General features: G+C 43.3%; 2 protein-coding genes across 3 annotated transcripts in view; one reads left to right on the top strand and one right to left on the bottom strand.

The window, feature by feature from the left end:
- The first annotated feature begins 1,529 nt into the window (after window positions 1-1,529).
- FBXO9 (F-box protein 9) lies at window positions 1,530-23,509 on the top strand. Of its 2 annotated transcripts, XM_044776872.2 has the most exons (14): window positions 1,530-1,923; window positions 4,419-4,511; window positions 5,131-5,217; window positions 7,810-7,965; window positions 10,000-10,057; window positions 11,451-11,550; window positions 13,792-13,922; window positions 14,700-14,814; window positions 16,635-16,753; window positions 17,204-17,294; window positions 18,195-18,290; window positions 18,871-18,964; window positions 20,508-20,659; window positions 22,920-23,509. In XM_044776872.2, the coding sequence occupies exons 4-14, from the start codon at window positions 7,822-7,824 to the stop codon at window positions 23,026-23,028; spliced, it is 1,209 nt and encodes a 402-aa protein (XP_044632807.1). In that variant the 5' UTR covers window positions 1,530-1,923; window positions 4,419-4,511; window positions 5,131-5,217; window positions 7,810-7,821; the 3' UTR covers window positions 23,029-23,509. The 2 variants fall into 2 exon arrangements, with proteins under 2 accessions (XP_044632807.1, XP_014719361.1); XM_014863875.3 differs by lacking the exon at window positions 4,419-4,511.
- Window positions 23,510-48,794: 25,285 nt separating this feature from the next.
- The window catches only part of GCM1 (glial cells missing transcription factor 1), a 15,905-nt gene continuing 3,751 nt past the window's right edge, over window positions 48,795-60,948 (bottom strand). Inside the window, exons 2-5 of the mRNA XM_044776873.2 lie at window positions 54,058-54,310; window positions 52,590-52,702; window positions 51,399-51,527; window positions 48,795-49,665 (exon numbers count right to left, since the gene is read on the bottom strand). Coding sequence (XP_044632808.1) covers window positions 48,928-49,665; window positions 51,399-51,527; window positions 52,590-52,702; window positions 54,058-54,310 — 1,233 coding nt within the window. The 3' untranslated portion in view covers window positions 48,795-48,927. The remainder of the gene's footprint in view (window positions 49,666-51,398; window positions 51,528-52,589; window positions 52,703-54,057; window positions 54,311-60,948) is intronic.

Raw genomic sequence — 60,948 nt, 5'->3', positions numbered from 1 at the left:
GCCACAACATGGCTCAACGAGGGGCAGTGGGTCTGCCCACTGGATCCAAACTCACAAACCCCAGGCCAGCAAAGTGGAGCATGCCAACTTAACCACCGGCCGGCCCCAAAACTGATCTTTTGTATTCATTAGTCACATGTATCATTTTCTCCTATTATAAATCCTTACATCTAAATTTTCTCCCCATTTACATTTCAAAATCCAATTTTAAAGAGGTCATTGGGAGGAAAATCATCCTCAAAAGACCTAAGCCCTAGAGCTTCCTTTTAAAAACTAAAAACTGCTAAATCTTTGGCCTCCGTTAAACACGAAGGTAGTTTTTATAGGTAACTATTCAGGGTGCAAAAACAAACACAGCCATCTGAAGGTGGATCCTAACATTAAAAGACAGCATTTGGGCTTCCTCATTGTAGCTCACCATTCTGCCCCTACTCCCCTTTTTTTGCCTCTATTTTCCTGCCAAAGACGTACTGCATTTCTAAGGTCTCCAGAATAAAATAATGGATGAGAGATTTAGCTCTGCAAACTCGTTGAACGTAGGGTCTTGGAATCCTGATGACTATCAGTACCTGGCACCTAGCAGAAATTTTAGAAACTACGTAAATGTTTGCTGAATGAGGCTATAAGATTGTACGTTTTCACAGAGCATGTAAAATTCCGTATTCAAAACAATCTAAAGTGTGGAAAAATAACACATCGCCCGATAAATATGAGCGCCTTCTGTGAAAGTGAAATCAGGGGTTTGGGGCTTTAAGAGGTGGGGCGAGGACCGTGTGTAAATTCCGGCGCTCTAGGCGCAACAGTAGACTACAAATCCCAGAGCGCCTCGCGGCCGCCCTCTCAGAAGGACTCGGATTTCTGGGTTTGGGAGCCTCAACGTCCGGGTTCCCCCGTTGCATGATGGGATCTGTAGTGAGAGAAAGCTTGGGTTACCTGAGTTTTCTTACCTCTTGCTGTTCTCCTAAACGCATCTTTTCCTCAACCTCTAGACCATGCTTTAAAAAACTTTAGTCTTTATAACATCCTGTGACTGTAGTGGAGTTTCACTGATTCCCTGCATTCCTGGCCTGGGACTCTAGCCAGAGTCGCCGAGGACGGTCCCGAGCGCCCAGTTCGATGCTGCTTAGGACTGCTTGCCTTAGGGTCTCAACTCTAAATGTGTTACAAACATTTTTGAGAGAACGCTTGTTCAAGTTTGCATAAGTGTTCACTGAGCCGAATACGTCAGCTGAGCTTAGGGTTCGGCGAATCCGCGGCCTCACCCGCGGTCGCGACACACACACACACACACACACACACACACACACACACACACACACACACACACACACACACACACACACACACACACACACACACACACACACACACACACACACACACACACACACACACACACACACACACACACACACACACACACACACACACACACACACACACACACACACACACACAGCGGGCCACGCCCCCTCGCCCTCCACTGGGCCTCGCCGGGGCCGACGAGTTGTGTGCGCAGGCGGACGGCGGGGTCGGCACTGCGCATGCTCGGTGCGCTTGCGCAGGTTCCCGGCCAGAAGGGGGCAGCTCCGCAGCGGCGTCTGGGGTCTCCAGCTGGGCCGATACTCCGGTGTTCGCACAGTCTTCGGCCTCGGCTGGCAGCGGGCGCTCCTCCGCTCCGCGAGTCCCCGGCCGCCGCTCCAGCGCGCCCCAGTCTGGCCCCCTGCCCCGCGAAGATGGCCGCCGTACGCCGGGCCCGCAGTTACTGCCGCTGCCTGGTGCGCTTCTCCGACCGAGAACTCTGCTAAGCCCCGCTGCGGCAGACGGGCAGGAGTAGACACCGGATACCCGCACACCTCCTTGGGGGGCGGTGCGGAGGGCGCGGAGAGCCCCTCGATCGCGGCCGGCCACCCCGCCAGCATGGTAACCTGGGAGGGGGCCCGGGGACACTGCGAGGCGGGGGCGTGGAGCGCAGGAGGGGCCAGGCCAGGGGGGCCCCGAGAGAGCGGGGAGTGGAGACAGGAGTGGGAGCTGCGCGGCCGCCACCCATTATGGGACCCCTGGCCTGAGAGGCAGTGGAAGGGGTGCCAGCCTTGATCGCTCCCCGGGTTCCTTCCCGCTGAACCCCTCAGCCGGGACTCGATGGAGGAGAGCGGGTGTGCAGGAGCGCGGAGAAAAATGCCTCTTCGTAGCTTGCTGAGGATGTTGAACCAGTCTCGCCCCTCTCAAGGGATTTTATCAAAAGCAGTGAGCATAGATGGAGGTGAGCCGTCGCAGCATGTGAAATCGGGAGGGAGCCGTGGCCCGCGGAGACACTTGTTGATTGCTCCCCCTTTGGAAAGCCGTGCCCACGGAGAGGCCGTTGTGGCTCCTTAAGGAGTCCTGGGTTTAGGACGCACCTGCCCCGGGATGCGTCAGTGCCCTGGGTAGGATGTTGGCAGGCTGTCCTGGCGGCTTGGGGTTGGAGGGATTATGTCTCATTTCCCCGGCAGTGAGGGCCTGAGCAGCGTCTGCGGTCCAAATGGAGGCACTGAGCTAAGTGGCAGACATTGACAACGCAAATTCCATGAGACCATTGCATGCTGGAATGTGTAGTCTCTGCCCTATACCGCCTTTCTTTGGCTAGGGTTGCATGAATCAAGGGTAGAATGGTACCAAACTAATTAACTCGTAGTAGACACTCAAATATTTATCGAATAAATGAACGCAGAATGAATTAATCCGGAGGATAGAGAAAGCACTAGTTGACTATGCCCCTAAACTTTCAGAAGTAGTTCTCTGACCGGGATTAAGCACCTAACTTTTTCTATTTCATTAATCCCATGTGTAAAACAGGAATAAAATGATGACATGAGCTCCACTAAAGAAAGGTGACGTTTAGGTCAAACTCAATTGTGAAAAATAAAGTGAAAATCTCTGGGTGACGGCCCAGGACCTAGTTATTTCAAGTGGTATTTGAGTTGACAAAAATGTAGTAAAACCCCAAATTTGATAGTCTCTTGTTTTTGTCATTATACCATCAAAATCAAAGCAATAGTGGGTTATGACTCTTATAACACAGGAACTCAGGGGAGAAGAAAGATGCTGTCTGTATTATAGATTTCCTATTTCCTTTCCTCGTCCTTGAGATATGCATTAGATATCCACATGGCATTTTACTTGTTAATTCACCTGTTTTTTTTGAGCATCTGTTATCCTGGCATAGTGCTAGACCCTGGTACAGTACTGGAGCTTCAGTATAACCACCCTCTAAGGTGACTTATGGTACACTCTTAATCATAGAATGTCACATATGAAAATGGACATAAGAGGTCATCAAATCCATCACCCTGGTATAGATGAGGCAGCTGAGGCCTGGACTGTCCTTTACTACGAATCAAGCAATGTGTTTGGCCCTAAGTTTATAGAAAGAGCGCCGAATCCTAACCACTAGACCACCAGGGAGCGTCACCCCCCCCCCCAAGTTTATAGAGATAGCTGAAATGTGATCCTTGTTCCCAATGCACCAGCTCTAGCGAAGAAGACAAAAAGAATTTCAGCAGAGTCTTAAGTGCTGTGACACAGCACAAGTGTTATCGGAATACAAAGGCAGCAATTAAAAGGATCAAAAAATGCTTCTTACTGGGATGATCCCTGAGCTGAATCTTGAAGGATGGGTAGACGTAGCCACATGAGGAAGAAGTCATTCCAGATGGAGAGAGCATGCAGCAGGTGCAAGAGTCCAATGGTGGAGAGAGCAGGGCCAGCTCTTTAAATGAAGTCACTATAGACTGACTCCCAGGCAAGAGTCAGAAGGCTGTCACTAAGAGGCTACCTTAGGGACCTCAGGTCCCTCCCATGAGCTATACTTAGAGTTTGCTGTGTAAAGCAGACTTTTATTTGAGAAGAGAGAAGAATACACTTCTTGATGCAATCTATAAATTCGTAGTCCTTTATTATGTATCCTCATATTAGTGATGTTCTTAGTAGGAAAAGCACCCGCTTAAAGAGACTCACAAAAGGAATGTATTTGACAATGCACTAATGCTTAAATTTTCCACTTTTCTGGGAATTCATCCAGAGTCTTGGCCTCTCATTTATTTCTTCACCGATTCAGCCTCCACAGTGTGCTGAGCACTTTAGCATTTTCTAACTAGTTCAAGTCTTAGAGGCACCCCTGCTCTAAGTCTGGCTGCCAGAGATAAGATAGGAAGTGAGGCTTATTTATGTTGTGCTGTAAAGTGGTGCAAGCGCATCTGGTTGCTGTGTTCAGAAATTTGTGTTAGTACAAACATTTATGTGCTAGAAGCAAACTACAACTAAAATTTGTAATTATAAAACTTACCATCTTTGGAATGAGTAAAATTAAATAGGTTTTATTATTTTTATTTCTAACTAACCTTCAAGGTCATTTCCCTGATTGCCACATATCTTTATAGGACCGAACATATTAAATGTTGAGCAAGTCCCATTTGCTAATAAGTCTGTTAGCTAACAGACTGAACTGAGGCAACATCTCATTTCACTGGAAGGTAGGATTCAGTTTCATTTAGCCAACATTTATTGAGAATAAAAGGATAGAATGGAAGGAATCTGACCTGAGACCTGTTAAGCCCCAAGCCTGGCACAGTAATTCCAGTCCACCTGTGTTCCACTTTAATCAATTGAATATATAAAAACCTGGACTTATGAAACAAGTATAAGGGGCTTCTTTACAAAAACATTCACTATGGGCTTTCTTAGTACATTTAAAATATTAAACAGAAGTCTTGTTTGCATATTAATAACATGCCAGTTGTAAAAGGAGTGACATCCATATATGGATTATGTATGATCTTTTCGGTGATCTGTGAAACAAAAACTGTTTGCTGAACTCTGTACCGCAACTAAATGTTATTTTATGAAGCAAAGTTCTTTTTTAACCTACCCAAACGTTTTAAACTGGAGCCCAGTGAAGTTGTTTATTCTACAGTATTAAAAAACTAAAGTATCAAATTTTGTCTGATTGAAATCCTTAAATTTACCTGTGAAGAAGATATCTAGAGAAGCAACTATGTGTTTCATTGGCCAAATAGCTGAATAGGAGATGTAGATTACAGTGGGACACTGATGTTTGCATATTCCTGATCCTTATTTTGGGTTTCCCCCCAGGCAGAAGCTGAGGAAGATTGTCATTCTGATACTGTCAGAGCAGGAGGAGATGCTGAAAATGAAAGCCCTGCTGAGACCGACCTACAGGCAGGTTTCTGCAGTTGTATATTTAATTCCTATTCCATGCTTTCCATACATGAGCAGAAATGGGTCATAATTATGAAGATTTGTAAGTTTTTATTTGCATTGTATTTAACTGTATTTTCATGCTTATTTATAGAATAATGAATTCTGTGTTATGGATTTCTTTTTCTGTAAAAAGAAATATCAATAATTCCTGCTATGTAGTTCAATATATGGGCTTAAAGTAGTCAAACCAAGGCTTGAGCATGACACAAAACCCATCACTTTAAAGGAAAAGATCGACAGATTTGAGCACCTAAAAGTTTAAAAATAGCAAAAGACATCATAAATGAAGAGAATAATCAGCTGGAAAAACTATTTACCATCTATGGGCAGAGGATTGAGATCCTCGGTATATAGGACATTCTTATACATTAGTCAGAGGAACACAAGATAGATATGAACAGACAACTAATGGAAAAAAATAATATAAATGGCTATTAAACATTTGAAAAGATAATTAGCCTCATTAATAATTTAAAAAGTACAGGGCTGGCCCCGTGGCCGAGTGGTTGGGTTCGCGCGCTCCGCTGCAGGCGGCCCAGTGTTTCGTTGGTTCGAATCCTGGGCGCGGACATGGAACTGCTCGTCAAACCACGCTGAGGCAGCGTCCCACATGCCACAGCTAGAAGAACCCACAACGAAGAATATACAACTATGTACCGGGGGCTTTGGGGAGAAAAAGGAAAAAATAAAATCTTTAAAAAAAATAATAATAATAATTTAAAAAGTACAAATTAAATCTACAATGAAATTTTTTTTTAAACAATCAAATTGGTGAATGATGCCCATTGCTGTCCGGGCTATAAGAACACCTATGCCGGGTACCTGAAAGTATAAATTGCTACAGCTTTTTTGGAGGGCAGACTAGCAATGTGGATCAAAATGAAAAACACGTTCCCTTTGATCCAGTAATTCTCCTTCCAGGAAATTAATCCTCAGGAAATAATGAGGAAAGTGAATAAATATACATGTACGAAAATCTTTGTTGTAGCATTATTTATATGGGAAAATGGAATTCAACCTAAATATCTGTCACTTGTATTAAATAATGGTGCATCCATACAGTAAATACGCTGCAGCCATTTAAAAGGATGAGGTAGATCTTTGTGCATGGAAATAGAAAAATACTCATTGTAATTAGTTAAGCGCATCTTACTGAATTTATAAGCTTTATAATGAGTGTTTGTTTGGACTGCATCCTCTGGTAGACGTTGAGAGCGGCTGAAAATTCTGTATGTCAGAGGTATATGTGTTTTGTGTTAGAAGTAGAAGGGTGGAAACCAAAGCAGTGTAAAAATGTACAGAAAATTATTTTTAATACTTACTATTTTCCATATGCCTTTTTTAAAAAGCCAGGACTAATATATACACAGTCCTGTTGGCAGTGGTCTTCTTTGGGAGGAAGGGTTTCCCAGGTTGGGTTCCCTGGAGAGCCAACTCCGAGGTGGAGATTAATTACCACGTGGGAGGTTTATTAGGGTGTGCTCTTGGGTTCAACATCTGGGGAAGGCAGGCAGGGAGGGAGGCAGGCGGAGTGGGCAGAGGGAGAAAGCGAGCTGCTGTGCAGTCTGAATGGACCGCCTTAGCCAGGCCTGTAGGAATTCTGGGGGTGGAGTAACCTTTCAGAGCGGCCTTTGTCAGTCAGCAGTGAGTCCTTGCATAGGGACCGCCTGGGAAGGGGGCGTGGTCAGCCCCAGCTGGCTGACAGTTGTTGGGGGCTGTTTCTCCGCAGCACTCCAGCAGTTGGGCTGGTCAGTGCTCTCTTCCTGAAGAGGGAACCTGGGCAGCAGAGCAGAGCCCAGCACACATGGGGACTTCAGTTTGTCCACATGTAAAAATTAATTTTTTCATTATACGTATAACTTTTAAATTATGTGTATTATGAGGGCCGGCCCGGCGGCCAAGTAGTTAAGTTCACTCGCTCTGCTTCAGAGGCCCAAGGTTTCACTGGTTCCAATCCTGGGCATGGACATAGCACTGCTCATCAGGCTGCGCTGGGGCAGCATCCCACATGCCACAACTAGAAGGACCCAAAACTAAAAATACACAACTATGTACGGGGGGCTTTGGGAGAAAAAGGAAAAAATAAAATCTTAAAAAAAATAAGTTTATTAGAAAAAATATTTTTAAAAAAGAGAATGATTATTAAAAGAAAGACTTAGGGCTCCCCTGCAGGATTTTTAGCAGCTCTCTTAACATCCACTGGATGACGTGTTCCAAGTAAACAAATGTCAGGAAGCTTCTAAGTTGAGTCCTTAACTGATAGCTAATATTTTCAACTCTAATTAAAATTTAGTTTTCCAATACCATTAGATTTTTCCTGTATAGACAAACTTATTTTAGGCAGATTTTCATGATTTCTTTAACGTTTTCAGCAGAAAATTATTTTAGAAGATAATAGGTGTTTAATGGATATTAATTTAGTAATTTAAGAGACAGTGTTTTTGGTCTTAGAGTAAGCATCTATATGGAAATTGATGTTGGACCTATTGATAAATGTTCCAGAGTTGAGCTGCTCTTCTGTGATGAGTCCAAACACACTTTGTCCCCTAGGCCCAACTCCAGATGTTCCGAGCTCAGTGGATGTTTGAACTTGCCCCAGGTGTAGGCTCCAGCAATTTAGAAACTCGACCTTGCAGACCAGCAAGGGGCTCTTTACTGAAAGCAGCAGACACCAAAGGAAAGCAAGAACTGGCAAAAGAAGAAAAGTTAAGTATTATGGGCGTGGTATTGGAAAAATTTTGACAAGTGTGCCAGTTTATCCATCCCTCACTACTTCTAGGTACTTTGGATGGTACCACCATCCTCATGGGCTTCTTTCCTACAGGTACCTGTCTTCATGGAACTCTCTTTGGTAATTTATAGATTCTTGAGATTCACTTGGTCTCTAAAAGATTGATGCTTCTGGATTTATTAACAGAAGCCCAAAAGAGGAAAAAAGTTGTTCAAGGATTAACACCTTTCTGAATGTCTTAATGCGATGTTTTGTTACATTTTGAGTTGAACAAATTTATAATGATGCATTAATCATTTTGTTACTCTGAAAAATTTTGAAAGTACTCATGCTGAAAAAATTTTGAATGCTATCCAATTGTTCACCTCTTTCCTAATTCCTTCTCACAGGAAGTAGGCACAGCACACCATTTTACTTTTCCTTATTCATCCCATTCCATGGTCCTCTTTATACCATCAGATCCAAGATTTTGTTTAGAAACAATTTTCCATTAAATAATTGACATTACCATGATAACTAAAATCTTCCATATTCATTTTGTTTAATCTTGATTTGTATTTTGAGACAATTACAGATTCACAGATACAGGGAAGTCCCGTGTACCCTTCAGCCATCCTGCCTCGATGGTGACATCTTGCATAGCTGTAGTACAATGTTAAAAACTAGGAAATAGACATTGGTACAATGCACAGAGCTTATTCCGATTTCCCAGTGCTTTTTGGTGTGTATGTTACATAAAGAGTTCTCTGCAGCCTTAATTCACGTGTAGCTTCATGTAACCACCACACCGTCAAGATGCACAACTGCTGTGTCACCTTGAGGCTCCCTCTTGCTGCACCTTCACAGTTGTGCTCCCCCATTTCCGCCCTCCCCGGCCATTCCTGACCACTGGCAACCACTAATCTGTTCTCCGTTGCTCTAATTATGATATTCCAAAGATGTTGTATAAATGGAATCATACAGCACGTAAACTTTTGAGATTGGCTTTGTTCATTCTGCATAACAACCTCGAGATACATCCAGGTGGTCGTGTGTATCAGTAGTTTGGTCCTTTTTATTACTCAGTAGCATTGCATGGTAAGGATGTACCCCGATTGGTTTAACTATTCACCGATTGAAGGACATTTGGGTCGTTTCCAGTTTTTGGCTATTGTTAATAGAGCTGCTATGAAGATTCATGTGCAGGTTTTTGCATGAACGTAGGTTTTCATTTCTGGCCTAAGAGTGCAATTGCTGGTTGTGTGGTAAGTTTATATGTGGTTAAAAGAGACTGCCAAACTGTTTTCCAGAGCGTCCACGTTATCTTCTGTTCCCTCCAGCAGTGTATGAGTGATCGAGCGTCTCCACATCCCCGTCAGCATTTGGTGTTGTCCTTACTGTTTAATTTTAGCCATTCTGATAGGTGTGTAGTGATACTTCATTGTGATTTTAATTTGTTCTTCCCTAATGGCTAATGATGTTGAATATCTTTTCATGTTTATATCCTCTCTGAAATGTTTGTTTCTTCTCTAGTTGAATTGCTTATGTTCTGCCGTTGAGTTTTGAGAGTTCTTTATGTACTCTAAATCCAAGCCCTTCGTTGACTGTACGCTCATATTCTTCCTGTAAATTCTTCCTCTCAGTTTGCAGCTTGTCTTTTCGTCCTCTTAACAAGGTATTTCACAGAGCAAAAGTTTTTAATTTTGATGAGGTCCAATTTATCAACTTTTTCTTTCATGGATTCTGCTTTTGGTGCCAGGTAGAAAAACTCTTTGCCAGGTCCTAGGTCTTCAAGATTTTCTTTATTTTTTTTTCTGAAAGTTTTATGTTTCACATTTTACATTTAAGTCCACGATCCGTCTTTGAGTAAATTTTTATGTGAGATGTGAGGTTTAGGTCAAGGTTGATTATTTTGGCTATGGATGTCCAATTGTTCTAGCGGCGTTTGTTGAAAAGGCTGTCCTCCCACCACCAGTACTCGTTTTTAATACAGATTTTCAAAAATTGTTTTTCATTGTTTATTTTTATAGGCTCGAGAACTCTTCCTAAAAGCGGTAGAAGAAGAACAAAATGGAGCTCTGTATGAAGGTAAAAACTCAGGGCCCAGCTTCTATTGTCATGACATTTCTGAGTAACCACTCTGTTATTGACCAGTTGTTTTTTTTTTTTTTTTTTGCTAGAATATATTTGGTATAGAACCTATATTTGAAGTTGTTTTTTAAAAAAACCTAACATAAAAATGATATTTCTGTATAACCTGTCTCTTTCCAAAAACTATTGCTGGGAAACATCATATTAGTAGGATGAGTAAAATAACCTTTTTCTACACTTAGGTTTAGTATTTATGAATTTTTCACTGTTAAAATATTAAAAATATTGTTACTAGTTTAAAAATAGGGCATGCTCCTTTTATAGGTGAAAATTACTTCAGAAGTGGGGAATATAAAGGAAAGATTGAGGAACGTGTATATGTTTTCTAAGTTCTAATATACGTTTTATGCAAAGGAAACCCTTCAGCTTTAATTGTCTCTTATTAACCCAGTAGAAATGCATACGTAAACAAGGTGATGGGGCTCTTTAGAAAATATTAGGTTTGTAATTAGGCTTTCATTTTGTGATAGTGAAGCTAATAGTTGGGGCATGGGAAAAATGCTTGTGCTTGAATCATTTGAAAATGCCCTGAAATAACATTTGCAGAATTAACGGCATTTATTTGCAAGTTCCTGCTGGTGGTATTTTTACTCTGAGATATTGAAAGGGGCCAAATGGTGAAATTCCTCCAGTCTTCTTTAGTTTGTGAGATTCCCATCTCCACTTACTGTACAGTAATTCACCAGAGTAATAGAACATGGCAGAATGTATTGACTTGACTTCATCTAGGGGCAGAAGGACTAATGGGCCTCTGCAGCCCCGAGGTCTGTGGGAGACGTTAATAAATGTTATGGCTCTAAACCACCTGGCCAGCTTTATGGGGAAAAAAATGATGTTAAAGGCTATTTAGCTAAATAAGAGGCTGCGGGACTAAAGGAAGTTGAAGGATAAATTCCAAAAAACTCTTCTGTTTATTCCACCCAGTAGGATGCATTTGATTTTCCTCACTTGTGTCCTGGAAAGAAAGGTTTGCCTAGAAATGTTTTTGTTGTGGCTACAGTAGCATTTTCAAAGCCTGAAGAAAGATAACTGTATAAGCTCACTTGTGACAATGCATAAGAGGCTGAGGAAAAAGATGGGAAGGGCTGAACGAGAAGGGTAAAACACAACATCTTAACCTTTACAACATGTTAGCTTTAGAAAAAAAGAAAGATTATCTCTGAGTAGTAAGGTTTGGAAATGTTTGTTTGCTGAACTACTGTTGCATGTAGAAAAAGGGAATTTGCCTATTTGTAAAGAAAGTTACCAAAGCAAGCCACAGTTAAGGGTAATCAAAGGAAATGACAAAAATGTGTGGTCATAGCTAATTTAGCTTTATTTCTTCTTTTAGCCATCAAGTTTTATCGTAGGGCTATGCAACTTGTACCTGATATAGAGTTCAAGATTACTTATACCCGGTCTCCAGATGGTGATGGCGTTGGAAACAGCTAGTGAGTATATAATTTGATAGACGGTAATACATAGAGCTTATTAAAGTTCAGCGTTTGTGTCCTGTTGACTCTTAACATGATGAGAAGATGGTGCTAATTCTGTTAAGTTATATAGTCTTTAGTATAAAGACTTGTTTATGAAGTTGTGGAAATTTTTTAATTAGGGAAATTTTAAGATTAAAACATAGATGTGCAAAGATTAAAATATAGACGTGCATATTTTAAATAGACATAAAAATAAAGTAATGAAAGAGTTTAATAAAAGCAGTGATTATTGAAGGAGTAAATTAAAGGACACATTTCAACTTTCTGAAACCTATTTAAAGTCAAAACTATTAAAATATAGGCCAAAGTAGAAAAATGTTAATAATGGTTGAAATTGGATGATGGGTACATGGGGTTTCATTACACTAGTATTTCTCCTTTTATATATGTTTGAAACTACATTTTTTTTAAAAAAAGGACTTTCCATTTTATTAGGAAAATATAACTGAACTATAACAAGACCTTGTTGTTTAAGACTCTAATGTTTATTTAAAAGCACAGCTTCAGGATATAAGCAACTCCTAAAAGAAACCATGTTTTCTTGTATGGATGCCACTTGCATCAAAGTCATGAAGTAGCATTGATGGTTTGAAGACAAAAAGCAAGAGAACTTATTTTTAAACCAATACTTTTGAAACTATTTGCAAGACAATTATAAAATTGTTTTGGCTTAATCCCTCTATCCCCAAACGCCCAATTTGCTGATGTTAGAAGGAAAGGGAGTCTGTACCCATGAGACAATGTCACGTTTAAAATGAGCAATACATAGAAAAATAGAATTTGGGTAATGAGGTATTATATTAGCTATTATATTACCTCTGTCCTGAAATAATTAAGAAGTTACCTTTATTGGTAACTTATGCTTAATGCCAGTGTATTTTTTTTTTAAAGATTTTTTTATTTTTTCCTATTTCTCCCCCAAAGCCCCCCGTACATAGTTGTATATTCTTTGTTGTGGGTCCCTCTAGTTGTGGCATGTGGGACGCTGCCTCAGCGTGGTCTGATGAGCAGTGCCATGTCCGCGCCCAGGATCCAGACCAACGAAACACTGGGCCGCCTGCAGCGCAGTGCGTGAACTTAACCCCTCGGCCACTGGGCCAGCCAGTGTATTTTAACTGCTTATAGTATTACCACTTAAGCCTTGGATAAGCCATGCTAAAAACATCCTAGTGAAACAGTATTAATTGCCCGTTTGAACTTTTAGGCTAATAGTATTGTTCACCAAATTAGATTTAACTGTGAGGTAGTTCATACTCAAAAGGAATCACTTTGGCTCTTTCTAAGCCTTCTTTAAATTTGAGTAGAGTCGTTTAGACCCAGTTTTCACCCAGTTTATAAATAGATGCCAGGTGCTGTTAAGAAAGCTTATACTACAACATTCAAGAAGCATTTTTTTTCTCTCCCATCCCTTTATGTGAACCCAGATGCTATGAAAGTTCTTTAAGAATACAATCTTTTTTCTTATCAGATCTAATGATCCCTGAGGTTTCTGTGCTGTTTTTTGCCTTCTGTAAAGTGTTGGCTGAGTAACCTCAGCCATGCTTGCCCTTTGTTGTGTTAAAATAAGCCCTTCCTGGTTTTCTGACTTCATCCCCATCCAAGCCTTTTTGTAAGTCTGATCATTCTTAAGGTTACTTTCAGCAAAATGGAAAGCCAGATATTTTTCTAGAACTCTTAATTGCACATTCGTTTATATTGATAGAAGATTTGTGGACCCTGCTAAGATTTTTGAAATTACGTGTTTTCCTCTCTAAAGGTAGTATGATAAGGCACATCTGTTAGAAACCCCTTGGTAAGTACCTCAGATGACATCTGTATATTTGATTTTTTAACCAGTTTGAAGAGATTATGGTCACCTAAAAGAATATATTTACCTAAGATTTTTTTAAGTCATTTGAAATTATCTTTTTCACTAACTGAGGAAATCTCTACTTTATAATAAAATTAATTAGTTAAATCTCAACAGTTGTATCCAAAAATTCTAATTCCTTCTGGGTGGGAATTAAAATTGCTGAAGCCTTTGCCTTCAAAGACTTGCAAAGCAGAATAAACTTTTATCCCACCAAAAAAAAGCAGTAAGTTTACTTTTAGATGACTTTTCCTAAAGCAGATTTGAAAGTAGTATGAAAAATCAGTTTCTGAGTTCCATGTTTGTAGACTGAGCCTATAATCTATTCACCTCCTGTCTTTTTTCAGCATCGAAGACAATGATGATGACAGCAAGATGGCAGATCTCTTGTCCTGCTTCCAGCAGCAGCTCACATTTCAGGAGTCTGTGCTGAAACTGTGTCAGCCTGAACTCGAGAGCAGTCAGACTCACATATCAGGTGTGAATTCATGCTTGTGATAACTCCGTGATAAATACTTTAACCTGAGATTTAAGTTTTCCGAACTTCTAAGGTCAGGTAACTTGCCAGCTGATTGCTCTAGTCCAAAGGTTTAAAGGTTCAAAGGGGGAGATCTAGTTATAAGGAGTTTGCATCGACTGCTGAGCTTTCTGAGTTTGTAGTGCTGTTGCTCAGGGGTATCAGCCTTTTTTCAGTGGAGATCCAGCAGAGGGAGTGTCTGAGTGAGGGGGCGGCCCTCCGAAAACTGAAGAATACTCAGAGATCATCAGGCGCTTCTGCCAGTTTGGACAGTGCTCCTGAGATAGGGTCAATGTTTAAAAATGATTGTTTTCTTCTTTTCATATGTTAAATGTTTAATTGGTTATGAGTCTTTTCAGAGGAGGACAGTGGAAAACTTTCCAGGAAATGAAGGTAACTTTCTAGTGTTAACGAATGTGCTGTGGATACACACACATAGATACAGTAGGCTGTTTTCCTAACACGTTTAATTTATCTTGATGGTAAAGTTCTCCTCCAAGGGAAGCAGCTGCTTTATAAAAGTAGCTTCAGATCTGTTCTTTACTGAAAAAACAAAGGTGTTTGCATCTTGGTGTTAGGAACTATTACTTTGGGGTAGTTAAATACACTCGTGCTGTTGCTCTGAGTGATACTGAGGGTGTGATTTACAAATTTCTAGGGATACATAAAAATATCTGCACTAAGAATGTGACAGTAGCGCAGTGTGAGAGTTGCTGAGAGGATGGTTTTGTTTTGCAGTGCTGCCGATGGAGGTCCTGATGTACATCTTCCGGTGGGTGGTGTCTAGTGACTTGGACCTCAGGTCATTAGAGCAGTTGTCACAGGTGTGCAGAGGATTCTATGTCTGTGCCAGGTACATACTTTTTTAAAAACAGCTCAGACCGTGGAAAGATTATGGTCTTTTGCCAATTTTGATAAAAGAGCTTGATTGATATTTTGGCTAACAGCTTAGAAGGAACAGTTTTGCTACTCTGTACTTACATGATTTTCTCAAACAGCTTAGCATTTAACGGCTAGAATGCCCTAGGTTTCCAGGGTATAGAGTAATATGTAGGTCAGACGTAGTCACACATACTACTGCCATAGGCTAGTTTGCACGCTAGCTTGGCTGATTTGAAAAAAACATTGTGTCCGAAAAATAGACTCAAGTCATTTTCACAGTATCTCTAAATCCATTAAGTGGTAATGATTTAAATTTAGATTGAACTGGAATTTTCTTTTGGGTTATTGAAAGTTATTCTGTATTTTTTAAATCTTGCTATGTGAAGAATAATCATAGCTTAGTTAGTATAAAATTATTTGAAATTGGTAATCTTTCATGGATATGTTGTATAAAAATATATATTTAGTCCTTAGCGTCTAGAACTTTTTTATAACTGTAGTTCTTAAAATTCAGATGCACTGTTTTTAAAAAACCTAATTTCATTTAGAGTCTTGTATTTTGAATAAAACATTTGAATTGCCTGAAGCTTTTGTTTTCTGGTGATTCTATATGTTATCCTATTTAACAAGTACTTGTTAAGTACTTAGTGGATTGCCTCCAGCTTTTTGAAATTGGGGTCTCTAGCACTGTTACTCTGTTAACTTTTCTTTTAATTTTACATGAGAAAACATAAAGAGAGAGAATTGATTAAGAGAAATTTTCAGGGATAAAACTTTATGTGTTATCACAACATAAAAGTAATCTTTAAAAGAAAGTTTTAAATACACATTGCAACAAATTTGGAGAGGGTATATCTTTTTTTACAGTCTGGCTCTGATATAAATAGTTTTTACATCTTTAAAACTGAATATTGCAAGCTACAGATGAAGTTAAAATATTTTGAGCTGTATCAGAATCATGTCAGTATTCAGTACATCTCTTGCTTCAGTTTTTGCACTAATCCCAGAACAAAGGCTTGTTGGTGCTGCCTTCAAAATACGCTCCCGCCAGTCTCACGGCTTCTCCAAGTGCCACCGCAGAAGCACAGCCGCTGTTGCGCTGGGTCTGGATCACAGCAGGGGCATCCTACGTGGTCTCCCTGCTTCCCCCCTACGTCCCGAGAGTGAAGTCCCCGTAAACCACCAGAGTGATCTTTTAAAAGCACAAGTCCTGCTCAGAACCCTGCAGTGGCCTCCATCTCACTCCAGTCGCCACCCCTTCCCCCAGGCCACCTCCCCTGCCCCTGACTGCCACTCAGATCTTGTGGGCTCCTCTTCACCTTGCTCGCTATGCTGCACCCACATGATCCTTCTTGCTCCTTGTGGAGCACACCAGCCACACTCCCTCTTCAGGGCCTTGCCCTTGCTGTGGCTTCTGCCCAGGACACTGTTCCTCCTCACTCTAGATGCCTGCGCAAAGAGACCTTTCCCAGCCACCGTATCTGCAGCAGTCTCTTATTTGCCCCGACCATCGTCCTTGTCTGTGTACCCTGCTTTGTCTGTTTTTGCACTGAGCACCCAACCTGAAACTTTTCTCTCTCTGTTTTCTTGTTTTTGTTTGCTTTCCCACTGGTGAGAGAGCAGGGCCTTTGCCTTGTCCATCATTCTGTCTCCAGTGCCTGGGGCAGTGCCTGGCAGGCGCCCCACAAATACCTACAGAATAAAAGATGGCTGGTTGCAGGAGTATTCCTTATGTCTGTCTATAGGAACTTAGCTTTTTATATAAATTGATGGTGTGCTTTTATTGCCTAGAGACCCTGAAATATGGCGTTTGGCTTGCTTGAAAGTTTGGGGCAGAAGCTGTATTAAACTCGTTCCATACACATCCTGGAGAGAGATGTTTTTAGAAAGGCCTCGTGTTCGATTTGATGGTAAGTTGAACTCTTTAGAACCCAGGAGGAATAGTGATCAATCAATCATGCTGAAGTTGATAAATAGTCTTGATTTTCTGTAACAGGTGTAAGTACTTTGAGCATATTTAAAGGAAACAACAATAAAAATAAAGCTGGAAATATGTTATATGATTATAATTTTTTGTTTTTTTATTTATTATGTTCTTACTTAAAAAGAAATCTGTTTAGGGGTGGGCCCCATGGCTGGGTGCTTAAGTTCACGTGCTGGACTTTCGCGGCCCAGGGTTTCACTGGTTCAGATCCTGGGCGCAGACATGGCACCGCTCATCAAGACATGCTGAGGCGGCGTCCCACATGCCACAGCTAGAAGCACCCACAACTAAAAATATGCAACTACGTACCAGGGGGCTTTGGGGAGAAAAAGGAAAAGTAAAATCTTGAAAAAAAAAATCTCTTTCTTTTTTACAGGAGTTTATATCAGTAAAACCACATATATTCGCCAAGGGGAACAGTCTCTTGATGGTTTCTACAGAGCCTGGCACCAAGTGGAATATTACAGGTACAACTGTAGTAAACTGAGTGAGTGGAAAATTCTCTCTCTCCAAGTCTTAGCTCGTTAGTTATTGGACATCTGTTCTTTGTGGCTGTTGCATTTATCCACAAAATGGCCCTCAGTGTTTTTATCCATTATTATAAAGAAACTATACTCAGAGAGCCAATAGGTTAATACAAATTATTTAATTCCTCCTAGCCTCTAAGTCTAAGAATTGTTTTGTGTTTTAGAGCTCTTCCTTGTCTTCTGCCCTTGGTGTACTCATTTGCCTTTTCAAACAGCTCGTGCTTTTATTCAGTCTTGTTCATCAGATACTACCATCATTAAGAAATAAGTAGACTGACGTTAACTGCTGTGTGTTATCATGGGATCTCACTTTTGTTTGACGTTAATTAATGCTTTAAAGAAAAACACAGGGGCCGGCCCTGGTGGCCTAGTGGTTAAGTTCAGCACGCTCTGCTCCAGAGGCCCCAGTCCAGTTCCCGGGCGCAGACCTACACCACTTGTCTGTCAGTGTCCATGCTGTGGTGGCAGCTCACATACAAAATAGACGAAGATTGGGGCAACAGATATTAGCTCAGGGCGAATCTTCCTCAGAAAGAAGAAAAAACACACACAACTTTAGCAGAGCAATGTTTAATCTAATTTATTTTTATTCGGTGAGTGAAACTAAAGTTCAGCAGTTCTCCCTAAGAAAGTTAGTAAAATGCCTTTAGTTCTTTGTCGTTGGCCTCACAGGTGGTCAGGCACGTTTGTTTTAATGATGTTTGCCAGTTCTTGGGTCCGTGGTGCTTCCGTTGTGGTTTCACAGCTCTGAATGGGTTTAGGCACTGGTAGAAAAGAACATACGTGTTTCATCCTTTGTGTGTGTGTGGTGTTCTTTGGTGTTCTCTTTCTCTTACCCAGGTACATACGATTCTTTCCCGATGGCCATGTGATGATGCTGACGACCCCTGAGGAGCCTCAGTCCATCGTTCCTCGTTTGAGAACTAGGAACACCAGGTAGTTTTTTTTTCTGTAGTTTTCTATCCAGTCCACATTTTATATGGTAACATGTAGATTAATGTAACCCAGTGCTTCCTTAACTTACTAGTAGATGGTTAAAAAAGCAATCATCGTGGGTACTTGTGAAAAACATGATTCCTGGGCCTCTCCCCATAGAATGTGCTTCAGTGGTTCTCTGGGTCCTTGGAAACCAGGTTTACTCACATCCTAACTGACTCTTCTCAAGCAGGTTTAGTAAACACTTATAACCCGTTACTTTCTAAATTACTTAAATACAGGGGCTGGCCCGGTGGCACAGCAGTTAAGTTCACACGTTCCGCTTCGGTGGCCTGGGGTTTGCCGGTTAAGATCCCGGGTGGGGACGTGGCACCGCTTGGCATGCCATGCTGTGGTAGGCGTCCCACATATAAAGTGGAGGAAGATGGGCATGGATGTTAGCTCGGGGCCAGCAAAAAAAGGAGGATTGGCCGCTGTTAGCTCAGGGCTAATCTTCCTCCAAAAAAAAAAAAGTAAATTACTTAAGTACATAAAACTGATTATTAGACTTAGATTTAAAATGTGTTTTTTTAATTTTTAGAACTGATGCAATTCTACTGGGTCATTATCGCTTGTCACAAGATACAGACAATCAGACCAAAGTATTTGCTGTGATAACTAAGAAGAAAGAAGAAGTGAGTATGCATGGTGGAATTAGCAGTTTTCTCTTTATTTCAGTGCCCTACTCATTCAAAAGCATTCTTGATTACAAAGGAGAAAAAAAATACTATTTTATAATTTATGCTATTACACAAAATGTATGTTGACTCACAGCATATCTCTGAAGAGAGCTGGAGGGTTTTCTAAAATGTGGTTGTTTTTATTAGATCAGCTTGTTTGTTTTTCTCCAAATGGTTTCCTTTTCTGCTCCAGGTTTTTTAATGTAAAACTGTAAAGCCAAATTTCCTTTGAAACAACTGGTAAAATTATACCTAAATATGTTTTTAGCTTTTTTCATTTTGAATCATAGGAGATTTTCTTCCTAAATTATCTCATATAGATAATTCTTTCACAAGCATCTTAGAATTTCAATTTCTACTGGAAATAAACTAAAGTAAGATAATTTCCTTCTTCTTCTTCTCGCAAAAGGAAAAACATGCCAAGCAAATATGATTGCTAAATTAGTACATTCCAGGGCACTTTAAACACTCTTAGATTGAGGGCCTAATTTTTTTCACAGCCTTTCTCCATGTACGTACGTTTTTTTCAATCCAGGTTAAAAACCGTAACGTGGCTCAGGAAGCTATTTGTGAAACACTCCCCGATTGCTTTTACAATTCATAGAGGTTTTGAAAGGAGTTCCCCTTGTGTTAAATCCCCTCCCTCCCCACATCGTGTTTGGGCAGGGTTTCATGTGGGAGTCCTGTCACCTTGTGGCCATCTGTTGCTGGCTTCTCCGCCTCCCTCTGGGAGGTTCCTGAAATCTGGGGCAGCATCTGAGGGGCACAGATGGTTGCCCTGACTGTGACCTTGTCCGTGAGTGTCCTGAGGTCAGAACTGGGGAGTAGTCAGGCCCTGGTTGTTTAGACTTTATCTAATAAAAGAGTTCAGGAACTCCCATGTTGAGCACCAGTTTTCAGAATATGACCTAGAGAAACCATCTGTAATGTTGATGTTCTTGTGTTTTAGCAGCAGTATTTGCAGAAGTGTGATACTAATGAACCTTGTCACATCTCTTTCTCCATTGACTGTTACACTGTTATTGCAAAAGACAAGTTATGCTCTGCTTTTTCTGCAACCTTTATCAGTTTATCATTTTCCCTCTTTAAAAATTCCGAAATGTTTTCAATTAGAAGGAAATACTAGGCTGAGATGTGGGAGACAGAAGTTTTAATTCCTGTCTCTGAAACTGCTGTGTAGCTTTGGTTAACGTGTTTGACCTCCCTGGGTCTTCATTCCTTCAGCCACTAAAGAGCAATTATGCAATCATGTTTAACATGTGGGGTTATTGTGGTGCTTGAGATGCTGATGGAGAAACCGTTTATTTTAGAGTGCTTAACATCTTTCAAGGCACTCATACGCATTTCAGTTGATACCCGAGACAGCTCTTTACTGTGTGCAGAGGTTATGTTACTTTCAGTGTCACTCTTGCATAGTATATTCCTGTAAACGTTTTTATATGTGTAAATGTCAGTGAAATGAGGCTTCATTATTGCTCTCGCACCTTTTCTTCTACAGAAACCACTCGACTACAAATACAGATATTTTCGTCGTGTCCCTGTACAAGAAGCTGAACAGAGTTTTCATGTGGGGCTGCAGCTGTGTTCCAGTGGCCACCAGAGGTTCAACAAACTCATCTGGATTCATCATTCTTGTCACATTACTTACAAGTAGGTGAATGCGATAAAAATACCAAGGTTAGAGGATACATGTGTCCTTCCTGTCGGGCTCAGGGAACTCTTAGGTTTTGAATTCCTCAGAGATAACATTATATTACAGAGCAAAACCACTGTGTAAAACTACTACAGGGGCTGGCCCCGTGGCCGAGTGGTTAAGTTCGCGCGCTCCGCTGCAGGCGGCCCAGTGTTTCGTTGGTTCAAATCCTGGGCATGGACATGGCACTGCTCATCAAACCATGCTGAGGCAGCATCCCACATGCCACAACTAGAAGGACCCACAGCGAAGAATATACAACTATGTACCGGGGGACGTTGGGGAGAAAAAAAAAAAACCCTACTACAAACCAAGAAAATGGCCACGTTGAAAAAAACTAAAAGTGAGCCGGGAAGTGGAGCCCTGGAGCTCTCACACAGTGCCTGTGGGAGTGTGAACGGGCACCCCGCTTCGGAAATGAAAGCAGCCTTCCATGAGGAGAAGCTGTCCAGCCACTCCTTACTCATTGACTCACTCAAGGCAGGTTTAAAACACCAGATCTTTATTCTTCTCCCTTGCTTCAGTCTTACCATTTTTTGCTTTATTTCCATTTGGTTTATCCCCAGGGATTATGCACTGATTTTAATAAAATTGTAGTTAAGAAAGTAAGGCTGGGTGCCGGCCCCAGGGCCAAGTGGTTAAGTTGGCACCACTCATCAGGCCATGCTGAGGCGGTGTCCCACATAGCACAACCAGAGGGACCTACAGCTAGAATGCACACCCATGTACTGGGGGGGCTCTGGAGAGAAGAAGAAGAAAAAAAAGACTGGCAACCGATGTGAGCTCAGGTGCCAATCTTTAAAAAAAAAAAAAAAAAAGAAAGTCTGCTGAAAAGATCTCGTATCCCAACACCAAATCTATGAGGCAGTTCCTATTTCAAGCTCTTTGTTCTGTGAGTTAGGATCTACCCGTATGAAATAGTAAACAGAAGAGCGGTGTGAGAAAAGAACAGTACAGAAATAAATGAAATAAGACTAGGAATTAGGAAAGGAGACATCAGTTCGTGTGGAGATTGAAGTTAGCTGGGTCAGGTTGGAAAGAACCTTCGTGTGTGGCTGAGGACATCCGTCCCGGCTGAATCCCACGTTCTGAGAGAGCTCTGAGGCCGCCCCCCGTCAGCCCACTTCCCAGCCGGGACTGCATTGTGAAAACTTTCTTGTTCACATTTCTACCCTACGAATAACTTTTCCCCACTCGTTTGGAAGGTCCTGACAACTGAGGAATAGCATTTTCCTCACTGACCAGGCCTATGATCGATCGATCGTCTTTCTTCTCTCAATGATCTGTGAAGTGGAGCTCCCCTCCCCCGCCCCAAGAAAGTAGTAGTTTTTTAGTTTTTCAAACCACAAGTCATAGTGGTTTTCAAAACTCAGAAGTAGGACCGATCAAATGAAAAGCATTATGTTTTAGGAGGAAAAAAAGACATTATAATAGGGGTCATTTGTAATTGATCATGATCCCGCTGACTTACGATATTTATAAAGTCACTTGAATTTTCTGTTTTTGTTTATTTCTCCTTTTTTTAGGAAAAATAAAAGGCTGTGATAACATAACTCATCACCTGCTTTCCCCTCCCACTTGTAATTGTCCTGTTTATTATGTAAATATTAAACCATTAAATTCTATTCTAGGATTATAATTCTAAAATACATTTTAATAAGAGTCTTCAAATGTCTATAGCCCTTGATTTAGAGATCCTACTCTTAGGAATCTGTTCAAAGAACATAATCAAAAAATTCACAATGTTATTTTCACTTGCCAAATATTGAAAACAACCTAAGTCTCCAACAAAAGGGGAATTAATTAAATTGTGATACAAGCAGACAGTGAAATCTTATGCAGCCACTAAAGATGACTTCTGAAGAGTATTTAATGATGTGAAGAAACACATATAATTTTAAATGCAGAGTAGCAGGGTGACTCCACAGTGTGATCCCAGTGGGGAAGCTCAATGGAGAGGTGGGGAGCTTTGAAGAGGCACCGCAAGTGCGTGTTCCTCCGGCTGCCTCCGGGTGCTGGAATTAGGAGTGATTTTCCTTTATGCTTTTCTAAGTTTTTCAAATTATCTACAATATTCCTTATATTATTTAAAATTTACTGAGATGAATTAAAAATAAAAAAGGCTGTGGCATAAAATAAACTCCGCCTTAGAATATGCAAGGATTTTAAGTGAGGGGAAATTTCGTTTTAACTAGTAATTCTGTGCTTTCTTTCCAGATCAACTGGGGAGACGGCAGTCACTGCTTTTGAGATTGACAAGATGTACACGCCCTTGTTCTTTGCCAGAGTGAGGAGCTACACGGCTCTCTCCGAGAGGCCTCTGTAGAGCGTCTGCCGTCCTCTGGCAGTGTTGCATGGAAAAAGTTTATAGAGCAAAAGAGCACCTAAGTTATAAATGTACATATATATATATATGGAATTGGAACTTATTTTACATTGTTGGAGTTCTTTTAAGAGGAATATAAACTGATTATTTTTTTTATTTAAAGGGATAGTTGATTCTTGGGGTGTTTTGTTTTGAAATTAAGAAGTTGAAATTATCAGTTGTTTAAGCACATTTATGTTGTGAAAAACTTCATGAGCTTTAAATCATGTTCTTTTTCAAGCAGATTTCTGTTACATAAATCTTCTGCCTGATCATCCCAATATTTAAATGTATCGGGGGGAGAGCTCCACTGGGTGAGCATTGCTTTCATGCATGACATAGTGTCTTTGCACTATAGGCTCAAAATGTAAAAACCTGTTCTGGATTTGTTTGAAGCTCTTTGACCAATAAAGATCATAAATAAACGTTTCTTTCAAGAAAACATATTTGGATGGTCTTTTTAAATTCTCAGGATAATAAGCAGTCCTAGAGTAGGCAGTGACAGCTTAAGAATCACTGCCTCATTTCATCGTTGGTCTCTATCTGCAGCCGCACACTATAGATGTCTGTGCTCTGACTTCATCCAGGCACCTCACTAATGAGTGATGTGCAATGAGAAAGAGTGAACTTTTGAACACGCTCAGCTGGTCATCTCTGTTCATAAAAGAAGAACAGAGGATCATGTGAACCTAGGCCTAATTCTTTTTTTCCAGCATTAAAGTTGGGGGAGAGCCAACCACCGAGCAAACTGTATGTTGCCTCCCTAGTAACGATACTGTTAGTGTTTAATTTCACTGCTCTGTGTGGCCGACCTCTACCACATCCAGATGTTTTCGGTGATTCAGGTACAGCTGGAGTCGAGTACTCAGGTCCTTTCAGAAATCAACATCTGCAGCCACAGGTGCTTTCAAGTTCATGTTAACATCAAAGGACACTTTATAAGTTCCTGCCATTCAGTATGGGACAGGTCTTGTGAAAAGCTACTACGTGTTACACTAAGGATGAAAACCAGCCAGCCAGTGTGTGCACTAAGAGAAGAGAAGCCTGCTTAGGTCAGCTTTTCACAGCAATGAGAGTGGGGCTCCTCAAGTTGGCAGAGGGAGAAAGCCGCAGCCTGCCTGCAACAGGGCAGCTCTCATGATATGGCTGTTACTTCTCCATACAGTTAAGAGAACATGGGGTTAGGACATGGTCAAGTACAGCTGGAACAGTCCATCACTAAGGAAAAGGGAATGTGGAGGCGCTCTGTCATGCCACCCATCCCTGGATTGGATGACCTGTTGCAAACATCCAGTGCGCACCAAGTTCAAGGTTCCTTTGTGACTCAAAAGCAACTTTCACTTATTTCGCTTGGAGCTGAAAATAACATATTTTTCAGATTACATTTTCCGTATATTTAAAATTTAATATAATGTCTATTTAGTGTGAGAAGATCAGAGTATTCAGAGAATCAAAACATGAAACAATCCTAACACCCAGAGATAACAGAAGAAATTTTCGCAGTGTAACTTCTTTCTCCCGTTCTCTGCAGACCCTGCTGCTGAAGCCTTTGAACTTCGGCGCTGTCCTTCCTTGGCTTTCTGGCGACTTCAGAAACCAGCACTATGGAAAGCTGGCAGAGCAGTATCTAGACTAACTTAAAAACCAACAAAAAGTTTTCCAGAAATTGCATTTCATCTCCTGCTTGAACTGTGCTCAGGAGATGTCTTCACAGGGAATGTGGCCTAAGCACCAGCATGTGGACTCACCTCCTCGTCCACTCTTGCATTTTCCTCCCCAGTCCCCTCTTAGGCCTGAGTAGAGGGCAAGGGAGAAGCGCTTGGGGCCTTGGGGACGGGGTGCAGGGCTGAGGATTCACCTCAGTCCTCCCTCTGGCTCCATAGTAACCACTCAGCCTTGTGGTGTTTATCTTTTGACTATTTATTATTTGCATCTATCAAAAATGGGATTATATTGTACATAATGCTTTGTAAGCTTTCTTTTCCCACGTAGTAATACCAGGTACATCATTTCATTATTCTTAAAAACTACGTGGTCCAACCTTAATCTCCTCCTTAGATAGTTCCACTTTCTGATTTAATGCCAGTATAAATGTTTCTGGAATGAACATTCCTGTGGCTAAATCTTCACACACATCCTTAATTATTTCCTTAGGATGTTTCCAAGAAGTGGAATTGCTGAATCAAAGTGAATGTTTTTATCTTAACCATTTTTTTGTTAACATGTACACTATAGAAAAACTGGAAAATAGATGAGCACAAAGAAGCAAATGTAAGTCACCTGTGGGCAGCTCACCAAACTGAATCCACTGCTCACCTTCTGGCGTCAATCCTTCTGACCTCTCTCTATGTGCAATTTTTCGTTCCTACGGTGAAACACTTCCAGTTCTGCCTCCTTTAGCTGATGTTCTCATGCCCCAGATCTTACAACCTGGCCCATCGTTTCCCCAGTGATGGGTGCTGCCAGCCACAGCTCTAGGTAACTTGACTGTGACACCGTAACATGGGCTAGGGCTCACTGGGGCTTCTGTGGCTACAAAGAGTCTACTGGGGGTCAGAGCAGAAGCTGGGGCGATGCAGTGGGTCTCTGTCTCACACTGATCATCCATCAGTCAACGTGACCGGTTGAGATAGCCACCTACATCCAAAAAGTGATTTCCATCTTTGGTTATATATGGTGAATGAAACCTGCACATTCATCTCCCCTCTGTCCTGAAACCCCGCTGAAAGGACAGAAAAGAAATAACAGGGCTTAAGTCCTCAAAGACAAGAGCAGGAGAGGCCTGATAGTATAGTGGACAACAGAGGTTAGGATTTGGGAAGTAGAAAGCAGATTGGCAAGTGACACAGTGGTTTGAGCATGGATCTGGGTGGAAGTGCTGGATCCACAACTTTGTGACTTTGAGCAAGTCACACTCTCCATGTCACAACAATAAATTGGAGGGGGGCTGACCCCGTGGTCGAGTGGTTAAGTTTGCACGCTCTGCTTCAGCGGTCCAGGGTTTCGCTGGTTCAGATCCGGGTGCAGACATGACACCACTCTCTGGGCCATGCCGAGGCGGCATCCCGCATAGCACAGCCAGAGGCATCACAACTAGAATATGCAACTATGTCCTGGGGGCCTTTGGGGAGAAGAATTAAAAAAAAAAAAAGATTGGCAACAGTTGTTATTTCAGATGCCAATCTTTAAAATAAAAAAATAAATAAATAAATTGGAGGAAATAATAGTACCTACCCACAGAGTCACGAGGAGTAAATGACACACTCCATGCTAATTGCTTAAGACAATGCCCCCTGATGGAGTTGGTGCTCAACAAATAGCAGCCATTATATGGATTATTACTATTAGTGCTGCTGTTGTTCCAGAGAGACTCGAGACCTCAGCTGGAAGCAGGGGGAGCTAAAAAAAAGCAAATCAGCTCAGCTGACCTCCAACTGGAGGTAACGAACCACACTGAACGGCGAGACTCCCCAGGAAGGACCCCCAGTCAGCCCCCAGAACTTACGTGCATCAGGCAGGAAAGAGGAGGCTTCCTCTCTAGGAAAACAGCCCCTCCCCTCAAATAAAGACCTACAGATACTGACACTGAGGCGTCCCATGCGCCACCTCTCAGTCAACACGCCCCTCCCACCCACATGCTCCAGTCAACGTCTAGTGCCTCAATGCTTGAATAGCAACAATGGACAAGCAAGGAACACCAGGCATGTGGGGTGAAAGTCTCTCTAACACGGAAGACAGAATTAACCTTATTAAATAAATAGAGACAACGAAGGCAGAGGAAACAGAAAAATGAAGGTAGAAGAAAATTTTAAAAACAAAGTTAATGTATCTTCAGAGAGATGAAAGAAAGAAATATATCCACGAAACAAGAAAGCGACTATAAACAGAAACCATCGGAAGGCAGATCTTTTGGCTATTACAAATATGATAGCTAAAAAATTTTAAAATTTCAGGCAAAAACGTAGATAGTCAAAGCTGGAAATTACCTTAGAAATCATTGCTTAACGAGCCATCTCAGTGTGGAGGTGAGGAAACGGGGCTCCAGAGAGGTGCAGTGGTTTGCCTGAGGTGGTAAAACTAGGACCCTGAAAACTACAGAAAAGAATTCCTACCAAGGGCCCAGCAGGAGGAAGCATTCAGTCAAGTTTAGTCTAAATACTGCTCATTAAGAGTTTACTTGCAAATAACATTTCAATAAAGCTGTTTAAAATTTTTAAGAGCTTATATGTAGGTGTGGAGCAAAAGGTTGTATTTATGCTTGCAACACATAGGTGTTATTGTCTCCAGTTTATAAATAAGAAAATTGACATTGAGTTTAAATAAACTTGCTCAAGCTTACCCTGGTTACCGAGTGGTGGAGCAGGGCTGACTCCAGAACCCTTGCCTGCAGCCAGAGCCAGGAGGCCAAATCTGAAGGAATCCCATGAAACTCAAAGACGTTATCATTCCCACTGGAGGTAAACCGATGGCTTAGACCAGCCCTGCCCAGGAGACATATAACTTGAACTACATATATGATTTTAAGTTTTCTAGAGCCACATTAACAAAAACTGAAAAGAAACAGGTAAAATTAATTTTATTAATATACTTTAATCCGATGTATCCAAAATAGCATCATGTCAACGTGTAATCAACATAAACAGGCATTCATGGGATTTTTTTACACTCCTTTTCAATATTCTAAATCTTGGAAATCTGGAGAGTAGTTTATACTTACAGCACATCTGAATTCGGACTAGCTATATTTCAATATTTCAGGCGCTCGATAGCCACCCGTGGCGAGCGGCTACCGTAACGGACGTGCACATCACGAGAAAGCGAGAGCGATGGGTGGTTTCTGCTGAGGTCCACCCTCTCGATTTCTCAACCTTTGCAACTGGCTACAGAGCCCGTCCGCCAAGCGCGGAGCTAATTAATTCCCGCTTCAACGCAGGCTCAGCACCTCTGTCACACATTCCCTGACTCCACCAGAAAGTGCCCCTTGTCTGTTTCCCCACATTCCCTCTATCCCAGCAGTTATCACACTCTGTTCTAATGCTGTGTTTACACGTCATTGATGCTCCAGCAAACTCTGGGTTCTTTGAGGACAGGACCATTCCTTGTAAATTCCTGATTGCCAAGCACCTCCGTGTTGAGAACATGAAATAAAATAATCCCTAGGAAGCTCGGGACGCGTTCCACGGGCCTGGGGACCAGCTTTATTGACAGACACGAATGAAGGCACGCTCTTGCCGCTAGGTGGCACTGTTGCTCCTCTTTTATTTTTGCTTTTATTCCCTGTAGCCAGTGCTGGGGATCTGACGTTTCACATTCACAGGAAAAGAGGAGCGCCCCAGATCTTTCTGATTGGCCTGCACAGCTGCAGATGATCGGATCTAACACTTAAGGTGTGACTCCAAAACGCAATGTCATCTCTGTGACAGAGCTCTGACTCCTGCCAGGCCAAACTCCTCAACAACCAGCCAAGGAATCCCAGCTTTCTTGGCCAGAGTTTATCTGGCCAATTTGTCTTAGCTGTTTGAGGAAACTGAATATCCTGCTTTGGAATGAATAGGAAAGGGATCCTGAGACAAGTCACCTGCAGGGGGTGGGGGAGAGGGGAAGGGGCGGAAGAACAGCCAGCCTGTCCCCATTTGACAGCAAATGGCCCGATTTGTGACTACTTTATACTCGGGAGGCCTCGAGCCCCTCTCCCCATAGTCTTGGGCCGGGTACAGAGGTTTGATGCATGACTAGTGAAGCTACAGAAAGCGTCCATATCTGCACCTTCTTCCTGGGAGTCCGATAGACTTCTGGCTGTGGAACTGAGATTCCCAAAAGCACGCCACACCATTCTAAGAACGTCGGCTGACACGAGACACTATGTGTGTGTGCGTGCGTGTGTGCAGTAGACTGAGAGGACAGAGTGTGGAAATTTCATCAGCAGCACAGGCTGCTTTCTGACAAAATGGCTTTTCTGCACAGACTAACTTCTTTGAACACCGGAAACATATGCAGCCCAATTGACTGTGTGTAGGCCAAAGGAACAGTAAGTTGAAACCTGCTGTTTAAGCAAGGTGACCACATAGTTAGTTTACAGTCAAAATCAGGACACTTTTCAGTGGAAAGAGGAGTGTGTTTTGTAGTTACACTGGGGCAACAAGCATAAGCAGGGACTGTCCCTAGGCAAGTTAGGATGAACGGTCATCTATAAACCAGGCATTATCAATGTCCTACAACCAGCTTTTCATCAGACTTCACTTGGAATGGAGGTTATTTGTTCTGTTCTGGCTGCTCTTCTTCCTCCTGACAGAAAAGAAGAAAATGCCTTCAGAGTTCTCCAGTGGATGAAGAGGAACTGCCGTTGGACGCCGCCGATTTCCCTCAGAATGCTCACCCACGTCTGCATTTGACTACCAGAGGCCTTGGTGCCAGGAATCACCAACAGCTTGAAAGTGTATGTCAGGTTCTACCTTGCTCATATCTGTTCTTGATTTCAGAATGATTTCGCTGACATCTCGCTAATTGCTCCCGGGCCAGGACTGTATTCCCAGGTTAATGTGGACAGTCGCCAGGAGAGAGCTTCCCCTAGCCTTACGACCCACATACCCTTGAAGTGTCGGGCTGGGAGCCAAGTTTCTCCCCTGCCCTGTTCCTTCTTCCGTCCCATCTTTGAGACGCCTCCTCTGTACGACCGCTAAGGGGTGGCTTTATCTGTAGCCCTATGATGTGAGGAGCTAGCTGCCTGGTGTGGTGCAAAGAGCACCTGTTGGATCAAAGGACATGAGCTCAGACCACCTGGCACAGAGTCTGACACGTAGTAGATGCTGGATAAACACAAGCCAATTCCCAATCAGACCTTCATGGTTAACACTTGCAGTGGAGGGGAGGCCTCTGTGGCCTTCTCCACCGACAGCCTGTCAGAGGAGGAGTTCCTTGCCCGGCTGCCCCTGCTGCAAGCCTACAGTAGTGGACGCCAGTACCATTTGGAGCAAGCGAGAGCCACAAACACGGGAGTTTCTACAGATGAAGGGTCTTTCAGTTCTGCATCCTTCAAACTTTCAACATGATTCCTTTGAGTCTTTGGGACCTGGCTCAAGCTCAAGTAAGGCAAGAAAGGATTGTATTCGCCTAGACATAAAGGAGTAAGGCCTTCCCTAACTCAGAACTTGAAGGGAAAAGTAAGGAAGTAGCAAAAAACAGTGGAAAGACACTGCTTGGGAGTCAGTCAGCCCTGGGTTTGAGCTCCCACCCTCACTAGCACTTATTATCACAGTCAGAGTCACCTGATACCTAGAGCCTTATTTGCAAACTAGGAATGATGATACCTACCAGCACAGTTGCTGTGACAATAAAATACTACAGAGGTGAAGCCCCTCATGTAACAGGCCGTCTATATGTGGAAACTCTCATTACGTAGGATTACCTAAAAGAACAGTAACACTCAGGTGGGGGAAGGTAGCTCTGTGACTGGGAGCCCCCAGAAAGAAGCTTCTAAAATCATAAACCTTGGAAAAACAAAAAAACCCTAAGACAGTACTTGTGACCTATCTTAACTGGGTAGTTTATACCAGAAATCCCCTAATAGTAGGCAGGTTACCTTATGTCAAATCAACAACAGGGCTTGATGAATTGGTGGGGGCTACCTGAAGTTATGGTTGAGAAAGATGCTGATGTTGAGTCTGAACTCAGTAGGGAAGTGCGCCATGGCTGATTGATTAGTAATGCCTGCTCTGGGTGCAGGACTGGGGAACACATGATGACCCTCTGTTCCTCACGGACCATTGGATAAGACTACTCTTAACACAAGCAAGAATCTGGAAGTCTAGAGCATCACTCAGGCTTTGGGTAGCTTAGGGGAAAAAAATGGAAGGCAGTGGTGCTCCCAAGACTGATACACTAGAAAAGGTGTGGAGATCATGGGAAATCTTTGGTGGCATATGAGGCAAATTTCAATGATTTCCTAATTCTACCCAGGAGCAGCCCAGGAAGAGGAGCCAGAAAGGCCTGACAAATTACCTGAAAGAGTCAAGAGAAAATTGGGAAACTTTAAAAAGTTCACAGAACCAAGGTAAAGAGCAGGAAGAGAGGGGAAGCACAAAAGAATACATACAAGGTAAAATTCAAGCAAATGCCAACCTTGTCCTTGGGAACATTAAAAAGCCTAAGTTTATAAACAGTCAAAGTAGTCAAGAGCAAGAAAGGCTTGAATTTCCCCAAATTTAATGCCCCTTCCAAAATCCAGTGGCCTCCTCTAATTGTTGAATGATGTCTCAGTGCATTTATTCTGAGGACTCCAATCTTGAGAAGAATTGAGAAAAAGTGCCGTCTGGGTCGTCCTTAATTATAGAGAACAAATGATGACCTTTTTAAGAGTCACAGAGACTATAAGTAGCAAATCCCTGTTCCCAGCCCTGTGCTCCCCCTGCCGCAACTCAGCAAGAAATAGAAGCACAATCACGTGCAGTAAAGGGATGTGTCAGTCAACAACAGGCCACATATATGACAGTGGTCCCATAAGACTAGTACCATACAGCCTAGGTGTGTAGTAGGTTGTACCATCTAGGTTTGTGTAAGTCCACTCAACAGGATGGCACGATGATGAAATCATCTAACGATGCATTTCTCGAAACATGTCCCAATTGTTAAGCGACTCGTGACTGTATTTGAAGCAGAAATAGTAGTCTCAAAGCAGACCTGAGTTAGGAAGGATAATCCTGAAGAACCTGGAAGAGTCAGGAGAAACAGAAAGATCAAGAAATTTTGTTTTAAGAAGGAACAAGTTTTGGAACAGGCTTTTCTTCTTCTACTGAGACTGTCATTAAGCAGATTTCTCTGAGTGTGAGGACAGTGGCCCACATGGCCGCCATATTGTTTGTACTCTTCAGGGTCAGCCATCATGGAGGGACCATGGTACAGCTCTCTCCCTAATCTTTCTGGGACAGGCAATGTTCTTTTGCCTTTTCTTCCTACATTTTCCAATGATACAGAAGACTGGGAAGTACCTATGAATTTTTCAAATTTTTTGGCAACTGTTATTGAAAACAAAAGTTTACAGATCCTGGCTCAGTTCGAAAAGATGTAGGTTCTAGATTCATTTCTTTCCTGTATTATTTTTCAGAGAATATATATTTCAATACCTTTTTTCTGATTATAGAATTAATATATCCATCTTGGAAAACGCAGAGAGGCATTCAAAGAAATTAGCATTTACCCATAAACCTTCCACCAGAGATAACCACTGTTCACATTTGTCAGCCTATTATCTGTCATTGACTAAGAGTACTCTGGCCATCCTGTCCATACGTGCTGTGGGACACTAGTATGTTGGGATGATGTCCTTTGTGTCTCCTTGCCAGTTATTCACCAGGAGCAGGACTGACAGGGTTTGGAATGGAGGAAGTGAGGGGCAGTAATAGGGATCAGCACAGTGGTGAGAAATGGCGTGATGGAAAGTGAATGTTTGTGAGCAAACGGTAAATTGAATGCATTATGAATGTAGATGTGATAACACTAATCGTTGGGCTGGGGAATCATCTGATGAAGATTCGGCTTCTCTGATGTATCCTGGCAGGTGTTTCACCAGCTAGAACCACTGTTTTTCACCGTTTGAGAAACATTGTCTTTCAAAGCCTAGTTTCCTTGTTTGTATAGTGGGGAGACCTCTGTTTACATCAGGTAAATTGTGTGAAGTTCCCTGCAAACTAGAGGTAAAACAATTATTTCAAAGCCTATTTATTGGGACACACACAGACAGGGCCTTTAAACAGTAACCATGGGCTCTGCCCCTCTGCCCCGCTGCTAGACCAAGTTTCTCTAAGTAGGCAGTGACCGCCCAGTTTACTGTGATGGGTGGGGACCATGGGGAAATCCAGAGGGAGAAGGACTCTGGGCAAATCAGAGGCTGTCCTAAGATTAGCTCCTCTTCCTGATCATTGAAATATTCCCTGGAATTCTCTGCTCAGTCCTGGGAAGATGTGGTCAAGGGGATAAATTGCTGGAATGGTTCGGGCACGTCCAGAAAACAGTAGGTACACTGACCAGGAGATGAGGCGATGCTTTACAGAAAGATCACCCCTTTGCAGTTAGTGGCTACTCAGAAGCGAAACTATCTCTTTTCAGTTACCCCAGTCACAGCCTTTCATAAATGCCTCAGTTGGAGTTGGTCCCATATGTGGACAGAGGAACCAACCAGACTTTCAGGACTCAGGCGACTGACTGAGGGATGGCTGTCTTTCAATGAGGAGCCAGAGAAGCAGGGTGGTTCCTCACTTACCAGCCATGTGGATTTTAACTCATTTCTCCCAGTTTCCCCACCTCTGGGTTTGTCAACCTTGGCACTGTTGACATTTGAGGCTAGATAATTCTTTGTTTTGAGGTGAAGAAGGCTTTCCTGTCCCTTGTAGGATGTTCAGCAGCATCCTCGGTCTCTCCTCACTAGATGCCAGTAGCAATCCCCTCCCAGTTGTGACAACCAAAAATTTCTCCAGACATTGCTAAATATCTCCCGAGGGGCAACACCACCCCTGTCTTTGGCCTGTTGAGGACCACTGAGATATCCTGAAGGAGGGAGAACCACCCAGAAGGCTTGGACAAGTTACCCAGCAGATGAAGAGATGGATTCAGAGACAGCCTGTTTTGCAGGCTCAAACCCCGTCATCACCAAGGCCCAGCTAAAACTTGGCTCACATGTCCTTAAATATATTACCCTAGGTTTGACTTTGGCTCAAATGACAAGTTCCTTGTCACCACCGAACTGGCCCAAACACTTAGATTCTCTGAAATCTCTCTGTACCGCTTTCCTATCTTCCTTGGTTCTAGCAGAGTTTTCTGCATCTTGATCTGCCAGCCGCAAACTGGCACTAGCCCTGTGTGCACCTGCTTTACCTGTCATTGAAAGGTTTCAATCGTCTTCATCCAAGACCATTCCCACCGATGGCTATTTTTTGTCTCCCGATCAGTTTTATCCTCCGCTGTTGTGTTAGTTTTCTATTACTAGTGCAATGAATTACTGCAAATTTAGTGGCTTAAGACAACACAAATATATTACCTTACAGATCCGGAGGTTAGAAGTTTGACGTGGGTCTTACTGAGCTAAAATCAAGGCGTCTGCAGGGCAGAGCTCCTTCTGGATGCCCTAGGGGCGAATCCATTCCCTGGCCTTTTCCAGTTTCTAGAGGCTGCCCACATTCCTTGGTTCATAGCCCCCTTCCTCCTTTTTCAAAGCCAGCAACACTGCATCTCTCTGAGCACTCTTCCTTCGTCATACTGCCCTCTCTCTGACCACAGCTGGCAAAGGTTCTCCACTTTTAAGGACCAATGTGATTAAATTGGGCCCGCCTGGGTAACCCAGTTTTGTCTTCCCATCTCAAGGTCCTTAACTTCATCACATCTGCAAAGTGCTTTTTGCCATGTAAGGTTTGGTCACAGGTCCTGGGGATTGGGATGTGGACATGTTTGGGGGCCATCTTTCTGCCTACCACAGCCATGAAACTACGGGCTATGTCAACATCACTCCAACTCTATGCCTCCATTCCTTGGGAGCTGAGTGCAGGTTACCGGCTCAGAGTTTTTGGCAAGCAGCGTCACTAGGTGGCTATCAGCCTGCGCGCAATACCAGCACTTTCACCCATGATCATCCTGGCCGGCATCACACATTGAGTCTACCTTCCTTCAGGCACCTAGAGATGAGTTTTGCCACTTCCACCAGCCCCCAACCCCCTTCCTCTGGCTGATCCAGAAATAGGGAACTCCAGGCCTGCCCCTCAAGGAGGAGGATCTAAAGGTAGTCCACTCCCATCTTAGCCTTCCTCTCTCCAGCACCCATAACAGCCCAGATGGCTCAGGACCAACTGGTGTCACCTCCTGTCAGCAAACACTGTGTGGAGAGGGTTATGCCAATCCCCCTGCCACATCCACACGCATCTCCTCCACCATCCCTTCCATTCTCCACTCATCCCAAGACACCGAGGGCTGTAGACTGGCTTATGAAAAATGTGGATAACAGTAAGCAACCCACACATTAACTCACTGAATCCTCACAACAGCCCTGTGAAGTAGGGGCTGCTGTCCTTTCTTATAGGAGAGGAAACTGAGGCAGGGAGTGTTCAGTAACTTGCCCAGGCAGTGGTGGTGATGGGCCTCACACCCAGGCAGGCTGGCTCCGAGCCTGTGCCTAGTCCCTGTGCTACAGTGCCTCTCCTAATGGAGACTGTCACACTGTCATTGGGAATTGAAGTGCATTCTCCTGCCTGGATGTCTTCACGCTTTTAAAGAGCACAGAGAGGAGCATCTTGTGTGGCATGGAAGAACAAACCCAATCAAGGTAGAGGCGTTCCGATCGGGAGCCCCACAACAAAGATTTGTTCTGCTTCCGCCCTTTAGTGGACAAAGGGTTTTAGGCAAATAACGGACCATTTCTGAACCTCCATTTCCTCATCCAGAGAATAGGGGTGACAGTAACAATACTGCGCTCATAGGGTTGTGGTGAGGATCATTTGATGTGAAATGATCTGGTACAAGGTACTCTGATTGTTTGAGCATGGACTGCATGCTTGTTGAGGATGAATTTGGACAGAGCCCTTGCTGGCCCTCACATCACACCACGAGGCAGCACCTGTTCTTTGGCACATAAAGCCACCCGTTTCTTTTCATTCATTGCCACCACCTAGGTCAGGACCTTGCCACCTCTTGCTTGAACCTATACAGCAGGCTCCTATCAGACACCCTGCCTCTATTCCTGCCCCTTCTGATCTAAACACCACCCCAGATTAGTCTCACTGAGCCACAACCTTGCTCTGTTCTTCCGGAGTCGTGACCTTCTGTGGCCTTGCTCTCTCTGGCAGGGGTCTGCCTCAAATGAGCCAGGAGGGTCAGGTGTGCAGACAGACTGGACCCCGTGTGTCTCATCACAAAGGGAATCGGCTACTAAGCTCCCGCTGATTGTCTCCATGAGGACAGATCTTCCCATTTCTAAAGGGAAGATGGAAACCTGGGTTTTATGGGAGATGTCTATATTTTTTAAAACTGGCTCAAATTAAAAAACAAAACAAAACACACTATACAGACCAAACAAAAGCCATCTACAGGATGAATGGGATTGGCCCGTGTTTGACCTTTGCTGTACAGCCTAAACCCAGTCATGAGTTTTGCCTTCTAGGCTCCGACCGATTGAACAATGACCTACCTTTCCAGTCTCCCTTCCTGCTCTGGTCCTTGGCTAGCCAAGAATAGTTCTGGTTCCCAGGACACCCGAGGCACCTCCCTGCCCAGACACCTTTGCTCTGCTGTCTCTGGAATGTCCATTCTCTCAGCTCCCCCAACTCCACCTCGAGAGTTCTACCGGTCTTCCCAGAGGTCTTCCCTAATTTATTCCAGCCAACGAATAATTAAATAATTACATACAATCTACTCCCACTGGGCCTCCAGGGCATTCTCAAAGGGTACATTTCACCTCTGTTGTACTTTCTACCACATCCCGGCATGCACCACACATCAGAAGGCTTCAGAGAAAAGTTGTGATGCTAAATTACAAGCAACTGTGTGCAGAGCCCTTTCCTAGCTTCCCGCCTCCAGCCCCAGGATCTGCCTTGTAGGTGCCAGATGAACGTCAAGACTTCTTGAAAGCTTTTGCTTTAAGGGACCAAACTGAGTTTATCCCAGTCAGGCTAAACTCAAATCTGGAAGACTAGGGCTGAGTGATTCGGTGGGTAAAATTCCCCCTTCTCTGCTCAGCCCCTCCGTAGGGCCAACGTCTCTTCCCCACGTCCTTGGTCACTCAGGGTCTCAGGCCAGGGGAGCCGAATGAACAGAGCACCCTCACCCCTCTGGAGAAGTGGATCCAGGTGCTGGCCTTGCTGACTGGGGGAGATGCCAGCACCACTGGGAGCAGGTAGAGACGCCCTGAGGGAGCAGCGCCTGGATTTGGCTAATCCAAATTAGTGCTGATAGCACCCTTAAAACATTAGAGACCAGAGGAACCTTATAGACATTAAGATCAAAGCGGGAAATTGAAGCCCAAAGAAGTATGGCTTGCCCAAACAAGGCAGGGCGTGCCCTAGATAGGATCCAGGACATGGAACTCCAGCTTTAAGGACTGTTTTCCATGAAGCCGTAGATTTGCCACTATCATTTGAAATGTTCTGATAAAAACCCAGCTGAGATATCACAAGGCCACGTTTTCAAAAATTCCATTCTATAGCTGTGCAAAAAAGGGCTTCTAATTTGTCTTGTCCTTCCTGCCTTCGCAAATGTAGCAAGCAGAGTATAACATTTGCTGGTCCAGCCATCCTCAGCTTGGTGCATTTCCTTAGCAGAAGGAGGATGAGTGGTATGTGTCTGTGTGTGCATCCACAGCTTTCACACTCCTGCAAAACATGTCACAGGAGTGGACGAAATGAGAAAACTCTCACAGGTATTTTGCTGCGATGTGTCTTGACCTGCTCTCCATCATAGCTTGCCATTCCCTGGGAACATTCAAATGAGGAAGAGCTACCATTTAAGGCAAGAAAAAAAATTTTTTTACACTTAGGTATTTTTTTCAAAACCAAAGATGATACTGTTTCCTTCTCACGTCCACCCTGAGAATGTCTGCTGCAGAGTAAGTCGATGTAGGAAGAGGCCTCCTGATGCTCAGACCAGAGCATTATCTTCATTTTGCAGATGGGGAATGGAGGCTCCAAGCAGCTCAGAATCATTCATCCCTTAATTTGCAGTCAAACAAATGGGTCAGGCACTGAGCTAAGTTCTGGAGATACAACAGTGAGCGAGACAGACATGGTCCTTGCCCTCAAATTGCTTCCAGCCTAGCGGGAAAGAGGCTGTCGATAAGTTATATGAAATTGAAAGGAAACAATACGCCACCCCAAAGTATGCCACTTTGGTGTAAGGATTGTTTTGAGCTGAATGCAACTGAGAAACAAAGACTGCAGAAAAGGCTCTCTATCTTCCCTCTACTTGCCTAAAAGCAGGATGTAAATTTCCCATCATGAAGGTATCGCCCTCCCCTCTCTTGTCCAAGGAAGGGCAGAACGACTCCTGATCACTGGAGAGGACTCTGGACTCATCAGTTCAAAGGTGGCACTGTGAGGAAGCTACATAACAACCTTCCTAAGACAACCCTTACCTTCTATTTGTTTTCCCATATATTTACCTTCCCACAATTACCACCCCTAGAAGCTCCAAACCTTTTCCTACATCTTGTCACCTTTCTACAAATGTATTTTCCTTTGTAGAAGCCTGTGGGTCTGACCACTTCTTTGGGGGTTTCATTTCACTTCTGTGAAGCCCACCATACGCACATGAAATAAACCTTTTTATGCTGTTAATCTGTCTTTGGCAGTTTAATTTCCAAGGCCCCAGCCAAAGACCTGAGAGAGTAGAGAAACTTCCACCCCCCCAAGAAAAAAAGTCCTGTGCCCTTTCTACTGCTCCATGATGCTGAAACCACACTCCTGCGTCAGCGGTGAATGGGATTCCCCAGGACAGTTGCTCAGTCCTCAATCCTTATCAGCTCCCTTTACCCAAACCTGACCTTGTTACACCCTGGCCATTTCCATAAAACATGATTTATTTTGTGAGGCCAGGCCAGAGATCTTGATCTTCTTGGCCAGCATTTCACGGGTTTCTCACCAGCATCTTGCAGGGTCAATAGCCCAAAGCAAGCTGCCAGGCCCACATCATCAATGTTGTGATGATGTGGCTCAGCCAGAGAAACCAGAAGCCAGAGAGAGAGACAGCTTCAAAGAGTTTCTTGTTTGCATTACAATTACATAGCCATGCAAACAAAGCCAGGCTTTGACGGTGTCTAAGAAATGCCAAGCATTTCTAGGGAAGCTATCATTTAAAGTCAGCCTGTTGACCTCTGTTCATCCAAAGCATGTTTTCACATCCAGGCCCAGAATTCTTCACCCCAGCCCAAGCGCCATGTCTCTGTCCTATGGTTAAGCCCTGGCAGCATTTGCTACCACAGAACCAATACAATCCAGCAGGAGAAACCACAACTACTCTGATGAAACAGGCTGATGGAGACAAAAAGACAACTACATCCAAAGTCATGTGTGTCTGTGTTGGAACTTTGGGGACACCATGAAATATTGCAAAGGGGGCTTTACCAGGCGCAAAGGGCAGAGCTTCAATAAATGTCACTGGATGGTGTGAGTGCCCAGTCGTAGTCCCTGTAGCAGCACCCTAGTTCTGGGTGACAGGTGTAACCCAGGTGTGCCTGAGGCTCACCTGCTTGAGTGTCAGGGACCGTCAGTCACTTGAGCAGTTGTGCTAAAGGCTACCCCACCTGCCGCACATTAGGTCCCCAGAACTTATTCATCTTCTAATTGTGAGTTTGATCCCTTTGACCAACATGTCCCCATTGCCCCACCCCCCGTGAAGACTCGTACTCTTAACTAGCCCTTACTCTGTACTGTCTCCTGGGTAGCCGAGGAAGCTACTTAACATCTCGGACCCCAGTTTTCTTGTTTGTGAAATGAAGGCAATAACACTTTCTACATCATCGTTTTGAAGATTAAATAAGGTAATGCATAGAAAGCATTTGGCACCATATTTGGCACGTTCTATGCTCTCAATGTAAAGTATCAGAGTATTTAACCTCTCCCAGCCTTCATGAAAAATTTTCAGCGTCTCAGAATGGAGTTTCAACAGCTCGTGGACTTCAGTTCCTCAAGGGAGGCTCTCCATCTCTCTTAAACCAGAGCAAAACCCAATGGGTCCCAAGACGTGGGAAAAGGACAGTCCTTGAAGAGGCTTCCGAGGGCAGAGGAGGAGCCTCAGCTGATAGGGAACTAGAGACAAGCTACCCACTGTCTCGGAGAAAAGAGGACAGTGTGCTGTTCCCATTGTGTGCACAAGGAGAAAATTGTGTGCTGGCACGAAGTCACACGAAAGGAGTATGAAGGAACAAGAACTCCCAGGCCTTTACGTCTCACCCTGCGTCAGCCCACGTGTCTCCAGGTTACTGTCCAATTCTTGTATTTGTTTTACACAAGTTCTCTATGACAGTTACATAAAAACACAAGTTCTCTGTGACAGTTAGATAAAAAACCCCGAGGCGTAGCAGAGGATGCTTTGATTTCCAAAATAATTTTTTCTTAGCAGGGCAAAGGGGAGCTGGGAAAAGAAACACAGGAAATTTGTTTCTTCTCTCCTGGTCAAAGAAAAACTGTCCTGGAGGTGGCCTCTATGTAAATGTTTGCAAGATGAGAAGATAAAACCACTGAAATCACCCAGGGCAAGAGGCTTTCTCCTCTTCTTATAGGACAATGCTCTACTTTTGAGGGAGGGGCTCTGGTTAGAAGCTGGATAACTGTTCTTTCTATTTTGAACATCAGAATAAAAGTTTGGGAGTTGGTTCTGGTTTTAAATTCATCCCATCCTTTTTTCCTCAACTACTACATGCAATTATTTATCTTCCAATGTGTCTCCCCCAACCCGTCCCTCACCTCATTTTTGAATGGTCTTCCTCTCTCCCTCATCTTTTGAGCTTGGAAGGACCCAGTCGGCCACCAATACACTCATCTTAACATTCCAACCAAGCCCTGATATCCAGGTCCAGTTTAACTTTGACCCCTACTAGTAGGGGCTGGCTGACTAAAGAAAGCAGTAGCTGTTGAGTCACTGTCTGGAGTCAAAGCCACTTGCAGGCTGGCAACACCTAAACCAGTTGCCTTCACTCCCCATTCAACTCCACTGACCTGACCAGGGACATCTTCTCACTTGCCTCTCTGAGCTCACTTTTCTCCATTTACTCACTTCCTGACTAAATCTTATCTATGAACAAAAAGGGAAGCCCTCCCCCAAATGGAGGGCCCTTTAGCACCTTTCAGGACCAGCTAAAGTGTCTGTAGTAGAAACGTACAGAGTACAAGCACAGCTGTTACAACTCATGTAATAGACACACATGTTATATTAATCATATATGATGAACAATAGAAGCGAATAAAAAGTACTTGTGACCAACTTACATTAAGAGAAGTTCATGTAGTGCTTTTAATTTGATTTGTTATTCTTAATTTTTCAATCAAAATGACATTTGTACATGGTTAAAATATATATACAACAGTACATGCAAGGGCCTTACGTTGAAAAACACTGCCCCCTCCAGGCTTCCCCAAAAGGCAACCAATTTAAACCAGGTCTTGGTTTTTCAGAGGTTACCCTCATAATGCTGAGTCATATTCTTATTCTTCTACTTCTTAGTTGATCAAATTTGGATATCTATGGATTCTCCAGATTGAAAAACGAGATTTTAGCTCACTTGAGCTGTCACTCCCTTCTCTCCCCTCCGCTCTCCTCTCTTTGACTTCTCTCAGTCATATGTTGTTATCTGACTATTCTCCATGCCTCTAGTAGATATCTCTGAAACTTGACATAACACATTAAACCGCCATTTACTTACTATTCCATCAACGTCGGTCAGCGTCTCTTGATTCCCCACATGGATATAAATGACGCTACCAAATTCTCCTCCACTTCTATTCCCCTTTAACCTCTGTCAGCTACACCTTTACAACAGTTATATTCTGTGCTGTAGCTTTTATGAGGTTTTCTGTATTTTTCCTGTGGTTAATTTTAAAAGTTGGAACTCAATGAATATTCTTTACGTTATCATGTCTGTGTAACTAGCTCACTGCGGGGCCACACGGTGGGCAAGGATTATCTTTCCTTGTCTGCGGGTTTGAGTTTCTAGTATCGAAATCAAATGCCAAACAACCTTCACTTTAGGCCTTGTGCCTTTAGATCTTGGCCCTCAAAAGGCGAAGATGAGAAACGTTTTATTGTGGGGAACAAGCAGCCTGGTAGAAGCCCCAGTTGTCCTAGAATAGTTAGTTCAGTATCTTTTGAGACAAGTCTTAGTTTTATGGGAGTTTTTTAGTTTTTTCTTCTCTAGGATCCATGTTTGGATGAATGGCTGCTGGAGAGAGCCTGATTGGTAGCAGCTGATCTGTAGAAAGACCCTCAGGGTCGGCCTTGTTTCCAGGGCCCCCATCCCTCCTCATTCCTGGCCTTCCACTGGGTGACATCAAGCCCACAGCCTCTCCAGAGTCCTGCCTCCTTCATTTCAACTCTTCGCGCCTCCTCAACCTGGGTCAACACACGCTCTACTTCCCGTCTCCCAGACACTTGTTGACATTTCTTATGCTCTTATTATCTCCCCATGTTCTCTTGGCTCATGAGTTCATTCTTTCTTTTGAACTTCATTATTGACATTTATTGACAAGGAGAGGTGGAAAAGGCATAAATTCGGTCCGACCCCTTGAACTAAATGATAAATGACTTCAATGTTTTTATACAAAATGAAGGTAGTAGAATTAGTTCCTATTTTGAACATTTTGTCCTTACTACGTGTTTATTAAAGTCAGTATAGTAGTCCCCATCATTGCTTTTGATTGGCCTTTGATATTTCTTCACATTTGAGCTATTTTAAGTTGGTTTTACACAATGAGCATTTCTAGGAACCTTGCTAAACAGGATATTTACCGGTTACACATACGGATCATGACAGTATCAAAGACAATAAATTTTAGTGCTATAGTAATTGGTAATATCCATGTTCCCATTTTATTTTCCTTTTATGTTTTTCTATTCTTATTTTATCTTGACCTTAATAAGTTTGGATCCCTTTGGTCAGGTATTATGACTTGTAAGTTTCTCTAGGCTCAAGTGTCGTTCTTGTGATCAGCGAATGCTCAGTAAACAGAGGTGACACAGTTTTGCCTGACACAGCAGTGAACATGAGCATAGTACCCAGGGCAAGTATATGAGTAGATGCTCAATGGAAAATTGTTGAGTATCATACCCAACTAAAAGAAATTCCAAAAACAGAGCCAGGAAAAGAAAGAAAACGAAATTATTTTTTAAAAAATACAAGAACTTGTCTCAGAAACAAAAGATACAGGTCATTAGATTGAAAGTCTCAAAAGGGCCTTGGGAAAAAAATAAAAAGATCCACACCGACACTCATTATCATCAAATTTCAGATAACCGGAAATGACAAAAAATATCCTGAAAGCTCCTAAAAAGAAAAAGTAGGCCACATTCGAAGGATCAGAAGTCAAAATGACATCCAGATTTCTCAACAGTATTGCTGGAGGCTGGAAGACAATGGAGCAGTAACTTCAAATTTTTGAATGAAAATTACTTCCAACCTAAACTTCTGTTCTCCCCTACCCTCTCGGTCAAGTATGAAGATAGAATTAAGACATTTTCAAATATGCAGGGGCTTGGAAAATGTATCTCCCATCCATCTTTGCTTAGAGAACTAGCAAAGCATGTGCTCCATCAAAACTAGGGAATATACCAAGAAGGAGAAAGATGTGGAAACCCACAGAGAGGAGAGGGAAGAAGGACCAGAGACGATGGTGAAGAGAAACAGCACGATGACAGCAGAGCAGTAGGGTTAGACAGCAGTCTGAACACATTTGAGGAGACATGGAAGTCTTAGGAGGACTGTCTTCAAGAATAATATGAGTTACTATAGAGAAAAAGAGTTTTATAGCTTGGACAGTATTTGAGGATAAACTATTGTTGGTTATGTAGAAAATTAAGCAATAAGAGGGGACAGTTATCAACTCCAGGAGAAACGAACTGTTGTCTAAGAAAGGAAATGTAATTATAGTATACCAAATGGCTTGGCTGTAAATATAGTCATAAAAGCAGGAATTCTGAATATTCATTTAACCAAAGACTATGATAAAACTTTGATTCAACAAATGGTGCTAAAACAATTTAATATCTTCATGCAAAATAAGATGAAGCTCAATCCTTATACTTCATACCATGGACAAAAATTAACTAGAAGTGGAGCGCTAAACTAAATGTAAGAGCTGAAAATATAAAACTTCTAGAAGAAAACAGAGGAGAAAATCTTGGTGACCTCAGATTAGATAGGACACAAAAATCGGGAAACAATATTTGCAAAACATATATCTGACTACAGACTTTATCCAGAATGTATAACTCTTACAACTTTTTATTAGGAAATCACTCTAATAAAGAAATGAGCAAAATATCTGAACAGACACTTCACCGAAGAAGATAGACAAATAGCAAATAAGAACACACAAAAAATGCTCGACATCATTGGTCATCAGGGAAATGCAAATTAGGACCACAAGGAGATACCACTACATACGCATTAGAACGGCTAAAATCGGGAAGACCTTGAACACCAGGTCAAAAAGCAACTGGAACCCTCATACATGATTGGTAAGAACGCAAAATGTTATAGCCATTTTGTGAAAACAGTTTGGCAGTTTCTGCTAAAGTTAAATGTGCATTTAACAAATGATGAAACAATTTCACTCCTAGGTATTTAGCCCAGAGAAATTAAACCACATATCCACAAAACAACCTGTGTGTGAAAGTTCATAGCAGCTTTACTCATCATTGGCAAAACTGGAGATAACTCAAATGTCCGTCAACTGATGTATAGATAAGCAAACTGTGGTACATTCATACACTGGGGTAAAAAGAAATGAGCTACTGATACATACAAGGATGAATCTCAAAAAGCATTATGCTGAGTGAAAGAAACCAGATACAGGAGACTTTATGATTCCATTTGTATGTCATTTTAGAAAAGGCGAAACTGTAGAGACACAAAACAGATAGTAGTTGCCAGAGGCTGGAACTCAAGCAGGGGATTGACTGCAAAGGGGCATAATAGAAGTTCTCATGGTGATAGCGATGTTTTACATCTAGATTTTGGTGGGGTTTGATAACCATATACATTGACCAAAACTCATAGAACTGTACACTTAAAATGAGTGAATTTCATTATATATAAGCTGTACTTCAATAAGGCGGATTTTTTTTAATTTATTGGGAAAATTGCAGGTAAAGGGTTGGGACATGTGTCCTAAATCCCAAAGTGTTGTCAGAAAACAGCAGATGTATAAAATTGAAAAACAGATGTGTAAGCATGTGATCTAGTGGCATAGAGGTAAGCTTAAGAAGAAACGGCTAAAAGAGTTAAAAAGTGGAGGGTTGGGAAGACGACCGGGGACTGAGAGGGAGTGAGTAAAATGGCTGGTGTTTGTAATAAGCTTTGTGGTTCCATCTGGACTTTTAAACTACATACATGTTCTTGCTTTGATAAATATCAAGATCACAGTTTTCTGGAGTGAGAAAGGTTTGGGAAGGCAGTGCGCCTAGTTTACCAGATGTCAAATGTTTGAAATATCCAGAAAGCCTTGGACCAAATAGAAACTAAAGTTCCCACCCAGACAGTCACTGTTTCCTGATCGCTCACAGTGCAGCGGGAACCTTCCAGGCCTACGACTCTCCATCACGCCCATGGCCTCATCCCACAGCATAAGCAGGCCCAAGCCTGTCCTTGCCTTTTCGGCCTTCTACAGAGCCTAAGTTAAAGGCCATCCTTTGTGATAGCTGCGGCTGCCAGACTGTCTCTAATCTAAAAGGGGCTTCGGATTCTGTCACGTGAATTCCATCAATTATGTAAGTTTGAAATTCCACTTACTGGGGTCAGTGAAGATGTTAGGGTATTTTGACCACAGCGTCTTAGTAAGGATAAGCATTTTCAGGGCCCTGCACTTGGCTTTGTGAGTTACACAGACCTGGGTGTCACAATACCCAAGTCTGTAGTCAATTTTAATATTTTTGAACTGAAGATCTAGTTCTTCTCAGGGAACAGTTAGGCATCCTTGAAACAACCTGAATACAAAGCAGCTGGTGAAATTACTATGATGCCTACACTCTGAAGGAAGGAATTTCTCTTCTCTGCAAAGAGAGAAACACACGCTTGATTAGCTTTCATTTGGAAGCTGTTAGGGAGATTTGTGTCCATTCAGACATTTGCACAAGTGACCTTTCATCTTTACTCAAACCCTTGGATCCAACAGTGATAGGTCTATAACTGGTTGTTTATACTCAAGAATTGCACAGGGTGGAGATGCAAAATCCTGGAGACCCCTGAGGGGAGCTGAATTTCATCAGACACTACTGCCTGGAATCCCTTTCTTTTTTTTTTTTTAAAGATTTTATTTTTCCTTTTTCTCCCAAAGGCCCACCGGTACATAGTTGTGTATTTCTAGTTGTGGGTCCTTCTAGTTGTGGCATGTGGGATGCCGCCTCAGCATGGCTAAGATGAGCGGTGCCATGTCCGCACCCAGGATCCGAACTGGTGAAACCCTGGGCCGCCGAAGCAGAGCACTTGAACTTCACTACTTGGCTGCGGGGCTGGCTCCTGCCTGGAATTTTGAGCCAAAATTTTTAGCAAGTGAAGACACCCGTCTTAAGCACGGAGGAAAGGCATTTTAGGTGAGAAGAAAAAAACTTGATGCAGCAATGAAAATAAACTATAGCTACGCGCGACAATATGATGATTCTTATGGACACCATGTTGAGGAGAAAAGGCAAGACAGGAGAGCATGTGCACCGGGTGGCAGCTGGACTGGTGTGCTCTTGCGACAATCTATTGAGCTGTAGGCTATGACTTGTGCACTCTTCTGTGTGTACATTATACTTTAATAATTTTTTTACAGTATACCATATAATTCTATTTGTTAGGTTCCTTCCAAAAAGCAAAACCAAACTATTGTTTAGTAATACATATAAAGGTAGTAAAAATATAAAGAGCCAGCCTAGCGATCACCTTGGGGATGCAGGAAGGAGCTTGTGATCAGGCGTCGGGCGCTGCAATCCGGGACCTTCTGAAGTGCCAGGAAGTTCGATTTCTTGGCCTAAGTAGTGCTTTTACAAGCATTTACTTTATAACTCTGCTAAACTGAATATATAAATTCTACACATTTAGACTAAAGAATTTAGTAGATTCAAACCAATCTAAATGTCTATCAATAGGGAACTATTTAAATTAATTATAAAACAGTTATGGAATGTATCATGCGCCATTTAAAATGAGGCAACTGTGGTCTTTTCTCCTTATAAGGATCTGATGCCTAAATTGTGTTCTACAAAGACAAAAGCCATATTAGAAATGAATCTGGTATGAAACCACTCATATATATATTTACAGACTCTATCTCTTATCTCTGGAAGAATAGACAGAAACTAGTCAATGTTGTCTTCAGGGGAGCAGAAGCCAAATTTATATCATGTGCATTTGTTACAGTTCAAATAAAAAATATCATTTATTTTGAAAATATTTGTTTATTGCACAGTTCTTTCCAGATTTCATGTTTAGGCTCATCTTTATTGTAAAGTACTTCAGCAAAAAAGAGGAACTGGCATTCAAATATGGCTGCCCGACTACGGCCGTGTTAATTACACAAGGACTTTTCCACGCAAACATTTCTGAAGCACATATTTTGAAGCTGGCTCTGAGTTAGGCACTATAAAGAATAAAGGAAATGGGATGAAATCTAAGCCCTCAGGGAAGGGGAAGACAGTGAGGAGAAGGAGGAAAGAAGAGAGGAGATCGTTTGGCACCACTGGAATTTCTCTTCATGCGGCCATTTTATTTACGAAACGAGGTTAGGTCATATTCTTAGTCTCCACAAGTCTTAGAAGTCAACTAGAGAACACCTATTTTGTACACTATCCTGCGTGTTTAGTACTAGACGAAGTATTGCATACTTCGGTGATAGAATCTGTCTTTCTGCACCTCCACAGCTCTTCTACCATCTCTCCTTTCCTTCATTCTCAGTTTCCGAGGAGGTATAGATGTGTTCCTGGTTAGGTGGGCTTTTCACACCCCTGCTCTGTTCAATATGCATCAAGGACAATGAAAACCCAACAGATGATGCAGCTGACCTGCTGAGAGCCCCAAACAATGAGGGGAAAAAAAAAGCAGAGGACCCCTCCCCCTCTCATTGGACCAATTTCCATTCCTCGCTAAGGATGGGAGGACTAGAGTTGTGGGGTGGGAGGGGAAGATACTGGTGTGAAGAAAGACGTCTTGCCTTCTGCTTGTGACTGGTTCTGATTTATCTGTGGTTATGTTCTGAAAACTGTTTCCTAAGGAAATTCTTCCAGTCATTTACCAAAACAGCTTTTTTGAATGATTGTAAAAGATTTCAGTCATCTTTCTCCCCCAGTTTTAGTGAGATATAAATTTATTGAGATGTAATTGACTTATAACATTGTATACATTTAAAGTGTACAATATAACGATCCAATACATGTATATACTGCAAAATTTTTACAATAAGCTTAGTTAATATCAATCACCTCACAAAGTTACAGATTTTTTTTCCCTTGTGATGAGAATTTTTAAGATCTACTCTTTTAGCAAGTTTCAAATATACAATATGATATTGTGAACTATAGTCATCAGGCTCTATATTCTACCTCTAGAACTTAGTTATCTTAAAACTGGAAGTTTGTACCTTTTGACCACCTTCACCCAATTCTTCCACTCTTTACCGTCTGCCTTTGGCAACAATAAATCTGATCTTCGTTTCTATGAATTTGGGAGTTTTTAAATATTCTACACATAAGTGAGATTATACAGTATTTGCCTCTCTCTCTGTCTGATGTATTTCACTTAGCCTAATGCCCTCAAGGTCCATCCATATGGTCGCAAAAGACAGCATTTCCTTTTTGATGGCTGTGTAGTATTCCATTGTGTGTATATATGTATATATATACATATACATATATATATATATATATACACCCCACATTTTCTTTATCCATTCATCCAGTGATGGATACTTAGATGTTTCCATGTCTTGCCTATTGTAAATAATGCTGCAAGGAACATGGGGGTGCAGCTACCTCTTCGGGATAGTGATTTCATTTCCTTCAAATATATACCCAGAAGTGGGACTGCAGGATCATATGGTAGTTTTGCTTTTAATTTTTTGAGGAACCTCCATATTGTTTTCCACAGTGGCTGCACCAAATTGTCTTCCTGGACCTCACAGTGCACAAGGGTTCAGATTGGGATCATCTTAAAGGACAGAAGTTTAGAAGCATTTCCGTGTTGCAGTGATCCAAACCCATGTACCTCATTTCTTCCTCAAAATCCCATTTGCTACTCTTGCCTGGCAGCGAATATTGGTGGTGAGGATGAGGGGTGTAGGTGAGGAGAAAGGGGTCTTCCTGAGGGGGATGGCCTGTGGTGGAAGGGTAGTAGCTGTTAAAATCTGCATGCACCTTCTCTTCGTAAAGATCACCCCCCGGATTTGGCCATAATGGGTGACAGCTAGGTTTGGCTGCAGGTGGTTCCACTGGAATCTGTTGGAAAAAGGGTTCTGCAGAGTTCTGGGAAGGGGAGAAGTCGTAAGGCCAGTTGGTCAGAGGAAAAGTGTAATTGGGACAATAGTTGTCATTAAGAGGATTTCTCCCCAAAGCAGCATTTTTATTCCATGGCTGCAGATCACTGTAGTCAGGGAAGACTCCGGAGACCGGCTGAAGCAGCTCCCCACTGCTGCAAAGCCGACCACTGGGCAACTTGCACTTCTCATAGAGCTTGGTGGGGCCCAAGGTGGAAGTGGGGTCTGCCATATTAGCGGCTCCCCCCAGACCATAACCCTTGGAGAGGGATAAGCAATCATTCAGTGACTTCTGCTGGGGCATGTTACCTATTAAATGTCCACTGTAACCGCCCGACAATTGGACGCCTTCTTGGAAAGACCAGGTTAAAGGTAAATTTCCCCAAGTCTGCATTTCCCCTGGAAGAGACTTGAAAGAAAAGCGAAAAGCTCACGTTAATAAGTCAAGCAAATCAACACTACTACCACGGGTACCCCCGAGTTACTCTGGACAAGCCAGCACTCTGGCGGATCCTCATTCCTCACATTCTTGAAGCACAAACACACAGCACAGTTTTCCACAACCACTCAAGACCTGAAAGAGGCTAAGCCTGCTGCCATTTCCACTGTAAGCCTCCAACCCAGGGAAGGCGGGCTCTCCCTTTATCCTGAGGAGACGTGAGTGTGTTTACAACATTCCACCCTCAAACGCAAATCCGATGTCCCAACGGCCTTGGTGAGAACTTCTACGGGCTTCTTTAAGAAAACTCAAACTATGGCTTCGAAGGTTTATTTTATGCTCAGTACAACTGTCAGGGGATCTCTCTCTCTCTGTCTCCCACACACACACACGCACACATTATCATTTCCCTCCTTATCTATCTTTTAGTGCTATTTGGAGTCTGCGACATTAGGGTTGTTCTTTTTTCTCTCAAGAGACTTTTCTCTGAATTCACGGGAATTTCGTTGGATCATAAATAGGACCTCTAGAATATGAAGTGGTCAATTTATTTTTATAAATGAAGGAAGTATATTGTCCTCCAGTGAGTCACAGGAAAAGAATCTGGCTAAGAATTAAGTTGTTTATGCAGACTATAGACCAATAAGAGGATAGAGGAGGAGAGACTCGACCAGAGAGAGTAAGGGAGGAAACGCCCTCCACTTGTCCCGTGGCTGGGAGAAGAGATGAGGGACCAGCCATTTGGGCTCGGGGCGCACACTTCCCTACCACAGACTCAAATTACATTTTTTTTCCTATGTAAGCTACATTTAGAGCCTCCAGGGAGACCAGTTCCATCTCTGTTCTCTGAAAAGAAACGTGGAGCATGAAACTGTAGGAAAGTGCAGAAGGTGCTATCACTATTAAGCAGAGAAACCCACAAATCTATAGTCATCATAGAGCCCAGCCTTCACACCACAGTGTGGCTGCAGGGAGGGGCCTCCAGCCCCGCCTCCCCGATGACCATCATTTCAGAAACCTCCTGGTTATTTCATCTGGGTAGAATATGCTGAGGAAATAAACTGTTTAGTGAAGAATAGAAATTCGGGGTGGGGGGGAAAGCACGAGGCTAATATTTTGTGGAGACCATTTCAGTTAATTTTGATTCTAACAGAATCAAAATACAGAGTGCCAAATATAGATTAAGGACTAATTCAAGCCTCTTTTTTTTTTTTTTTTTTTTGAGGAAGATTAACCCTGAGCTAACTACTGCCAGTCCTCTTTTTGCTGAGGAAGCCTGGCCCTGAGCAAACATGTGTGCCCACCTTCCTCTACTTTATATGTGGGACGCCTACCACAGCATGGCTTGCCAAGCGGTGCCATGTCCACACCTTGGATCCCAACCAGCGAACCCCGGGCCGCCAAGAAGCGGAACATGCGAACTTAACCGTTGCACCACCTGGCTGGCCCCTCAAGCCTCTTTTTAATTATTGTCGGGAAGATGATTTTAGAATTCCATGGAATTTACGGTTGACAGTATGCCACCAAGATGGTAGAAATTAAGAGGAAAACCTCACATTCCATTTCTTTGGTGGATGCTTGCTGGTAGATGAGCCTGTAAGATTTTTAGCTCTCATCCATAGGTAAGGGACCTGGGAAATCTACTGCTCCCGTCGTAGGGGTGGCAAATTGCCGCATGTTTTCAACACACAGGGGAGGGTTACCTTTGTCTCGGGGCCCCCCTTGAGCTTCAGGGAGCCGGAGGAAGATGCTGACTGCGCCTTCTTCATCGCTCTTCTTGCCTCCGCTTCCAATTTGGTTTCTGGTCTTGGATGATCATGCTCTCCCTTTGACTTAAAGGAGACAAGGAGAGAAATAAATGACTAGATTGTACGTCACTGTGTGTCCAGTTTCACCCTGTGCTCTGCCATCTGACTGGGTGTTGCTGCCACCAACTACCAGAACCAGATGGGACCAGCCTTTGCAATTCCTCCAAAGCCCGCTATGCACCTTCTGGCCCACCTGCCTGTGCCCTTGAGGCTGCTTCTCCCCGCGGCTCCTCTCCCCCACCTGGCAAAGTCACCTTCGTAGCGATAACAAGGAACGCTTATTACACACCGTCTCACGCCATCTTCACACAATCTCGGGAGGTCCAGCCCATTATTATCACCCCCAGTTTACAGAATAGGAAACTGAGGCATGGAGAGATCCCACCACCTAGGTAACCTCCCCTAGTAAGCCGGGAGCTAGGATTCCAAGTGTGCCGGAGCCAGCTGAGCCGAGAGCCAATTGTAGACCTTCAGGAAATTCGTGAGCTGGTTGTTAAAAATGGCTGGGAGCTTGAAATCAGCCCTGGTGGGAATGGGTTACATCACAGAAATGGGCAAACCCTATCAATCAGCGCATTTCTTTTTCAGAGGGCAGGTCAACCAGCGCTCCGCTGACCCAAACCCAGGCAGCCTGCTGCCAGATGCTGCTCTCCATCACTGTACACACCTCCGCCCCCATGAGAACTTCCTCCTGTCCACATTTTACAGAAAACTGGGGCTCAGGGGAGTCAAGTAAGGGGTGCGGGTCTACAGAGCTGGGTGGAAGTGAGTGGTGTTCAGCCTGGGAAGTTGTGGAAGTTGCCACCTGCTGCAGCCCTGAACCAGCCCCAGTGGATCAGATTACTGAGCACCGCCTCCCCTACAGAGGCCGAGGTGGAGGCAGCTGCTGCCCTGCCCTCCAAGGGTCCAGCACCTGATGCCTGTCGAGGGGTGGGGTACAGATGGTTGCTCCCCCGACTGGGCCTCAGGGGTGGTGCAGGTTTTCATTCACCTGTGCACCTCCTGCATGAAACTCCTCCTCACACCCTGCAAATCCTTCTCGAATTAAAGAGAAACCCTATCTCATAACTCGAACTCCAAGCCAACCTGGAAAAAGATGAAGCGTCCGTCGTGCCTCCAGAAGTTGGTGACCGGGAAGCCCCCGTGGCCTCGGCAAGGAATCAGCTTCAGAGGAGCTTCGCAGTTGGGACAGCGTTTCCCTGCAAAAGAGCAGAGGAAGGGGACCGCGGCCGCTGAGCCATGCAGCTGACGCCTGAGCCTGCGCAGTGCTGACGGCTTCAGCCTCGCCGCCAGGATCAGAATGGCAGCGAATACACATGGGCAGAATTTTCTGGGCTTCCATCCACTGGGCACTACTCCTGACCCCAGGAGGCTGGCCACCCAAATGTCCCAGACGCATGTCACCCGTGGGGAGAGCCAGCAGATGCCACAGAGTGGGAGAGTCCCCAGGTCAGAGAGAGCTCTCCAGAGCTGAAACTTCATCCTCCTTCTTTACTGATATTCGAAAATCTTTGCAGAGAAGAGGAAAAAACTATTTCATTTCACGATTAGAACTAAGGGTCAAGGGACAAAGCCGCATGGGAGAGAGAACACAGCTTCTAAATTTTCACAAAGTGTAGGTATCCGATAGCAGATCCCGCCCCGAGAGCAGGTCTTGAAGACAAATTACAAGGAAAGGACATGAAGTAACTTGAGGCCTGAAATAGGCAAGGCGCAGGGAATGCTGAACGCATCTATTTCACAATCTGATGAATCTGATAAAAAACCAAAATGAGCAAATATTTCAGCATGTGATTACGGCATGGAATGGAACATAATCTCAAACCGAGTCCACTGCTCCCACCCCCCATCAAAGCACTCACTGAGATCCTTCAGGGACCCATCCCCCAAGACGGGGGGTGGCAATCTGATAAATGACTTTCTCCTAAACTTTATGGGGGTGCAGTGATGAATTTATGCTAGTCCCCTAAGTGACACAGTTTCCTTTGAACAGACGCCTTGAGTCAGGTGCCTTAATCCAAGGGAGCAGTTTTGGGTTTTTTTTTTTTTTTTTTGAGAAAGATTAGCCCTGAGCTAACTGCTGCCAATCCTCCTCTTTTTGCTGAGGAAGGCTGGCCCTGAGCTAACATCCGTGCCCATCTTCCTCTACTTTATATGTGGGACACCTACCACAGCATGGCTTGCCAAGCGGTGCCATGTCCGCACCCGGGATCTGAACCGGCGAACCTGGGCCACTGAAGCGGAACGTGCGCACTTAACTGCTGAGCCACCAGGCCGGCCCCCAAGGGAGCAGTTTTAATGGTGGGTGCTCTGGACATGGCAGATCTGTGGGGCAGATACCCATGGGGGACGTCTGGGCAGTCCCCCATGGGGGACAAGGGGGCTGGTTGGCTCTCCTTAATATGTTCTACCTAAGAACAACCTTGTTCCTACACAGGAGCACTGCAATGTGAAGGCTGAGCCCTCGGGATGTACTGGAATGTAGTGGCCCATTGGGGTAGGAGCATCTGTATGGATGCCAGCTTCCTCTCCAATACCAGGGAGCCCCACTCACTCTGCTGCTTCTGCCGGGCTTTGTCACAGATGGCAGGTCTCAGGTAGATCTTGCGCCCCTCTTCCACAGAGCAGTTGCGGCTGCACACCACCACGCCCAGGCAGGACTTCTTGAGGATGCGTGAGTTGTGGTTGTTCGTGTTGCGCATGGCCCAGCTGCTCAGGTGCCGCTGCGCGTTCCTGTCCTCTGAGCTGTAGATGTGCTTCTCGTAGGAATCTGGCCATTCCTGGAACCAGTCGGTCTTTTTCACATTCTGATAGAAACACAGAGAATACCATTATATTTTAAGCTGGAAAACACAACTGCCCATCATGGTGAAGTCAACAGACGTGAAGGTTGTTTTGGCCCTCCAGAGCTGAGTGACAGGTGGGCAAAGACCATCCTGGATTTAATTCTGTCGGTGGGATCTGGGCGCACAGGACAGCAGCAGCGACGTAACTGCCGTGCCTACCGAACGTTTGCTCCCTGGACCAAAATGAGCTGCAAGTGAGCTCCTCTGAGCTCTACCCGGTTGATATTTCTCTAGCCCTTGATAACAAGTGTTCTGACCATTTCTCACTCAGAATTTTTGACGGTGAAGTAATATTATTGTGCTCTTACACAATTACTGTGGAAAACATTGCGGTGGGGTAGTGAGATAATGTCTCATACCACATGGTAGTTACCTTATTGGGAATGCTAAGGGTTTATGTCAAGTCACCAGATAAGCAGTGGGAGGACTAGAGAGCTGCAGTGCAGGAGGGTACTGAGAGCTATTTCCTCCCCTGCAATTCTTCTTTTTTCTCTACTCCCATATTCGTGTGCCTCCAACAAGGCAGAAGAGTAAGGAGAGTTTACTTTTACTGGAAACTTCTATATTCTTGCCCAGGACTGACACTATGAACATCTAATTAAGCTCTCCTTTAAAAGGTCAGGGACACAGACACTCAATCCTTACGGCCTAAGTTCTTTGGCTTTCTGTGCTTTTGTTTCCTCATCTTTACAATAAGGATAACGAGACTTGCCTACCTCCAGAGCGGTTCTGAGAATTAAATAGGATAATATATAAAAAATACTTAGCACAGCACCCAGCATGGAATAAGCTCTTAGTTCCTGATGTTGTCGCTCCCATTTCTTAGGCCCTGCTTTGGTGCACAAATGCTCCATGTAACAGATCCCACCTACTTCTTAGAGTGAGAATCATTAAGCAGTCTCAGAAGACAAACTCAGGCTGTGCCCATCCCAACAGCTTCCAGAGATCTGGCATGGTCTAAAAACATTTTTCAAGAAGATTCTGGAAGGTCAGAAAAGAAGATTCTAGAAGGTCCGGAAGGGGAGATCAGGCTGCCTCTCGTTTGCTCCTCCAACAGGAAAACCCAGCATAGAACATGAGACAGGAAAGATAAGACGTTTTAGAAGGAAAAAAAGCAAACATCAGCATCAGGATGGAAGGGCAGCACAGGGAAGTTGGTATTTATTCGGTTAGATTTCAAGTTTAGAGGTGCCAAAGAACTTTGTAACATAAGACTGTCTCTGAAGCCTCATTATGCTCTTCCATAAAGTGGAGACATTGATAAAACATGCTTCCAAAAAGTACTGTAAAGAGCAGATGTGTTGTAAGCTGAACTTCTATGTAATGCTAGCTGTCATTTGAATGGAATGTCATGGGAACTGAGGTGGGTCTGAGGAAATATAAATGAGAGGTTTCACATACATGAGAGGTGGTACTAGTTAATGGCTAAGGGCTGGGGTCTGCAAATTAAGGCCCATGGGCCAAATCCAGCCCACTGCCTGTTTTGGGGGGGTTTTTTGTTTTATTCTGTTTTGTTTTGTTATTTGAGGAAGACTGGCCCTGTGCTAACATCTGTTGCCAGTCTTCCTCTATTTTATGTAGGACACCACCATGGCTTGACAAGCAGTGCTAGCTAGGTCCACATCCAGGATCCAAACCAGCGAACCCCAGGCTGCTGAAGCAGAATGCATGAACTCAACCACTACACCACCCAGCCAGCCCCCCACAGCCTGTTTTCATAAACAAAGTTTTATTGGAACGCAGCCATGTTCATTCATTTAAGCATTGTCCGTGGCTACTTTTACACTACAGCAGAAGAAAGTCGTTGCAGCAGAGACTGTTATGGCCCACAAAGCCTAAAATATTTACTATCTTGGTCTTACAGAAAGCTTGCCGCCTCAGTGCCTCCACTTTCTACTCCGTAAGACAGAGGTAACAGGAGTACTTACCTCACAGATTGAACCAGTTAACATACACAAGGCACTTAAAACAGCAGCTGGCACATAGCAAGTTCCGTATCAGTGTTAGTTGTTACTCTACTAGATCTGGGGCCACACACACTCAGACAACGTGGTTGTAAAAGCCACCGCATTCAGGAGCGCGAGAAGACCCATAGACAGGTTACGTCATGCCTTAAACCTTGCCAAGCCAAATCCAGGGCAGGAGCCCAAGCACCTACAAAACAAAAGCTTAATTGGTGCAACTCTTGTCCCAGGACCTCTTTCTCTGAGCAATGACAACGGCTAGCCCTTCATGCACTGCACTGAACTGCTGTGGTGCAGGAAGGGGAAGTTGCTCGAGAAGATAAGGGATGAAGGAGTGTGGGGGCTGGAGAAGTCCCCTCTGGTCCATCAGGGAGCTACAGCAGAGTCACCAGCAGAGAGCCAAGGCCAGGCCAAGATGCTGAACGGACCGTCGGCTTTTTCCAGGTCTTTCCCTCTCTCCCTTAATTCCCTGGTAATTCTGAGCTGGAGAAGACTCGGTGTCCCAGGCTGACAGAAACAGCTCCACAGCCCCATCTCTGCTCTCTCCACCCAGCTCCTCTTCTCTTCCTCCGACCTCCAGCTCCAGATGGTGCTCTCTTGTTTTCTGTCACAAAAATGCCATAGAAAGCCTACTATTTTATCTTCGGAAATAATAAAAATGCAGGTTAAAGTGTTAAAATGTGCACCTTTCCTAACAATTCGGACTATAACAGTATACTGGTGGACTTGAATTATTCAAATGCGAAGCATGGTTGTAGGGTAGCATAGACAAGGGCAGGATGGACTTGGAGAAAAGCTGAGATTTTCCAATCTTAAAGGTGAGCAGTCTGTTCAGGCTGGTCAGAGCCGCAAAGCCCCCAAACCAGGAAGAGGAGAGTTATTTGTGAGAGCACATCAGATTTTCCAGTAAAAGCGGAGGCTCTCTGGCTACCGCAGAAGATAGGATCTCCACCATCTTTGTTTTTTCACTTTCTCTCAGTTTAATATATATTTTGATCTCCCTTCCAAAGGCTTCCTCTTTGACCCATGGATTATCGAGGAATACATTATTTAGTTTCCATATATTTACAGATTTTCTTGCTGCCTTTTGCTATTAATTTCTAGTTTGATTCCATTGTAACTGGAGAACACAGTGTGTTTCCAATTATTTTAATAATGTCGAGGTTTGTGAGAGGGCTCACAATGTTCTCCATTCCACCATCTTTTTAGCTTTTTTTTTCAACAGCCCATCACTGGCAACCTAATTTTCCAATTCTATTAATAATGAAGTAACGATTTTGACAACATATGGACTCGAGAAAATTCCTAGGAGTAAATGTGTTGACACCAAACTATTACTTTGGCTGTTTATTCATGCCCAGTCTTTTGATCTGGACTCTTACTGGGATCTTTGACATCTTCTGACATTGAAATTAAGAGAAAACACAGATTCCAATAATACAAAGCGACCCAGATGTCAAAAGAATGATAGCGACCTCTGAAAGCCGTGTAAATGTAAGGCACCAGAGAGGTAAAAGTTAAAAAGAAAGAATAATCATTTCTTAATCTTGTTTTGCAAATCCTCACAAAACATTTTCTTCTTTTCAGGTCTTTTGTTTACTTTAATTTCTAACTTTTCATGAGTAACTCTTTGTTTTTCCTCTTGGTTAAGAAGTTTATAATTTAAAGGGAATATTCGCAAGGTTTCCAACATGTAAATCTAACTAATTTATATTTTATAACCTCATGAGTAACTTCATTGGGGGTTTAATTAATATTTCTATGACTTCTGTAATTTTTTTACTGAGACAATCTTCTAGCTCACTCAAAATCTTTGAAACGCTATGCAATCATAGAGCATTCTTCATTCTCCCCTCATTTTAATTTACTTAACTAGTTGAAGCTTTATATTCATTATTATACTATTATATAAAACTAATAAATTAAAATCAATATTCTGAAATAAGGTATCAAAAATATCTACGTTATCATGTTATTATATTAAAAGTGGTTTTCACTTGGAATATAGTCCGCTTTCATATAGAGCAATTATCTGCCGGGTTTTCTCTAAGGACAAGTATAGCTTATTAATTCCTTATAAATAAATGTTTCCAAATAAAACAGGGATAGCAAACAGATACGGCTTTAAGCAAGTCAGATAGAGGGAAAAATTAGATGTTTTTTATGGAACACAGAAAAAAATTCAACCGGTGTTTCAATGTACGTGTAACTTCTCAGGAACATCTCCTGAGCCAACTGGAAACCAAACTCCAAGTGGTATCAAAGGGAGAAATTCAATTCAACAAATACAGTTGAGTTAACGCAAGAATTACTCCTTATGCTAATCCTGCAATTTCCTCCCTTTGTTAAAGGGTCAAGATTCAGGACAAAAAGTTCATTTGCTCAGACTACGCTAAGATTACCTACTTGTCTTTTATCTTCTCCCTTCCCTTTCCCATTCTACCAAGTAAGGGACCTCCTGGCAGGCACCCAGAGGAGAATCTCTGCTACCAGAGATTCGGTAATGCTCCTATCACCGTCACACCAGAAGCACAGGGTGGCAGAAGAATTCTGGCCCCAATAGTGGTGGAGTCAACGACCATGGGGGCCCATTTGGGTGGAGCTGTCTCAGGAAATTCAAAAGACCTTGCGATCAAGGAGAATGCTGGCCGAAGAGGACAAAGTCATGAGTGTCCTGGTCAGACCAACAACAACATGACCTGACCAGGCAGTCAGATAATAATTGACAAGAAATCCAGAGTCTGGTTTACCTGTTAGCTCCCTAGCAACAAGACACATCTGCGTACTACAACCGGCTCCTTCTGACTACATTTAGCCACAGGAATTCACACCAAGAGGTCAAAGATTCACTTTTGCTCGTAAGTTTAAGGCAAAGGAAATTTTGCTGCCTAAACCATGGTCCGGGAATCAACTAAGTGAAGATGTGGCCTCTTTGTGCTTGACTCACTGGGTTTTGGGTTGGCCTGTATTTATGTTTAGCCGATGTATGTTTTTATGTGTTGTCTACAAAAAATATACTTAAACCTTGGAATTTTGTGAAAGACTTAGGGTGGCTTGGGCCATGAGTTTTATCTGAAAACTGCTCATTCTTAGGAACAAAATGATTCCGGGTGTTTGTGTCCTGTGGCGCTGTGGAACACCCTGTATTTCTGCTTTGAGAAATTCGCTGGTGTTAGGAACAGAGTGGGTGCTCTTATCTGAAGTGGGTACTAATAGGGGGGAAAGGAACTGATTTTCTTCCTAATTTTCCATCAGAAGCAAAACAAAGAAATTTCTTAGGGAATTCAAGCTCTCAAGTATTACAATCAGTATTAATAAGAATATGACACTTTTCAGGACCATGTAAGGAATTTTTTTTTTTTTTCGAGGAAGATTAGCCCTGAGCTAACTACTGCCAGTCCTCCTCTTTTTGCTGAGGAAGCCTGGCCCTGAGCTAACATGCGTGCCCATCTTCCTCTACTTTGTACGTGGAACGCCTACCACAGCATGGCGTGCCAAGCGGTGCCATGTCCGCACCCGGGATCCGAAGCGGCGAACCCCGGGCTGCTGAGAAGCGGAACGTGCGAACTTAACTGCTGCACCAACGGGCCGGCCCCAGGAAGATTTTTAATGAAGCTGAGTCTAAATCAACACCAAACATTTGCTGCTTGGACCGAGCAGTCTCTAAAGCAGTTATATTTGAGCTTTTAAAATGCAAATGTAATTTAAGGGGAATAGGAAGGGAAAGCAAAATGGGTGTAATTACGTTGGCCTGGAATAGAGAGCTTTATCAAGGACAATTTTGAGTGAGCTAAGTGCCCGCAGTTCTGGGCTAGGCTCCCTGGGGGCTGGATTAAGGAGATAAGCTATCAAAATAACCACAAGTTAGGAGTGTCCAGAAACAAGTGAAACAAAGATTTATAATGACATATATGCAGGTGAAAGGAGGAAACGGACATGAAACAAATATACGGGAGGAATGATTCAGCCAGGGCAACTAGACTCTCTGCACCCTGGATCTGATCACACTTTCCAGCCGCGTAAGCCCCGTGGCTTCACACTGCCTATGAATTAACCAAATCCTCTCAGGACGGCCTGCGTCCAAACCACCTTTCCAGCCAGTAGCCTCCCTTATCTCCTTGCCAAAGGCCTGTGCACAAGCTCCCTCAAATGTAGACTTTGACTCGCCTTCAGACTTGGATGCCCTGCTCTGCCCCCATTGTCTTGTCTGCTTTCTTCACCTGCCCTAATCCTCTCACCTTTTACGATGTTCGTCTCCAGAGAAAGCGCACCGCCACATGCTCTGCTTTGCTCCCCAGGCCTGAGTCACGCTGAATTACGTAGTCCCTCTTTCAAGCACCTCTAGCTTTTTTCTATATGGCTTTGATTCTCTGTTTAGGCACTGATCTTGTCCCACTAGCCCAGAAGATCATGAGCCCTTCCATGGAAGGTCAACAGCTTAATGGCCCCTGCATCCCTGAGCCTGCTCCAGCGTCTGGCACATTCCAGTCACTCAAAAATGCTTGATGACCTAACGAGGACATCATCATTCACTCTGGCCAAAATTAACCCATAAATCTGGACGTATCCGAGATGTCAAAGGGATACGGCGTTTCCAGGACCAGAAGATGCAATTAGCATTCGGGTGACCATTCT

Source organism: Equus asinus, chromosome 8 (genome assembly GCF_041296235.1).
Source record: "Equus asinus isolate D_3611 breed Donkey chromosome 8, EquAss-T2T_v2, whole genome shotgun sequence".
Classification (NCBI taxonomy): Eukaryota; Metazoa; Chordata; class Mammalia; order Perissodactyla; family Equidae; genus Equus; species Equus asinus.
The sequence above is the reverse complement of the archived record's forward strand: the minus strand, read 5'-3'. Positions and strand labels throughout refer to the sequence as shown.

What these genes read in the sequence shown, in the direction of transcription:
- FBXO9 (XM_014863875.3), top strand. An exon ending in CTGCTGAGACCGACCTACAG is followed by an intron (nt 5,218 to 7,809) that starts GCAGGTTTCTGC and finishes TTTGTCCCCTAG; the next exon opens with GCCCAACTCCAGATGTTCCG. An exon ending in TCTTGTCACATTACTTACAA is followed by an intron (nt 20,660 to 22,919) that starts GTAGGTGAATGC and finishes CTTTCTTTCCAG; the next exon opens with ATCAACTGGGGAGACGGCAG.